The 71,625-nt window shown below is 43.0% G+C and overlaps 2 protein-coding genes and 1 non-coding gene across 6 annotated transcripts in view; all 3 read right to left on the bottom strand.

Annotated features, from left to right (window-relative positions):
- DEGS1 (delta 4-desaturase, sphingolipid 1) overlaps nt 1–2,474 on the bottom strand; it is a 10,516-nt gene extending 8,042 nt beyond the window's left edge. The window contains exons 1-2 of one of the 2 annotated variants that reach the window (XM_045397710.2): nt 2,291–2,474; nt 67–179 (exon numbers count right to left, since the gene is read on the bottom strand). Coding sequence is in view for 1 of the 2 variants with exons in the window: in XM_005540946.4 (XP_005541003.2) it covers nt 2,291–2,372 (82 nt within the window). In the remaining variant the exon portion in view is untranslated. The remainder of the gene's footprint in view (nt 1–66; nt 180–2,290) is intronic. The other variant, XM_005540946.4, reaches the window with a different exon arrangement.
- Nucleotides 2,475–6,553: 4,079 nt separating this feature from the next.
- LOC135969181 (small nucleolar RNA SNORA72) lies at nt 6,554–6,679 on the bottom strand. Its single transcript, XR_010584283.1, has one exon. It is a non-coding gene; the product is annotated as a small nucleolar RNA SNORA72 (small nucleolar RNA).
- A 15,586-nt stretch (nt 6,680–22,265) lies between these two features.
- Nucleotides 22,266–66,732, bottom strand: FBXO28 (F-box protein 28). Of its 3 annotated transcripts, XM_005540944.5 has the most exons (5): nt 66,433–66,732; nt 54,263–54,372; nt 50,646–50,784; nt 31,412–31,607; nt 22,266–26,940 (listed from the first exon to the last, which is right to left on the bottom strand). In XM_005540944.5, exons 1-5 carry the CDS (start codon nt 66,700–66,702, stop codon nt 26,546–26,548), a joined length of 1,110 nt encoding a protein of 369 aa, XP_005541001.1. In that variant the 5' UTR covers nt 66,703–66,732; the 3' UTR covers nt 22,266–26,545. The 3 variants fall into 3 exon arrangements, 2 of the variants coding, with proteins under 2 accessions (XP_005541001.1, XP_045253644.1); XR_012433514.1 differs by lacking the exon at nt 50,646–50,784; XM_045397709.3 differs by lacking the exon at nt 31,412–31,607.
- Between the last annotated feature and the right edge of the window lie 4,893 nt (nt 66,733–71,625).

Below are 71,625 nucleotides of genomic sequence, written 5' to 3'. Positions count from 1 at the left end.
AAAGCAAGACCCTGTCTCTAATGGAGTGTAGGGGAGGAGGAAGGGAATTCAAGAACCGAAATTTACCGGGTGCAGGGGCTTACGCCTTTAAAATCTCAGCACTTTGGGAGGCCAAAGCGGACGGACTGCTTGAGCCCAGGAGTTCAAGACCAGCCTGGGCAACACGGAGAAACCCATCTCTACAAAAAAACAGAAAAATCAATCGGGCATAGCGGTATGTGCTTGTGGTCCCGGCTACTCACTTTTTCTTTTCACTGGGCAAATGAATGTTGAGAAGAAAATCTAATGAAATACTGTATATAAGGAATAATGTCTCATGTTCAACTCACCGTTTCCTCGATTTAAAAAAATTTTGCGCGTGCGTGTAAATGGGGGTCTCACTGTGTTACTCAGGATGGTCTCAACTCCTGGGCTGAAGCGATCCTCCCGCCTCGGCCTCCCAAAGTGCTGGGATTACAGGCCTGAGCTACCATGACCATGGTCTCAACTCCTGGGCTGAAGCAACCCTCCCACCTCGGCCTCCCAAAGTACTGGGATTACAGGCCTGAGCTACCGTTTCCTCAATTTTTGAAGAAACAGTATAGGTTAAAAAGCTCGTGATCGGCCGGGCACGGTGGCTCACGCCTATAATCCCAGTACTTTGGGAGGCTGAGGTGGGCGGATCACAATGTTAGGAGCTCGAGACCATCCTGGCTAAAACGGTGAAACCCTGTCTCTACTAAAAATACAAAAAATTAGCCGGGCGTGGCTGTGTGCGCCTGTAGTCCCAGTTACTCGGGAGGCTGAGGCAGGAGGATGGCGTGAACCCGGGAGGCGGAGACTGCAGTGAGCCGAGATCGCGCCACTGCACTCCAGCCTGGGTGACACAGCGAGACTCTGTATCAAAAAAAAAAAAAAAAAAAAAAAAGAAAGCTCATGCTCTGGCCGAGCACAGTGGTTCACGCCTGTAATCCCAGCACTTTGGGAGGCCAGATCGATCACCTGAGGTCAGGAGTTCGAGACAAGACTGGTCAACACGGTGAAACCCTGTCTCTACTAAAAAAAAAAAAAAAAAAAAAAAAAAAAAAAAAAAAAAAAAAGTTAGCCAGGCGTGGTGGTGGGCGCCTGTAATCCCAGCTACTCAGGAGGCTGAGGCAGGAGAATCTCTTGAACCCAGGAGGCAGATGTTGCAGCGAGGAGAGATCGCGCCACTGCACTCCAGCCTGAGCAACAGAGTGAGACTTGTCTCAAAGAAATAAACAAAAACCAAACACATGCTCTGGAAGAGGCAACTGAATGCGCATTAGAATCTCTTTAGCATTCAGTCAGGCGTTCTTATTTCATTTTTTAAAACAGCGATAATACCAACCTAGTAGAATTACCAGGAGGATGAAATTGGGTAATGTTTGTAAAGCATTCCACACAATCCCTGGTATATTAGGAGTAACCTGGGAGAGATGAGCATTCTCTATATAACATAGAAGGTCCGAATCCTCTGGAGAGTTAAGTGCTCTCAATAAACTGTCAGGGGACCAGCGGGCCACGCCACGTATTTTCCCTATTTGGCAAGTCTTCCATTTTCAGTCTTTTCATCCACAAAACCGAGATGGATGAAATATGTCTACGAATCCGCCGTTCTTACGTCCCAGGCTTGCCGTGAGGATCAATAGGACAAGCGGCGTAAACTGACCAGGGCCCATCCAGTCTGAGAAGCCCTAGGGGGCATAGGGAGGGTCGCCGGCCCCCTCCCCGGGCCCGAGGCCGGGACTGCGGCCGCCCCCGCCAGTACTGCCCGCTAGCGCCCGACACCATGAGCCAGGCTCACGGGTAGGCCCCGGGATGCCCAGGACCACACCCTGCCCCGCACTCTGGCAGCCCCGGCGCCGGCACACGCTGACCTTGGCCCGCTCCGGAGGAGGGGGAGGAAGGAGAGGAAAGGGCGCCCATCTGAGGGCACAGGAATCTTCCAGCGCGAGGATCTAACCCAAGGCTGGCGCAGCCGGGGTCACCCTTCGCCCCAACCGGCCGGCGTGGGCCTGACGGGGACTCCCGCGCTCGGGGACGCGCCTGCGCCTCTTCGCGGAAGGGTCGGAGCTGCGCGGCCCCGAAGACCCGTCCCTCCCCCGTGCCTCGCCCAGCCTCTCCCGCGCTGACCCGCGGGCTGGCGGCCCCAGCGGCGGCGGGACGCGGCGGGGAGCGGGCTGCTAACGGCCCTCCGGCGCCCACGGCCACGCAGGGCCCGCGAGGGGAGAGCGCGCCCCGGCGCCGGGAGGCCGCGCACGCACATAACGGGGCGCCCGCTGGCCCTCACCCAGGATCTCCCGGCGCCGGTCGGCGTGGGGCTGGTCGGTGTAGACCCACTCGAAGTCTTCCCGCGACACGCGGCTCCCCATGGCGGCGGAGGTGGCTCGCAGGCTCGCTGTCGGCTCTCGCTCCTGGCCGTCTCCTCGGAGGTGGCTGCGGCGGCTTCCCGACTCGTGTGGTGTCGGCCGACTGCGGCGGAGCGCGGAGGAGACGGAGGCGTGGGCGGAGTCCCGAGGCCCCGCCCCTCGCGGCCCGCCCGCCTCGCTGGGTGTAGGGCGCGTGGCGCTCCCGGGTGTCAGTGCGGTGCTGGCTCTCAGCAATTCTGGGAGGCTGGGTTCTGAGTTTTGGTGACTTGGCCACCAGCCAGGATGCCGCGTTCTTGCGAGTGCCCGCCCCTGAGGCCTGCTGCCCCGGAGCCCGGAGAAGATGCGAAAGGAAGGAAAGGTCTCAAGTGAGATAAACCTGCCGCCTTAGCGCCTCCGCGAGCGGAGCACCGGGCACAGCTGCGATCACACCGAGTCTGGAGGTGCCGGAGCCCTTCTTAAATGGCAGCTGGCCTAAGTTTTGTTTAATTTTTAAAAGCAAATTAGCCATTGGGTCATATTTCGCTGCCTTCTAGAAATAATGCCTCAGGGAAAAAATGCAGAGTGCGTGACAATTAAAAGCTAATCAAGTAAAACACCATTGTTAAGAGGGGGAGATGATATGGGATTTGTTGTTGTGCTTGAATTATTGTAGAGTGACCATGTTTGTGAAGAGATGATTGCTCAACCTTTCATCTATCTGTCGCAGAAGTAATCAACCACAACCTCTTCCTGAAAGAAATGTTTTGAAACCAAACTAATTTTGTTTCAACATTAGCTACCACGTCTACATCAAAGAGCAACTTAAGGATTACAAAAAGAAGATAACCAAAGCGGGTGTGCCTCCTAATCAACATGCTGTTCACGCACACACGGCACACACACACACACACACACACACACAAATCTGATCAAGCCCCTAGATCTGACTGCTAATTTATTGAAAATAGAAAGGACATTTGGCCGGGTGCGTTGGCTCACGCCTGTAATCCCAGCACTCTGAGAGGCCGAGGCGGGTCCATCACCTGAGGTCGGGAGTTCGAGAGCAGCCTGAGCAGTAGGGTGAAACCCCGTCTCTACTAAAAATATAAAAATTAGCTGGGCATGGTGGCAGGCGCCTGTAATCCCAGCTACTCAGGAGGCTGAGGCAGGAGAATCGCTGGAACTGGGAGGCAGAGGTTGCAGTGAGCTGAGATGGAGCCACTGCACTCCAGCCTGGGCAACAGACTGAGACTCCTTCTCAAGAATAAAAAGAAAATAAAATAGAAAGGACAGAGAAATGTGTTAAACTGGGCCACGGGGATGAAACTAGCAAGATCCAACTCTGGGAGGCTCTATATAGGACAATGTCTGGGTTCTGTAATAAATAAAATTCAAGGAAAAAAAAAGAGAAGAGAAACCTATAGATTAAAAGGAGTTTAAAAGACATACAAACCCATTGCATGTGTTGACCTTATTTAGATTCGGATTGAAATAGTTTTAAAACATTGACATGAAATAATTGAACTCAAATATCAATTGGATATGTGATGACGTTAAGGAATTATCAGTTTCTTAAGTGTGATAATAATATTATGTTTATAGTGGGTTTTATTTTTTTGAGATAGAGTCTTGCTCTGTTGCCCAGGCTGGAGTGCAGTGGTGGCCTCATGTCTCACTTCAGCCTTGACCTGAGCTTAAGCCATCCTCCCACCTCAGCCTCCCGAGGAGCTGGGATCACAGGCGTGCACCACCATCCCTGGAATTTTTTGGCAGAGTCGGGGTCTCACCTTGTTGCCGAGGCTGGTCTCAAACTCTTGGGCTCAAGTGATCTCAAAGTATTGGGATCACAGGCATGAGCTACCACATCCGACCCCAGGAGCATTATTAGTAAATCCCTAAGACCTGCTCAGTACATTCACTTCTAAGACAGAGGACCAGCACGGCTGAGGCGTCTAGCAGAGAAGGCTCTGAGAGCAGAGGGAAGACAAAACAATGACACCTGGAGTGGAGGCCTGAAGGCTCATCAGAGCCCAGCAAGGGTTATGTCTGCAGGGCATGCTAGCAAATGCGGGGCTGGGACAGCCTCGGGAGGGTCCCAGTGTCGAAAAAGGAGTAGGATTTGATGATGGATAGATACACAGGTCTGATCATGCAGGAGCTTTTCAGTTGTTAACAACATGGTGGAGGAAAAAGAAGGTGGGGAGCGTCACCTGGAAAAGGACAGCTTTGTATTTGCCAAGTTTCCTCTGGATTGGCAGATGGCACATGAAGCTGATAATTAGACTCAACTGAGGAGGAAGTTTTCAGGTGCTGACAAGTAAATGCATCCTTGCAGTTCAGAACGCAGTTTCTATCACAGGCATGTGTGAACTGGCACACCAGTCCAAAAGCAGGCCAGGTGCTCGTGTCTGTATTCTGAGCACTTTGGGAGGCCGAGGTAGGGGGATCACTTGAGGGCAGGGGTTTGGGACAAACCTGGGCAAAATGGCGAAAACCCACCTCTGTACAAAAATACAAAAATTAGGCCGGGCGCGGTGGCTCACGCCTGTAATCCCAGCACTTTGGGAGGCCGAGGCGGGCGGATCACAAGGTCAGGAGATCGAGACCACGGTGAAACCCCGTCTCTACTAAAAATACAAAAAATTAGCGGGGCGCGGTTGTGGGCGCCTGTAGTCCCAGCTACTCGGGAGGCTGAGGCAGGAGAATGGCGTGAACCCGGGAGGCGGAGCTTGCAGTGAGCCGAGATCGCGCCACTGCACTCCAGCCTGGGCGACAGAGCGAGACTCCGTCTCAAAAAAAAAAAAAAAAAATACAAAAATTAGGCCAGGTACGGTGGCTCACGCCTATAATCCCAGCACTTTGGGAGGCCAAGGTGGGCGGATCACAGGGTCATGAGATCCAGACTATCCTGGCTAACACGGTGAAACCCTGTCTCTACTAAAAATACAAATAATTAGCCAGGCGTGGTGGCGGATGCCTGTAGTCCCAGCTACTTGGGGGGCTGAGACAGGAGAATGGCGTGAACCCAGGAGACAGAGCTTGCAGTGAGCCAAGATTGCGCCACTGAATTCCAGCCTGAGCGACAGAGCCAAACTCCCTCTCAAAAAAAAAAAAATTAACTGGGCGTCGTGGCCCATGCTTGTGGTCCCACCTATTGGTGAGGCTGAGGTGAGGCTGAGGTGGGAAGATTGCTTGAGCCCAGGAGGTCGAAGCTTCAGGGAGCTGAGAAATGAGCTGAGACTGTGGCACTGCACTCTAGCCTGTGTGACAGAGTGAGGCTTTGTCTCAAAAACATTAAAAATAAATAAATAAAAGGAAAAAGAAAGAAAAATGCAGAATTTGAAAAAAAAAATGTGGATTTGGACATACCTTTTTTTTTCTTTTGAGACAGAGTTGCCCTCTGTTGCCCAGGCTGGAGTGCAGTGTTGCGATCTTGGCTTACTGCAACCTCTGCCTCCTGGGTTCAAGCGATTCTCCTACCTCACCCTCCCGAGTAGCGGGATTACAGTCGTGTGCCACCACATCCAGTTACTTTTTGTTTTTTTAGTAGAGACAGGATTTCACCATGTTGGCCAGGTTGGTCTTGAACTCCTGACCTCAAGTGATCTGCCCACCTTGGCCTCCCAAAGTGCTGGGATTACAGCATGAGCACCACACCTGGCTTGGACATTCTTTTTTTTAAAAAAAGTTACAATTCATTTAATAGCAACTGGTAATCATGAAATTTTCTTATTTTGTTTATACCTTCTTTAAACAGGAGTCTGCAAATTAGCACTGATCTTTTGCAAAACTCATTACATGTACTGCCATTTTTCTTTTTTTTTTTTTTTTGAGACCGAGTCTCGCTCTGCTGCCCAGGCTGGAGTGCAGTGGCCGGATCTCAGCTCACTGCAAGCTCCGCCTTCCGGGTTTACGCCATTCTCCTGCCTCAGCCTCCCGAGTAGCCGGGACTACAGGCGCCCGCCACCACGCCCGGCTAGTTTTTTGTATTTTTTTTTTAGTATAGACGGGGTTTCACCATGTTAGCCAGGATGGTCTCGATCTCCTGACCTCGTGATCCGCCCGTCTCAGCCTCCCAAAGTGCTGGGATTACAGGCTTGAGCCACCGTGCCCGGCCTGCCATTTTTCTTAAGGTTGACCAAAGATAACCTAGAATTACAGCCGTTACATAATCACACAAAATGATTATGTATTAATCAGACCTGGTTTATCACCAGCATTTATAAAAACAGACGTAAGGAAAGAACTAGGTCTAGGGACACATGCATGGTCTTAATATAGCAAATGTTTAGCCTGTCCTGTCCTGACTATTACAAAATCAAGTTTGACATTCTAAAGTAAACTATTTTAGCTACAGGATTGTAGTGGGCATTGATAGCTATTTTAATGATGTCTAGGTATGCTTCTTTAATTTGGACTTTAAAAAGTTCTTAATATGTATGCGTAACAAAAAAGTAAACTAGGAAGTATAGCTGGGTGCGGTGGCTCTCACCTGTAATCCCAGCACTTTGAGAGGCCGAGGCAGGTGGATCACGAGGTCAGGAGTTCAAGAGCAGCCTGGCCAAGATGGTGAAACCCCGTCTCTACTAAAAATACAAAAATTAGCCAGGCGTGGTGGTGGGTGCTTGTAATCCCAGCTACTCGGGAGGCTGAGGCAGAGAATAGCTTGAACCTGGGAGGCGGAGGTTCCGGTGAGCCGAGATCGCGCCACTGCACTCCAGCCTGGGCAATGGAGCAACACTGTCTCAAAAAAAAAAAAAAAGTATAAATAAAATGCTTTAAAAAAAGATTCTTAGTGGATTATCTAGCTTTGTCAAATAATTTGTCTTGAAGCAAACACACTAGGAATTCTGGAAAGACACTCTCCAGTCTGCTGTTGGAAGCTGTGGTGAATCGCAGCCAGCCGTGATCATATTAGGAAATTTAAGATGAAGTAGTTTTCAGATGAGGGCAGCTATACTTTTGAAATGAATGTAGATTTTTCCTTTTCCATTTGCTTGATTTTTGAAAGGGCAGTTTATTTTTGAGACTATTTCAATAGTGATAACAGTTGAGATTCAATGGTATTGACTAATTTGTAGAAGAGTAATACAGAAAACATTCTTTATTCACTTCAAGCAAATAATCATAAGAATTTTATGGTATCTATTTCTTTTTTTTTTAATTTTATTTTTGAGGCAGAGTCTTACTGTGTCACCCAGGCTGGAGTACAGTGGCCCAATCTTGGCTCACTGCAATCTCTGCCTCCTGGGTTCTGGTGATTCTCCTGCCTCAGCCTCCTGAGTAGCTTGGATTACAGGCTCACGTCACCATGCCTGGCTAATTTTTGTATTTTTAGTTTCACCATATTGGTCAGGCTGGTCTCAAACTCCTGACCTCAGGTGATCCCCCCGCCTCGGCCTCCCATAGTGCTGGGATTACAGGCGTGAGCCACCGCGACCGGCCTAATTTTTGTATTTTTAGTAGAGACAGGGTTTCGCCCTGTTGGCTAGGCTGGTCTTGAACTCCTGACCTGAAGTGATCTGCCTGCCTCGGCCTCCCGCAGTGCTGGGATTACAGAAATGAGCCACTGTGCCCAGCCAATGTTTTGTATTTTTATACACCAGCAACAGCCAGTTAAGAAATGTAATAGGCCGGGTGCGGTGGCTCACGCCTCTAATCCCAGCACTTTGGGAGGCCGAGGAGGGCGAATCAGGAGATTGAGACTATCCTGACTAACACGGTGAAATCCTATCTCTACTAAAAATGCAAAAAATTAGCTGGGCGGGGTGGCGGGTGCCTGTAGTTCCAGCTACTCGGGAGGCCGAGGCAGGAGAATGGCGTGAATCCGGGAGGCAGAGCTTGCAGTGAGCCGAGATTGCACCACTGCTGCACTCCAGCCTGGGCCACAGAGTGAGACTCCGTCTCAAAAAAAAAAAAAAAAAGAAATGTAATCAAGGAGATACTTACCTGGCTGGGGAGACACCATGATCAAGATATGTAACCAAACAGAAAGATAGCATTTCTGATAACATAAAAAGTATGCAGGCTGGACATGGTGGCTCCCACCTGTAGTCCTAGCACGTTGGAAGGCTGAGGCAGACACATCACTTGAGTCCAGGAGTTCAAGCCCAGCCTGGGCAACATGGCAAAATTCTGTCTCCACATGGAGACTGACCAACATGGAGAAACCCCAGATCTACTAAAAATACAAAATTAGTTGGGCATGGTGGCACATGCCTGTAATCCCAGCTACTCCGGAGGCTGAGGCGGGAGAATCACTTGAACCTGGGAGGTGGAGCTTGCAGTGAGCCGGGATCATGCCATTGCACTCCAGCCTGGGCAACAAGAGTGAAACTCTGTCTCAAAAATAAATAAATAAATAAGCAAGTAAAAATAAAAATAAAACTATAAAAAATAAAAATATAAATAAATAAAGGCTGCTACCTTCCTAAAAATACTAGGTTTCTGATCAGCTGATGATGGGAATGGGATTAGAACTGCTGCAGGACCATTGGGGAGGAAGATACAGGAAGAAAGAAGAAAATTGAGAGATTATCAACATTATTTATTGCTCATAAAATGTGTAGAAGCAGGTGTGGTGGCTCATGCCTGTAATCCCAATACTTGGGGAGGCCAATGTGGGCTGATCACTTGAGGGCAGGGGTTCGAGACCAGCCTGGCCAACATGATGAAACCCTATCTCTACTAAAAATATGAAAAATTAGCCGGGTGTGGTGGTGTGCATCTGTAATCCCAGCTACTCAGGATGCTGAGGCACAAGAGTCTCTTGAACCCAGGATGTGGAGGTTGCAGTGAGCCAAGCCTCTGCAGTCCAGCCTGAGCGACAGAGTAAGACTGTCAAATAAAAAAAAGAAAGAAAGAAAAGAAAGAAAGGAAAAGGGAAAAGGAAGGAGAAGAGGGCCCAGCGCGGTGGATCACGCCTGTAATCCCAACATTTTGGGAGGCCGAGGCAGGTGGATGACCTGAGGTCAGCTGTTCAAGACCAGCCTGGCCAACATGGTGAAACCTCGTCTCTACTAAAAAATACAAAAATTAGCTGGTCGTGGTGGCAGGCACCTGTAATCTCAACTACTCGGGAGGCTGAGGATGGAGAATTGCTTGAACCTGGGAGGCAGAGGTAGTGGTGAGCCGAGATCATGCTACTGCACTCCAGCCTGGGAGATACAGTGAGACTCTGTCTGGAAAAGAAAAAAAAAAAAAGAAAGAAAGAAAAAAAAAAAGAAAGAAAGAAAAGAAAAGAAAGATAATTTGTAGAGCCTGAACCTGGAAATAAACTATTTCTTCTTCTGGCAAATGTTTAGAGGAGCATATAAAATTTAGCTATGCTTGCTAAAAAAGATTTTCCACAGTGAATATTCAAAGGGGCATGTACCATCAGTCCTGAAAGAGGCTATACACCATGCCCCTCAGGCTAGGGAGGTACAAGTGTTCTCATAAGTTTTGTTTGCTTTTGTTTTTACAAGCTCACACCTAACATCGTGTTCTCATAGTTTTTGAATGCACTTCAAATGCAGTATAATTTTTTTCTTTTTTTTTTTTTGAGATGGAATCTCACTCTATCACCCAGGCTGGAGTGCAGTAGCGCAATCTTGGCTCACTGCAACCTCTGCCTCCCTGGTTCAAGCGATTCTCCTGCCTCAGCCTCCCAAGTAGCTGGGATTACAGGCATGTGCCACCACACTCGGCTAATTTTTGTATTTTTAGTAGAGATGGGGTTTCGCCATGTTGTCCAGGCTGGTCTTGAACTCTTGGCCTCAAGTGATCCACCCACCTCTGCCTCCCAAAGTGCTAGGATTACAGGCAGGAGCCACTGCACCCAGCCCACATTAATACTTTTGAATCGCTTTTCACTGTAATAGGAGCTTCTCTCCGTGGCTGGCCAGCCTATTATTTGACAAACATGTTCAATTATGCACAATGAACTCTTTTTTTTTTTGATACGGAGTTTCCGCTCTTGTTGGCCAGGCTGGAGAGCAGTGGCTCCCTGCAACCTCTGCCTCCTGGGTTCAAGCAATTCTCCCGCCTCAGCCTCCCAAGTAGCTGGGATTACAGGCACGTGCCACCATGCCTGGCTAATTTTTGTATTTTTAGTAGAGATGAGTTTTCACCACATTGGCCAGGCTGTCTCAAATTCCTGACCTCGGGAGATCCGCCTGCCTCAGCCTCCCAAAGTGCTGGGATTACAGGCATGAGCCACCGCGCCTGACCCAGAACTCTTTTAACCATCTTTACAGCAAACTGCAGATTTAAATGGTAGTTCTTTAAAAGCCCAAACTTTGAGGTCCAAAATCTTTGGGAATACCAGTATATTCAGGCATCATTCCCTTTTCCAAACCTGCCCTTGCAATCATATTCATCTCTGAGGCATGCCCAAATTAGGGAATCCACTAGTTTCATGATTTTATCCTTTGCTAATTAAGCTGAGATTTGTCCTCTTGACAAATCTGTGAAAGCCAATGAATAGTCAACAACTTTCGGGAGTTTTGTCAGGGTAGAAAAAATGATGAATTATCCCCATTCCCATCTCGACCTGTGGTCAGTGGTTTTCATACCTTTCTTTTTCCCTCCCTTCTTCCCTCTCTATTTTCCTCCCTCCTTCTTTCTTCCTTTTCCTTCTTTCCTTCCTTCCTCCCTTCCTCCCTCCCGCCTGCCTTTCTCTCTTTCTTTCTTCTTTCTTTTTCTTTCTTTCTCCTTTCTTTCTCTCTCTCTTCCTTTCTTCTTTCTTTCCTTCTTTTTCTTCTTCTTCTTCCTTCCTTCCTTTCTCCCTTCTTCTTTCTTTCTTTCTTTCTTTCTTTCTTTCTTTCTTTCTTTCTTTCCTTCTCATTCTCCTCCTCCTCCTTCTTCTTCTTCTTTTTCTTCTTCTTCTTCATTTCTTTCTTCTTTCTTTTCTCTCTCTATCTCACTATCTTTCTCTCTCTCTCTCCTAAGCAGTCATTTTCTTCAAATTATATTTTTAAGTCAAAGAATTACGCCTCCTATCCTTCATGAAAACCTGATGAAAGGGGATTGTTATGATCACACTATAAAAGTTGGCCAGATTTAGAGACAGAAAGAATAATAGAGATTAACAGGGGGTGGGGAAGAGGGGAGTGGGGAGCTAGTCTTTAATGGGTATGGAGTTTCTCTTTGGCTGATGAAAAATTTCTGTAAATGGATAGTGGTGATGATTGAACAAATTTGTGAATATACTTAATGCTACTGAATTGTACATGTAAAAGTGGTTAAAATGGTAAATTTTGTTATGCATATTTACCATGATAAAAAATGAACAGAGCCTCAGAGAAATTTCGGACATCATTGAGCTCATCAAAATACAGCTGATGGCCGGGTGCGGTGGCTCAAGCCTGTAATCCCAGCACTTTGGGAGGCCGAGGCGGGCGGATCACGAGGTCAGGAGATCGAGACCATCCTGGCTGACACGGTGAAACCCCGTCTCTACTAAAAAATACAAAAAACTAGCCGGGCGAGGTGGCGGGCGCCTGTAGTCCCAGCTACTGGGGAGGCTGAGGCAGGAGAATTGCGTGAACCCGGGAGGCGGAGCCTGCAGTGAGCTGAGATCCGGCCACTGCACTCCAGCCTGGGCAGCAGAGCGAGACTCCATCTCAAAAAAAAAAAAAAAAAAAAAAAAAAAAAAACAGCTGATGGGAATACCAGAGGAGAGGAGAGAAAAGGGCAAGAAAAAAAAAATCAAAGGAAAAATGTATCTAAAATGATCTAAATTTGATGGAAAACATTGATCTACACATCCAAGAGATGCAATGAACCCAAGTAGAGGCCAGGCGCCGTGAACGCCTGTAATCCCAGCACTTTGGGAGGCCGAGTCAGGCGGATCATGAGGTCAGGAGATCGAGAACATCCTGGTTAACACGGTGAAACCCCGCCTCTACTAAAAATATAAAAAATTAGCCAGGCGTGGTGGCGGGCGTCTGTAGTCCCAGCTACTCAGGAGGCTGAGGCAGGAGAATGGCGTGAACCCGGGAGGTGGAGCTTGCAGTGAGCCGAGATCGTGCCACTGCACTCCAGCCTGGGTGACAGAGCGAGACTCTGTCTCAAAAACAAAACAAAACAAACAAAACAAAATGAACCCAAGTAGAATGAACACAAAACAGAGATCCCCTCAGATGCATTATGATAAAATCCTGAAAGCCAAAGAGAAAATCTTGAAACAGCAGGAGAAGAATGACTCATCACCGAAAAGGAGACCCTGATATGATGAATAGGTGACTCCTCATGAGAAACAGTGGAGGCCAGAAGGCAGTGGGATGGCATATTCAGAGTGCTGAAAGAAAAAGCTTATCAACCAAGGATCTGTGTCTAGCAAACTATCTGTCAAAAATGAGGGCAAGGGGTCCGAGTGTTATGGCTCATGCCTGTAATCCCAGCACTTTGGGAGGTTGAGGAGGGCGGATCATGAGATCAGGAGTTTGAGACCAGCCTGACCAACATAGTGAAACCCTGTCTCTTAAAAAAGTACAAAAATTAGCTAGGCGCAGTGGTGCGCCCCTGTAGTCCCAGTTACTCGGTAGACAGAGGCAAGAGAATCACTTGAACTTGGGAGGTGGAGGTTGCAGTGAGCCGAGATCATGCCATTGCACACCAGCCTGGGCATCAAGAGTGAAACTCTATCTCAAAAAAAAAAAAAAAAGAGAGAGAAGAGAATTTCTTTAGAGAGAGTTGGTACCAGGTTGCGCTGCCCATCCTTGCTGCACACCCTCTGGTGGCAGAAGGAACTGTTTGCTTTAATTACAGCCAAGTGAAGAGAGTTTCTCAGAACCATTCCTCGAACTTGACTTTTGTGTTTGGAGAGACAGAGGGGCTGGTACCTGACTTGGACTTGAGCATGCCTAAAGGTGAGGGGCAATCAGAAGCTGTCCATGGTCACTGAGTATGGACAGAGGGTCTCTGCTGATAGCAGCTTTTCTACCAGGTTGATCAGGTATAGGTGGACCAGATGTGTAACCGTTTGACAAGGGCTAGATTTGGTTGCTGTCTATGGCCTCATAGGTCATGCATCCTAATGCTTCGTCTTGAAGGAACATTTACCACCAGATGCCTAGGGCTAAGGAGGGGTTCCTGTGAGTCAGCTGTACGGTAACTCAGAAGAAAAATTCATGGTGAAGGTAACCCATGAGGAGATTATTTAAAAACCAATGGAGGGATGAGAGCAGTGGCTCATGCCTGTAATTTCAGCACCTTGGGAGGCTGAGATGGGAAGATCACTTGTGGCCAGGAGTTTGAGGCCAGCCTGGGCAATGTAGCAAGAATCTGCATCTATCAAAAATAAAAATAATTAGCCGGGCATGGTAGTCCCAGCTACTCAGGAAGTTGATGCGGGAGGATCACTTGAGCTCAGGAGTTCAAGACTGCAGTGAGTGATAAAGCAAGATCTTGTCTCTTAAAAAAAAGAAAACAACAGCAACAACAACAACAGTGGGAAATGCCTTGGGGAAAACAATCTCAAAGTGTGATCTCTGCCTCAACCAAGAGACACACATGACAGATTCTAACCATACCAGTAATGCAGATTTTTTTTTCTTTTTTCTATCTCTCCTCCCCACTGGGTTAGACAGCAGAGAGTCTGGCAGGAGAGGGAGGAGGAAAAGCAAAGAGAAGAAATGGAAGACATCCTCCTTCCTGCCCTTCTCCACTGAAAAGGAGAAGCCCAACTCAAAGCTTCTCTGAAGTTGAACTCAGGCCTGACTTACAGAAAGAGGAAAGAAGCGGGTGGGCACAGTGGCTCATGCCTGTAATCCCAGCACTTTGGGAAGCCAACGCGGGCAGATCACCTGACTTCAGGAGTTCAAGACCAGCCTGCCCAATGTGGTGAAACTCCGTCTATACTAAAAATGCAAAAATTAGCTGGGCCTGGTGGCAGGCACCTGTAATCCTAACTACTTGGGAGGCTGAGGCAGGAAAATCGCTTGAACCTGGGAGGTGGAGGTTGCAGTGAGCCGAGATCGAGCCACTGCACTCCAGCCTGTGCGACAGAGCAAGACTCCGTCTCAAAAAAAGAGAAAAGAAAGAGGAAAGAAGCTTTAATCAATTGAGACAATAAAGTCTTTCTTCGGATCAGGCTGGATTTTTAAATAACCGGATAAAGGTGATTAATTTGTTAGTGACCAAGAGAGTCTCCGGGACCTGCCCGAGATTCCTTCTGGGATCAGGGCAGAACAATGCAACAGGACAGTCTAAAAGAGCAGTTACTGAGAAGAAATGAATCTGCTTCCATTTGCACCCTTCCAAGTCTAGCTCATGCAAAAGCAGTTGTACTCAGATGACTCTTTTACTCACCAGCAGCCACAGCTTATGAAAAAGGAAATTGACAACGGAAGAGGGTGAAGGGGCATAGGCAAGAAGAAAAGTCTTGAACTAGTGAGCACTGAAATCAAAACCACAGGATTAGAGAGATTTCCCCCATTTCATGTATGAGGAAGCAAATACTTCCAGAATGTGAGTGACATGTCTTAGATCACACAGCTTAGAGCACATTAGAGGCTAAAAAGGGAAAAGGTTGTCTGGGTTCCAAATCCCAAATAGAAGATGGACTTGATCCAGAGGTGACTCATGGTGGGGAAGGCGGGGGTCCAGGATCCAGGAAAACACCATGAACTGATAGAGCAGTTCTGTAGGATGAAGCAGCTTTATCTATCTGTGTGAAACCAACAATATGAATGAGTGGAGAAAAGAGCGCATAGCTTTCATTCTTCCAGAGTCTGAATTTTGCAGGGGATTGACTGGGATTGAGAATACATTTGTAAGAGATTTTGTTTTTTTCCCAGGTTTTTGGTTTTTAAGAAAACAAGGTCAGGCCAGACGCGATGGCTCACGCCTGTAATCCCAGCACTTTGGGAGGCCAAAGCGGATGGATCACGAGGTCAAGAGTTCGAAACCAGCCTGGTCAACATGGTGAAGCTCTGTCTCTACTAAGAATACAAAAATTAGGCCAGGCACTATGGCTCACCCCTGTAATCCCAGCACTCTGGGGGCCTGAGGCGGGCGGATCATCTGAGGTCGGGAGTTTGAGACTAACCTGAGCAACGTGGAGAAACCTCATCTCTACTAAAAATACAAAATTAGCCAGATGTGGTGGCACACGCCTGTAATCCCAGCTACTAGGGAGGCTGAGATGGGAGAATCGCTTGAACTCGGGAGCTGGAGGTTGCAGTGAGCTGAGATCGTGCCATCGCACTCCAGCCTGGGTGACAGAGTGAGACTCCGTCTCAAAACAAAAACCAAAAACCAAAAACCAAAAAACAAAAAAACAAAAAAACAAAAAACAATTCTGGGGCCTGGAAAGTCCAAGATAAAAGCACTGGCGTATTCAGTATCTGGTGAGGGGCTGCTGCTTTGTTCATGGATGGCCGTCTTCTGGCTATAACCTCACATGGCAGAAGAGTGAAGGAGTTTTGTGGGGTCTCTTTTATTTTTTTAATTAATTAATTGATTAATTAATTTTTTTGAGATGGAGTCTCGCTCTGTCTGTCACCCAGGCTGGAGTGCAATGGTATGCTCTCAGCTCACTGCAACCTCCGCTTCCTGGGTTCAAGAAATTCTCCTGCCTCAGCCTCCCAAGTAGCTGGGACTACAGGCACCCGCCACCACCATGCCTGGCTAATTTTTGTATTTTCAGTAGAGATGGGGTTTCACATGTTGGCCAGGCTGGTCTCAAACTGCTGACCTCAGGTAATCTGCCTGCTTCGGCCTCCCAAAGTGCTGGGATTACAGGTGTGAGCCACCATGCCTAGCCTGGGGTCTCTTTTAAAAGAGCATTAACCTCATTCATGAAGGCTTCACCCTCATGACATAATCACCTCCTCAAAGCCCAACCTCCTGGTCTCCTCCCCTTGAGGATTAGGCTTCAAGGCATACATTTTGTGGGGACACAAACTTTCAGTCTATAGGAGCTGGTTTAATTGTTGAATAGGTAATACACTTCCATGGTTTAAAAATAGAAAAACATATAGAAGGTGTCTAGTGATAAGCTCCTCCCAGCTCCTGTTTCTGTTGTTATGTTGTCAAACCCCAAAATATAACCACTGTTATTGATTCCCTGTGCATTTTTCTAGATTTTCTTTCCTTCTTTCTTTCTTTCTTTCTTTCTTTCTTTCTTTCTTTCTTTCTTTCTTTCTTTCTTTCTCTTTCTTTTTCTTTCTTTTTCTTTTTCTTTCTTTCTCCCTCCCTCTCTTTCTTTCTCTCCCTCTCTTTCTTTCTCTTTCTTTCTTTCTTTCTTTCTTTCTTTCTTTCTTTCTTTCTTTCTTTCTTTTTCTTTCTTTCTTTCTTTCTTTCTTTCTTTCTTTTCTTCTTTCTTTCTTTCTTTCTTTCTTTCTTTCTTTCTTTCTTTCTTTCTTTCTTTCTTTCTTTCTTTCTTTCTTTCTTTCTTTTCTTTCTCCTTCCTTCCTTCCTTTTTTTTTTTTTTTGAGATGGAGTCTCTCTCTGTCTCCCAGCCTGCAGTGCGTGCAGTGGTGTAATCTCAGCTCACTGCAACCTCCGACTCCTAGATTCAAGTGATTCTCCTGCCTCAGCCTCCTAAGTATCTGGGACTACAGGCGCAGACTACCATGCCTGCCTAAGTTTTGTATTTTTAGTAGAGGTGGGATTTCACCATGTTGGGCAGGCTGGTCTCAAACTCCTGACCTCAAGTGATCTGCCCCCCTCAGTCTTCCAAATTGCTGGGATTACAGGCATGAGCCACCGTGCCGGCCTAGAGTTTCTTTATGCATATGCATGCCACTACTTAGCACTACAGTCATGAACTGCTTAAATATGGGGATGTGCTCTCAGAAATGCATCATTAAGTCATTTTGTTGTATGAATATCATAGAGTTTACTTACACAAACCTAGATGGTTTAGCTTACTATACACCCAGGCTATATGGTACAGCTTATTGATCTTAGACTACAAAACTGTATCGCATGTTCCTGTTCTGAATACTGTAGGCACTTATAGCACAGTGGTATTTGTGTATCTAAACACATAAACATAGAAAAGAAGCAGTAAAAATATGGTAGTATAAGCTGGGCGTGGTGGCTCATGCCTGTAATCCCAGCACTTTGGGAGGCTGAGGCAGGTGGATTACTTGAGGTCGGGAGTTCGAGACCAGCCTGACTAACATGGAGAAACCCCGTCTCTACTAAAAAATATAAAATTAGCCTGGCGTGGTGGCACATGCCTCTAATCCTAGCTACTCGGGAGGCTGAGGCAGGAGTATCACTTGAACCTGGGAGGCAGGGGTTGTGGTAAACTGAGATTGCACCATTGCACTCTAGCCTGGGCAACAAGAGTGAAACTCTGTCTCAAAAAAAAAAAAAATATATATATATATATATATGGGACTGTCATAGAATATGCTGCTGCTTGTTGACTGAAATGTTGTTATTCAGCATGACTCTATATTATTTCCCTCTTTATTTTTCACAAAAGTTAGTATACTGTAATACTATTCTGTATTTTGTTATTTCCCTTAGCAGTCTTAGAAATATATATATATATATTTTTCTTTTTGAGACAGAGTCTCACTCTGTCTTCCAAACTGGCGTGCAGTGGCACAATCTCAGCTCACCGCAACCTCCACCTCCTGGGTTCAAGTGATTCTCCTGCATAGCTGGGATTACAGACACATGCCACCATGCCTGGCTACTTTTTGGATTTTTTTTTAGTAGAGACAGGGTTTCACCACATTGGCCAGGCTGGTCTCGAACTCTTGATCTCAGGTGATCCACCCACCTTGGCCTCCCAGAGTGCTGGGATTACAGGCATGAGGCACCATGCCGGCCTTTTTGTTTTTTTTTTTCTCTGTTTGAGACATAGTCTCACTCTGTCTCCCAGGCTGGAGTACAGTGGCACGATCTCAGCTCACTGCAACCTTTGCCTCCCAGGTTCAAGTGATTCTCCTGCATCAGCCTCCCAGGTAGCTGGAATTACAGGTGCCCACCACCATGCCCAGCTACTTTTTGTATTTTTAGTAGAGATGGGGTTTCACCATGTTGGTCAGGCTGGTCTTGAACTCTTGACCTCAAGTGATCTGCCTACGCTGGCCTCCCAAAGTGCTGGGATTGCAGGCATGAGCCACTGCACCTGGCCAGAAATATTTCTGAGCATATAGATAATTTTCTTATTTTTACAGGTGCCTAGTATTATATTGTAAGGATATATCCCAATTTATGAAACCTGTCTCCTATTGATGGATATTTTACTATTATTTTTTGAGACAAGGTCTTGCTGTCACTCAGGCTGAGTGCAGTGGCAGCTCACTGCAGACTTGACCTCCTGGGCTCAAGCCATCCTCCTGTCTCAGCCTCCCAAGTAGTTGGGACTACAGGTATATGCCACCAAGCCTGGCTAATTTTTTTTTTTTTTTTAATTTTAAATTTTAAATTTTTGTTTTTGGTAGAGACAAAGTCTTGGTATATTGCCCAGGCTGGTCATGAACTCCTAGATGCAAGCAATCCTCCCACCCTGGCCTCCCAAAGTGTATTTTTTAAATAGTTTCTTTATTCTCAAATGGTAGTGACTGTTTTGATATTGGTGGGAATTTTAATATAAATTTCTTTTATGACACCAAAAGTGATGAAACTGTTTTCTGTTTGGGATGGCTGATGGTCATGACCCCTACTGGTTTCAAGAACTGTCCCTGACCAATACTAACTTTCGTATTTTCTTCCTACTTTCTCCTCCCTTTTACTCTTCTTCCTCTCTTCTCTCGCTCCATTTTCTTTGTTATTGCTAAATATGGGGAGCTAAGGGTTGTTTAGCATTTAGATTCAAAATGACAAATGTGCTTTACAGTGGTATTTCTCAAATTTTAATGTGCAAACTAATCACCAGGCGATCTTGTTAAAATGCAGATTTGGTTCTGGAATGGGGCCTGAGATTCTACATTTCACAGAAGCTCCTATGTGATTCAGAGGCTGTTGATCCATGGGCCACACTGTAAGAGGCAGTGTCCTCTTACAGTAGGGTTACAGGAACTGTTTATCTTTAGCACTTTCTTGTAAGCTTGCTCCAACTCTCCAAAGAAAGAGCAAGCAGTTTAGCCCTCTTTTCTCTCTCTCTCTTTTTTTTTTTTTTTTGAGACGGAGTCTTGCTCTATTGCCAGGCTGGAGTGCAGTGGTGCGATCTCAGCTCACTGCAGCCTCTGCCTCCCGGGTTCGAGCTATTCTTCTGCCTCAGCCTCCCAAGTAGCTAGGACTACAGGCACACACCACTACGCCCAGCTAATTTTTGTATATTTAGTAGAGATAGGGTTTCACCATGTTGGCCAGGATGGTCTCAATCTCTTGACCTCGTGATCTGCCTGCCTCGGCATCCCAAAGTGCTGGGATTACAGGCGTGAGCCAACGCGCCTGGCCTAGCCCTCTCTTCTCTACCCCACCCCAAGTAATTCTCTTTGGCTTGGCCTTGAGAAGGGAGGGGTGTTCCCCTTGTCTTATCACAGAAAAGTACATCTTAGGTGTTGCATTCTGGAGTCAGTTTTGCTATTTACATCGCTGCTTCACAGATTCTTAACAAATCAGTTAATTTGCATTCGACTTTTGTTCAAACCAAAGGAGAGGAGGAAAAAGGTTTAAAAACACAAAAGCTGAGAAAGTTGACAGCTATTTAGTTGCGTCTCCTTGAACAGAATTTATTGAATTAGGGGAAGTTTGTCCTTGATTTGTATTTCCTTTATAGTTATCAGTTGTACATTTTGGCCAAACACCCAACTGCTCACATTTCTTGTGTGTATGATTTACTCTAATTTTGCTTTGAGGAAATGATCAATCAGAAAACAGAGGGATGTAGGCCGGGTGCGGTGGCTCATGCCTGTAATTCCAGCACTTTGGGAGGCCGAGGCGGGCATATCACCTGAGGTCGGGAGTTTGAGACCACCTGGCCAACATAGCGAAACCCCCCATCTCTACCAAAAATACATAAATTAGGTGGGTGTGGTGGCACACACCTGTAATACCAGCTACTTAGGAAGCTGAGGGGGAGAATCCCTTGAACCCAGGAGGTGGAGGTTGCAGTGAGCCGAGATCGCACCACTGCACTCCAGCCTGGGCAACAGAGACTCCATAAAAACAAACAAACAAACAAAAAAACAGAGGAATGTATACCAGTGAGTTGAGATACATCTTTTTGGAAAGAACATCATCTTTAATGAATTCTGTAAGAATTGGTTCAGCAATTAACATGGGGAAGTTCATACAGGTGAGATCTTTTAAAAAGTTTTTTAAAGAAAAGCAAAAAAGCAAGAATACTGGTGAAGATCCTTGGTTTCTAACAATGTCAATCTATTACACAGCAATTGAGCCACCTGGAGAATATGAAAATTCAAATTTCCACCCTCATCTGCCTTCTGAAGACTGGGGATACACAGCGGCCACCTTTATCTTTCTAGGCTATCTGGATGACTAGAACGCAGTAATGGTGCTAGGACAATTGACACCACTGCTGTCACCCTCACCCACAGTATAAAGTTACCTGTGATCTCTTTTCTGAAAATCTAAGCTGTCTACAGGCTGGGGTTAAAGCACTTAGAGAAGTTTTATCTTCTTCAGAGAACTGTTTTCAGCAATTCCCTACCAGTTATACCTTTAAGAAACAGGTTAAATGGATGTATATGATTTTATTTTGTTGTTAAGCATTTAGTTTTGGAACTGGAAGTAGTCTTGAAAAGAGAACTAGTACCCTGCCCTTGCAGGGCAAAAGAATTGGTAGTTGCTACTTTTCTACTGACCAGCAGCATATATTATAGGAATGTGACATTTTTGGAAACAGAGTCTTGCTCTGTTGCCCAGGCTGGAGGGCAGTGGCGTGACCTCGGCTCGCTGTAACCTCCACCTCCCCAGCTCAAGCAGTTCTCATGCCTCGGCCTCCCTAGTAGCTGAGACTACAGATGTGCGTCACCATGCCTGGCTAATTTTTGTATTTTTAGTAGAGATGGGGTTTTGCCACATGGGCCAGTCTGGTCTCAAACTCCTGGCCTCAAATGACCCACCCATCTTGGCCTCCCACAATGCTGGGGTAGCAGGTGTGAGCCACCGCACCGGGCCGGAAGGGGACTTTACACGTCAGTAGCCTCAGAGCACATCTACTGCCAGGACTTCCTCTGAGTTTAGATTACAGGTTCTGGAAGCCTTAAAAACATTCTCTTTCACTTGCACACCTAGGTGCAAGTTTAAGGTTACTTGCATAACCTTAAAAGTTGCCTCCACCAAGCCCAACTTTTTTTTTTTTGAGATGGAGTCTCGCTCTGTCACCCAGGCTGGAGTACAATGGCATGATCTTGGCTCACGGCAACCTCCGCTTCCTGGGTTCAAGCAATTCTCCTGCCTCAACCTCCGGAGGAGCTGGGATTAGAGGTACCTGCCACCACGCCCGGCTAATTGTTGTATTTTTAGTAGAGATGAGGTTTCACCATGTTGGCCAGGCTGGTCTCGAACTCCTGACCTCATGAGCTGCCCACCTTGGCCTCCCAAAGTGCTAGGATTACAGGTGTGAGCCACCGTGCCCGGCCTAGCCCAGCTTTTTCTTTATCTCAGTTCTACATACTACCGTTAGCATTAGTGATTTGGGCACTGACTGCTTCTAGTGGATGTGTGGGATGGTCTTGCTTATATTAAGTTCAGAGTCTCATTATTCTCAGGTTTCTAGGATGTAGTATAGTGTAGTAGGAAGTTTATAAACTTCAGAGCTTATGGGTCAAATCCCACTTATGGCACTTACTTGCATACACTGTGGACACATTGCTTAGCACGAGTTCAACTTCCCCATGTAGAGTAAGACCTACTTTATAAGGTAGCTGTGAGGACCACTGTAACATCTGTAAAACACACAGTACAGTGTTCCAAAAGACAGTAGCTATTAATATGGTATGTTAGCAATAGAGCTCCATATTCTTTTGTGGATGAAATACAAAGAAAACAAGTAGCACTGGTAACAACACATTTATTTACGTACCCTGTTGTGTGACCGGGAGGTGTTTTTCACTTTCCAATAATTGATTCAGTTATAACAATTAGAATTCCAGAAGGTAAACTAGTAATTTATTGTTGCTCATAAGCATAGGTAAACAGACATGGTACCACAATAAAGGAATCTTAAACACTTCTAACCTTTTGGAATAGGTTTGAATATGGACCAATATACTTTGCCAATGGACCTAACAGATTGCCAATGTATTTCTAAAATGTCATAGTTCTCTTCAGACACAACAGAAGAAATCTGGATCTAATTTTTAAACCTCAGAAATTTAACCAAGATGATTAGGAAGATGCGAAAGGCCGGCAGTACTTAAGCCTGTCATATTTATCACCAATATAACTGTATTGCTATTAAAAGTAAAATCATGGTAGGGAGCAGCCAACTAATTGCTAGTCTCAGTTCATAGATTTAGTATTTTTTGAAAATAATTCACCTCAGATGGCAGGCTATACAAATTTAAAGTAGTCGTAACTTAACCTTTTGTGTACTAGTTAAAGCAATTCAGATAGATCCCAAGTCAAAGAACTGAATGGTGTTATCAAATTGGGTTTCATATCAGAAATCAGCCATTTCCAAACAACTGCATCATATAGGACGTTTTCTTTCAGACTGCCTTTTATTCCTGGCTTCAAATCTTACTCACAGTATATGTTTTTAGAGAGTTTGGTAAGTGTAACAAATGGGTACTCATTGGTAGAGCAGGATATAAGAATGTGCTGATCACCAAGTATGAGATTTACATTACATTAAATTAAAATTATATAATGTTGGAAATAGACAATATAGGGAGTTCCCAGATCCTAGAAATTATTATGGCTAAGGAAACAGAGAACTCAAGAAAGGAATCTACCTCCAAGAAACTAATTCAGTATAATAAAATAGAATTAAGTGCCCTGTCTTAGGAAAAATTTATTAAGAATAAGGAACAACTGGGACATCATACATCGTTTCTTTGGAGATTAAAGTGCAGGCTATGAAATGGCATATAAAATAATGCATAAAATAGTGCAATCTTAAGGTGCCATTTTTTTATTACACATAGCCTAGTTTTATGTCCATTTTCTCTCAAAAAATCCAGCTGTAGTGACACCTTTTAGCTTATTAATTTAGGCATTACTTACACTGTTTTACCCACCTTTGGGGCTACATAGAATATTTTAACATTTTTAACACGTAGAATAATTGCGCATACATCTTGAAACTACTAAATAGAGATTAAGGCAAGCCCCTGTAAAGTTCAGTACTCCAAAAAACGTGTTTTACAAAAAAATTGCTTCCCAAATCAGTGGCTTTTGACTGGATGATACCCCAATAGTCTTTAAAACTAAGTATAATGACTCTCAATACATTTGCATTTGCTCCATTATTTTCAGGCTCTGTACAGGAGTTTGAAAAACAACAGGTTCTATAACCTCAGAATCTGTAAAAACCAGGTAAGCCAAGTGCATGTGGGAGATAAGCAGAGGATCCAGCTGGGGTGGGGATAAGGCCAGCCCTTTTCATTTCTTAGGCACGCCTTTTCACATTGTTATCCATGTGTGTAGCGCTGTACCATAATACATCCCTATGTGGAAATGACCCCTTAACATGGAGATGTCTCCTCTGAAAAACAGCCAAGGAAGATGATGGGAATACTTCAAGAAATGTTGCACTAAGACAACGCAATATTAACAACACACAGCATTTAAATACCTGACTTAAAATGCAGGGCAGAATGGTTCTCTCAGGAGGTTAATTTACAGTTTTTCTGTAACATATGTCAGTTTCACCTGATCAAAATAATCTGCAGTTTGTTGAACCTTAAATACCATTATGCTATCCGTAAGTAAGCATAACGGCTAATAACTGTCCCAATAACTGGTGAAGGCAACATCCTAACATGTTTTAGCTAAATAGCCTAAGATTTAAGATTTGAACAACCGAACGAACTGTAGTGCTTTATTCTCCTACTGCATGGAACATTCATGCATTAACAAGTACAATGAATTAGCTTTATGAATAGGTAAGTGTATGCAATAGAAATTTGGATTTTGTAATAGAAAATTTACCTTCTAACAGTGTGACTACTTATTATGAAAGCCATATACACATGTTAACTAATGGAAGACTACACAGATGTTTAGGCTATCTAGATGTAGTTTAAAAAGAAATTCAGGAAACTTAATAGTTCATGAACGACCATTAAAGAAATAGTCTGGGGCTGTATCCCTTTGATGCATACGGATCACACTCTGTAAATCTGTAAACACATACTCTGATACGTAAAAAAAAAGTCTTCCTGTGACCAGAAAAGCAGACTAGTAGAGGCCCTGGGTATTCCACCAGGCCTCCTCTAAAGATACGATAATATGGCTAAATACTCTGATTATAAAAATGAGAAGTGCTGAGAAAATAAGTTCCAGACGGGGACTTTTATGGATGATCTTGGCTGACAAATGTTTTTTGGAAATTGTTTTATTTTAAAATTACCTTCCCAACAAACCATGAAACACTTGGATGTTACTTTATGGTTTTTCATTGAAAACATACTACATTGTAAATGGAATTTCAAAGTCAGACATAGAATTGATGAAGATCTAAGGACAATATTATGTAAGGACAATATTAAAAATGGATAGAAAAAGCTTCGTCTGGTGAGGTTAATTTAAAGGACGCACAGCCATGTCACGGTGGACGGATAAAAGGCGATAGCCTTGTGCTCTTATTCGACTAAGGCGTCTACCAAACCTTAGGGTTACACAGGCGCCAACCCCCGCCTGGAAAGGGACAGTTTTCTATATTACACCCAAATTTACTTTAAATAACTGAAGCCCAAGGCAACAGCTGTTTAAAAGAACTTAACAGTCAAACAGCTACATAATTTAGTAAATTAAAATACAACTAAGACAGTGATAATTGAATGTCTCAAAAATATACAACTGGGGAAAATAACCACTGTGCACAATTTGGAGGTTGTTAAAGTGACCACTTAGGAGGTTGAACAGTGCAAGACATGCTTTTCCAGTTACAAGCTCAAAACAGGAGTGCAAACAAAATTAAAGCTTTTGTTTAAAGTTGTAGGATAAGGAAAGCTTGAAACTAATATTAAAAAGCTTCCCTCAAGGTCATCCCCCAGAAATGAAATAATCAAAACGCTTTTTCATGGTACAATTTTCCTCAATGAACTTTGCTGCAATGGCAAAACTGCATCCCGCAAGTCGAGTCCCCTACTCACTCACCACATCTGATCAACTGAGCACATGGTGGTGAGCAAAGAGGAGTACTAACTCCCAGAGGTCCAATATTGATAGAAAGAGCCTTGGAATTTGGGGTTCTGCCTTAGCCAGTGTACCTGAACCCTACAGAGAACAGATAAAGCAATAGGCTTTAATAGTCTCTTGTTTCTATAAAACTGGAGGACAAATGGATGAAAAACTCCCCCTCTAGAGGCAAGCTGTTGCGGTGGAAGATGTTAAGCGCTTAAACTAAGACGCCGCTCTAAAAAGTGGAGAAGTATAGAGGTTCAAGATCAATACCAGTGCAAGAGCTTTTTAAGTGAGTTGATTAGGCAATGCATGCATCCATCCATGCAAATGTAGGACATGGCCCCCAAAGAGAATTGAAAACATGTATAACAGCTGGGTAAGTTTCTTGCCAGTAGTTTATAAAAATATATAGTCAATACTGTAGAGCCTCCTTCTACAGTCAATACTATGGAAGTCCATTTTAGTTACCCATTACTTCAATACCAAAAAGCATTAACTACTTTTCAGACATTCCAGACAAAGGTCACTTATAACAAAAAGATGACTTAAAAAAAAAAAAAAAAAGAACCAAGATAGTGTCCATTTAAAAAGTAGGTCTTTTCTTTCAAGTGAACAGGACATTTTCTGTATTAAACTTAACTTCTGTTTAGTCTGTCAAGACTGGGTTTAAGATCCTTATGTATGTGCATATATGCAGAAACAAATTAACTTACTTTCAACATTATCTGCACAGAAAAAAGTTAACTCCTCAAAACATGATAGAACAGGTCTGGTTAGTACAAATCTATTGCAAAGTAAAAAGATTCTGTGCATCAGTTCAATCAGGAGAAGCGGGAAAAGAATGTCCCAACCATAAGAGTTCAAGTTGTGTTCTGAAAGCCTAGAAGCTTAAGGGACACCGTGTTGCTCACAGTATCCTGATATGCATAACTGCTTAAGCTACTAAGCTGCGTCTTCCTCTGGAACTAGAACCACATTCCAATTTACTTTCTATTCCGAAGACGTTTAGATTTCCTAAGAGAGTCTATGGCTTCTGTGGCCTTTTTTCGTTTCCGAGGAGACTCCTCATTCTGCCCAGACCCTGAGGAATTTCCTACAGCACTTTCCATTACTTCTCGTAGTTTGCGTTCTAGCTCTGCCAACCGTGCATTTTGTTCACCTATGATCTGGGTCTGCTCTAGCAGTTTCTGGTCCTGGTCTTGAAGCTGTTTTTGCTGTTCTTGCACTTTGGTGCGAAGCTCAGAAATTTCACGCCTGAGAACAGTCACGCCAGCACCATTTGTTTTAACCTGCTGCTGGAGTTTGGTAACCTCTTGTCTTGAAGGGTTTTGCTTGGAGAAGAGCTGCATTGTTGTTAGGGCTGCAGATGGTCCTGGAACTGTGGAGGAATAATTTAAAAGGGTCAGTCACTTAAAATGTTTCTCTACCAGTCTTACACTTATTTAAAAATGGAATACCCTTATTATGTCACTTCTGAGAATTTCTTCTTCTTTGCAATCCAGTTGGTCAATTGGGTTAATCATCATAATTTAACATATTATTTTAACTATAAATGAGTTTAAATTCTGATTCTCCTGCTCACGTGGCAGTATATAGACTGCCAGGAAATGAAGAAAGGCATTTAATAGCATAAACTTGAGTTTAAAATATTGTAAAATATTTTCAGAACCTAGTGACAAAATACAAGCAGTAAAATTAGAAAATAATAATTTTTTTTTATTTTTTTGAGATGGAGTCTCGCTCTGTCGCCCAGGCTGGAGTGCAGTGGCACGATCTCGGCTCACTGCAAGCTCCTCCTCCCAGGTACACGCCCTTCTCCTGCCTCAGCCTCCGGAGTAGCTGGGACTACAGGCGCCCGCCACCACACCCGGCTAATTTCTTTTTGTATTTTTTGTAGAGATGGGGTTTCACCGTGTTAGCCAGGATGGTTTGGATCTCCTGACCTCGTGATCCAATTGCCTCAGCCTCCCAAAGTGCTGGGATTACAGATGCATTGAAGCACTGTGCCCGGCCAGAAAATAATTATTTTCTATCTAATTCACATAACAAACACACTTTCAAGTTAGAAGTACAGACCTACAGGTTGCACGTTTCTAATCCAGAAATCTGAAATCCAAAATCTGAAACTTCTTGAGCACCAACATGATGCTCAAGGAAATGGCTCATTGGAGCATTTTGGATTGTGGGTATGTGGATAAGAGACTGTGCAGCCAGTACATGTAATGCAAATATTCCAAACTCTGAAAAAAAGCTGAAATCTGAAACACTTCTGGTCCTAAGAAATTTGGATAAGGGATACTCAACCTGTATCGTGTTCTTAAGTTCACTCTGAACTTAAGTTATTTGCAAAGGCTTCAACTTTAGCCAAATGATAGGACTCCATTAAAGAGTGGGTTACATCATACATTATGATCACAAAGAATTCCTGGCATGGTGTAGGAGGGCCTTGGACCTACTCTTTCAGGAATAATTAGAATGTAACACAAGCACAAAAATAACTATTTTAAACAAAGAACCTACTTTCTTTTAACCTTATCTACTGAAGGTTTTCTAAAAGGACCAGATGGGTCCATTCATACCCTAAACACATCATGTTAATCTTCTCCTTGCGCATTTAAATAACTGTATTTCCTTTATAGATGCATTCTTCTTTCCCTCTCTGCTTATCCATATCCAACTTCTACTTATTCACCAAGGCTTAAATCAATCCTTACCTCCTGTGATGTTTCCATCAGACCAGCCAGCACTGATCTACCTTAAAATTGTTTCTCTGCTCTCATTTGACATTTAATTGGACATTGCATTACTTGTTTTGCCTATGATAATTTAACTTCAAGTCTGAGTATATCTTACCTTTTGAAATAGTAAGATCCTTGAGAGCAGACACCACGTATTACACTTCCTTTTAGTCTCCACAGGACACAGTACAGTGCTGTGCGCATAATAGGTACTCAATAAATAACAGATATATTAATGCTGAGATGTGTAGGCTTTATTACTCAATTACAGAGAGCCACTTGGTTGCCTCACTGAATACTACAGGGAGCTAACTAATCTGAACAAAATAAAAAGTTCTACTAAATTCTTTCCTAATTAAAGTACTTGCCAGAGTTGGGGATATTAAATAATTAAGTCTTTCAGTAGATAAAGGCACAAATCTCTAGGAGCCAATATACTTTTGCAAAAACAGTTATTTAGCACAGATGAAGTGATACTGTTCAAAATAGCCTTATGAACCCTGTCCTTCAAAGTAGCAGCCGGGCGTGGTGGCTCATGCCTGTAATCCCAGCACTTTGGGAGGCCAAGGCGGGCGGATCACGAGGTCAGGAGTTCCAGACCAACAACCTAAACAACATGGTGAAACCCCGTTTCTACTAAAAAATACAAAAATTAGCCGGGCGTGGTGGTGTGCACCTGTAATCCCAGCTACTCAGGAGGCTGAGGCAGGAGAATTGCTTGAACCTGGGAGGTGGAGGTTGCAGTGAGCAGAGATCACGCCATTGCACTCCAGCCTGGGTGACAGAGTGAGACTCCATCTCAAAATAAATAAATAAATAAATAAATAAATGAATAAAAAAAAATAAAGTAGCAGCCAGACACTTTGGGGGCTGAAATAATTCACCAAATATTTCCCTGAAGAGTTTTTTTTTTTTTTTTTTTGAGACGGAGTCTCGCTCTGTCACCCAGGCTGGAGTGCAGTGGCCGGATCTCAGCTCACTGCAAGCTCCGCCTCCCGGGTTCACGCCATTCTCCTGCCTCAGCCTCCCGAGTAGCTGGGACTACAGGCGCCTGCCACCTCGCCCGGCTAAGTTTTTGTATTTTTAGTAGAGACGGGGTTTCACTGTGTTAGCCAGGATGGTCTCGATCTCCTGACCTCGTGATCCGCCCGTCTCGGCCTCCCAAAGTGCTGGGATTACAGGCTTGAGCCACCTCACCCGGCCTACCCTGAAGAGTTTTTGGCATTTTATCTGGTATATTTGTTTTTTTAAAAAATGAATATTAATTCATCAGAAACATAAAAAAAAGTCCTCAAATTACAATGGTTCAAGTTAATGATTTTTTTTTTTTTTGAGACAGAGTCTCACTCTGTTGCCCAGGCTGGAGTGCAATGCCATGATCTTGGCTCACTACAACCTCCGCCTCTTGGGTTCAAGCGATTCGCATGCCTCAGCCTCCCTAGTAGCTGGGACTACAGGCGTGCGCCACCACACCTGGCTAATTTTTTGGTATTTTTTTAGTAGAGACAGGGTTTTACCATGTTGGCCAGGTTGGTCTCGAACTCCTGACCTCAGGTGATCTGCCTGCCTTGGCCTCCCAAAGTGCTGGGATTACAGGTGTGAGCCACCGTGCCCAGCCAACCTAATGATTTTTTGACTTTACGATGGTATGGAAGTGATAGACATTCAGGAGAAACTGTACCTCAGGTATCCACAGAACCATTCTGCTTTTCACTTTCAGTATAATAGAAAATGAATTCAGTAAATTACACAAGGATGCTTTATCATAAAATATGCTTTGCTAGATAATTTTGCCCAACTGTAAGCTAATGTAAGTGTTCTGAGCATGTTTAAGGTAGGTTAGGCTAAGCTATGATGTTTGGTAGGCTCGTGTATTAAGTGCATTTTTTGACTTACAATATTTTCTACTTATGACGGGTTTATCAGGATGTAATCCCATTGTAAATTAAGGAGTATCTGTACGTAACTTTTCACTTGTAATTCTATTACTTTTTTTTTTTTTTTTTTTGGAGACGGGGTCTCACACCTCAGCTTCCTGAGTAGCTGGGGCCACAGGCATGCGCCACTAACACCCGGCTATTTTTAAAATTATTTGTAGAGATGGGGGTTTCCCTATGTTTCCCGGGCTGGTCTTGAACTCCTGGGCTGAAGCAATCTTTCCGCCTCAGTCTCCCAAAGTGCTGGGACCACAGGCGTGGGCCACTGCGCCTGGTCCAGCAATCCTGTTTCTTTTTTTTTTTGAGACAGAGTCTCGCTCTGTCGCCCAGGCTGGAGTGCAGTGGCTGCATCTCAGCTCACTGCAAGCTCCGCCTCCCGGGTCTACGCCATTCTCCTGCCTCAGCCTCCCGAGTAGCTGGGACTACAGGCGCCCGCCACCTCACCCGGCTAGTTTCTTGTATTTTTTTTTTTTTAGTAGAGACGGGGTTTCACCGTGTTAGCCGGGATGGTCTCTATCTCCTGACCTCGTGATCCGCCCGTCTCGGCCTCCCAAAGTGCTGGGATTACAGGCTTGAGCCACCGCGCCCGGCCTCTTTTTTTTTTTTTTGAGATAAGAGTTCTGCTATTGTTGCCCAGGCTGGAGTGCAATGGCGTGAATCTGGCTCACTACAACCTCTGCCTCCCCGGTTCAAGTGATTCTTCTGCCTCAGCTTCCAGAGTAGCTGGGATTACAGGTGTGCGCCTCCATGCCCAGCAAATTTTTGTATTTTTAGTAGATACATGGTGGTCTCGAACTACTGACCTCAGTCAGGTGATCCACCCACCTTGGCCTCTCAAAGTGCTGGGATTACAAGTGTGTCCCACCGTGCCTGGCCGGGCCCAGCTATTCTATCTCTAACATGTTTATTGTAAGTCAATATGGATATGTGCAAAGATTTAGTCACAAGACTGCTCAGATTGTTCTTGAGTAAGCACTGAAAAGCTAGAAACAAGAAATGTGCCTAACTAGTGGATCAGTTGTATAAGTTATGGTTGATAATCCAATCTCATTAAAAATGATGCTGCCAATAAACAACGACTAACACAGAAAAGTTCAAGACACTTGATTAAGTGGAAAAAAACCAGAAATAAGTTACAAAATTATGTACAAACATGATTATAAAGTAGAGGTACCTGGAGGAGAGCCCATGAGTCTTCCAGAAACATCTGATCCTGGTAATTTCCTCTTTAAAATTGGAACAATCTTTTCATCAAAGTACTCCATTGCCATAGAGGATATATCCCTTAATTCTTGAAGTACTTCATGAGCTCGCTGAGGGGCTCTGGTAGAATTGACATATCTCAACACGCGATAAATCTCATCAATCACCTTAAAATAATGAATTCTCATTAGCATTTTAGATTTTTCTTTTTTAATAAAGAAAACAGCTAAACAGGCAGAGAAGTAACTGCTTGTTCTGCAATTCCAGTAAAGACCTGTAGGGTGATTTAAGTGATGTACTGGCCACTGAAGAATATTGCTATTTACAACACATGGCTTTTGGGCTTGTTACAGTACATTTTTTTTTAGATGGAGTTTCGCTCGTTGCCCAAGCTGGAGTGCAGTGGTGCAATCTCAGCTCATTGCAACCTCTGCCTCTGGGGTTCAAGCAATTCTCTGCCTCAGTCTCCTGAGTAGCTGGAATAACAGGTGCCTGCCATCACGTGTGGCTAATTTTTTGTATTTTTAGTAGAGACGGGTTTCATGTTGTCCAGGTTGGTCTCAAACTCCTGACCTCAGAATCCACCCGCCTTGGCCTCCCAAAGTGCAGGGATTAGAGGCGTGACCCACTGCACCCGGCCTGTTACAATACTTTATACTTGCTTTTATTAAACACCGTTTATGTATCAGGTACTGTGTTGGGGCTGAGGAATCAGGATGCATCAAATAAAGCTCCTAACCCTGAAGGAAATCACAGTGTAACTGGGGAGATATGTGTGTACATAAGTGATACAAACAGATATACAAATTTCTATAGACACTAGAGGACTAAACTAAGAAATTAAATCCTGTATGGGAGCTAGGGTAGGGTTGGAGATTGCCCAAACCTCTATTTTATTAATCCTCCAAACTTGAATCTGTTCCCCTAAGCTGCAGGGACTCAGTGTGATTTCTCCGCTCTTTTTAATACTGCCCCCATGTGCTCTATCCCTTTAAGTTTTGTTTCTCTGAGGCTTGTTATGGATTGGAATGCAGTCTTGTCACTTCTGTCATCACCAAAAGGTAGCAGAAGATCCTTTTTTGTTTTAATGATAATTGTAATGGAGAGAATACCTAACTCTCTTGCTGAAATGGTTAAGTGAACCTTCCTCAGGCATTTATGTGTGTAGCTTTCATCCCCGTGAATTTATAGGTTATCCTTAATTCTTCCCGTGGCTTCAGTATAGACCTAAAGATAAAATTCCTTTTTTTCTTTCTTTTTTTTTAAGATGAAGTCTCACTGTGTTGTCCAGGCTAGAGTGCAATGGCACGATCCTGGCTCACTGTCACCTCCAATTACAGGGTTCAAGTGATTTTCCTGTCTCAGCCTTCCAAGTAGCTAGGATTACAGGCATGCGCCACCACACCTGGCTAATTTTATATTTTTAGTAGAGATGGGGTTTCACCATGTTGGCCAGGCTGGTCTCAAACTCCTGACTTCAGGTGATCCACCCTCCTTGGCCTCCCAAAGTGCTGGGATTACAGGTGTGAGCCACCATGCCCGACCTAAAATTCCTATTTCTAAAGACCCCAATCTGGATGACATCTATGGGCCCTTACCTCACAAGAACTGAGGGTTAATCAACCAAACCATTCTGTCACCAAAATCTCAAACAACCTGGCATCCCACATATTCCTCCCACTGCATTTATCTGGCTTGTTCCCAACTCAGATCAATCTTATAATCCACCTTCCCTTCTCCTTTATTTAGGCTGCTGAGCACAGCTAGAGAAACAATCTTGCAGAATAGTATCAGGACAAATTCATAGCCCTTCACATTTTCTAGATTCTCAGCATAATATGATGATCGTTGTTAGTGGAGCATGATGTTTGCTTAATAAATGTCAGCAAAATCTAACCTTAGGATGTGTCCTTATCATAAGCCTGAGAAGACATCACAGAAGAGGTCAGGTTTGTGGGTCTGGAGAACTGAACAGGAAATGGCTTGGGCTGAGGTGGTGTCCATAGGCAGATGCAATGGGAGGTGAGATGTGCTGATTTTGAATTACATGGGACATGTAGGTGATATTTGCTAGCAGGTGGCTTGAGATACAGGTTGGGAGTTCAGAATTTTGGATGATGGCTGATTGCCAAGGGAGAAAATACATTTATTTCTGGCAATATTATATTATGAACTCACTTTAGAAGATAACACTTTTCCCCAATAAAAACTTACTGAACTACTATGTTAAGAACTATTACAGGCCGGGCGCGGTGGCTCAAGCCTGTAATCCCAGCACTTTGGGAGGCCGAGACGGGCGGATCACGAGGTCAGGAGATAGAGACCATCCCGGCTAACACGGTGAAACCCCGTCTCTACTAAAAAAAAAAAAATACAAGAAACTAGCCGGGCGAGGTGGCGGGCGCCTGTAGTCCCAGCTACTCCGGAGGCCGAGGCAGGAGAATGGCATAAACCCGGGAGGCGGAGCTTGCAGTGAGCTGAGATCCGGCCACTGCACTCCAGCCCGGGTGACAGAGCGAGACTCCGTCTCAAAAAAAAAAGAAAAAAAAAAATATCACATACATATATATATAAAAAAAGAAATGAAAAACAGAGTACTTTCCCTTGGACTTACAATTTAATTACGTAAGCCTATCATAACTTGTAAGATAAACATTATTCAAGTATTAATTGAGTTCTTACTACGTACTTGTCACTTTTCAAAGTACTGGAGTAAAAAACAGTAAATAAAGATGACAAGATTATCATTTCATTAAGCTAAGTACACAAGAAAATAATTTAAAGGAGTGCCACATGGAAAAAAGAGGGTAATGTGATAGTTTCTACCAGGAAAGGCAGGAATAACATGAGACAGGTGGTTGGGAAAGGATTCTTTGCCATTTGTAAGGTAAGACTGAATGATGAGGAAGAACTGATCGATTGAAGATATGGGGAGAAAAGTGATTCAGGTAGAAATAGTAATGGCAGTGGCCCCAAGGTCAGTGTCAGCTTGGCTTGTTCAAGGAGTTCAAGGACTAGAAATAGACAAATTTTATACATACATGTATATATCCAAAGAGTAAATATTTGTGGAAGCTAGCTGATCAAGCTTTAAAAGTTATGTAATATATACATAATTAAGAGAGAGTTAATAAAATTAAAAATACAAGCCAAAGCAGAAAACCAGCATTTAAAGGGTCCTTCATACTGACCGATATTTATATACACTGCTAGGATATTAACTGACCCATAGTAGTTTTGTGTTTATCAAAGTTTTACATATGGGTTATATATAGGAAAAGCAGCACAGTACTCCATAATTTTTTGAGACAGAGTTTCGCTCTTGTTGCCCAGGCTGGAAATGACCCGTTATTGGCTCACTGTAACCTCCGCCTCCTGGGTTCAAGTGATTCTCCTGCCTCAGCCTCCCAAGTAGCTGGGATTACAGGTGCCCGCTACTGCACCCAGCTAATTTTTGTATTTTTAGTAGAGACGGGGTTTCACCATGTTGGCTAGGCTGGTCTCAAACTCCTGACCTCAGGTGATCTGCCTGCTTTGGCCTCCCAAAGGGCTGGGATTACAGGCGTAAGCCACTGCGCCTGGCCTTCCATAATTTTTAAATGTCCCCAAAGGCTAATATGTTGCATCTATAGATACAAACTGGACACCAGCCCTTTGAACTAAATCAAGTCCCCCACCGTTTTGCCCCAGGGCTTTTGTCCATTCAGATCCCGTTCCTGGAAAGCTGTCCCTGTGTATCTCCCTCACTTCAAATTCCTCAGTTATACACGAGGTCACAGTAACACTGTACTTTCTCAGAGGTCTTTTCTGAACCCTCCTCCAGTTTCAATCATGTTAACATCTTCATTCAACCCTTTATTCCCCTTCAGAATACACATTACAATTTGTAAGTACATCTTTTTGTTAATTTGTTTTCCCTAAAATGTCGTAACTCTACGACAGAAGCGATCATACCATGTTTCACTGTCAGATCCCCAGAGCCTAGCAGTGTCTGGCACATGGCAGATACTCAATAAACAAGGGATAAAGGTAGTTAAGCATATTAATTGTTTAATATTAATTGATACAACTAAACGAAACTGTTTAAGGGCAAATGACAGGATTAAATTCAACACAAGAATTTGTTTTTTGGCCAGGCATGGTGGCTCATACCTACGGAGCCAGCACTTTGGGAGGCCGAGGTGGGAAGACTGACTGGGGACAGGAGTTTGAGACCAGCCTGGGCAACACTGCGAGTTGTCTCTACAAAAAATTAAAAAATTAGGTGTGCACAGTGGCACATGCCTATAGTCCCATGAGCTGTGATTACCCCAGGTGATGGGGCTAGACTATCTCAAAAAAAAAAAAAAAAAAAAAAAAAAAATTACATGGTTTTTCAGAAGTCAGATGATTATGTTTTGAACACAAAGGTCATAGTAAACAAGATTTCTATTGAGAGGGACTTGTAAAAATACATAATACTTAAAATGGTACTTATATGTTTAATAAAATATGCACGGCCTTATTAATACACCTCTAGATATTTTACGTATATAAATACTGGTAGACAAAAGAATATAGTGTACTTGAGCCAGAATAGGACTGTTGTAATGGTATAGGCATGAATAAGACACAGATCCTATCCAGTGAAAGATGACTCTATGAAAGACCCATAAACAGCAAAGCAAAACTCAGACTGTAGTAAGTTCAATGTATAAGCAAAGTGTTGTGTGAAAACAGAGTAGAGATTAAGATCTGCTTGAGAGAACTGGGTAGGTCTAATGAAGGACATGGTAATGAGGAATAAGTAAAATTTCAACAGGTAAAGGAAGTCAGAGCAGGAGGAAGGTACACCTGGCTAAACAAAGCGTGGAGTGGAGCATAGGGATGATGTGGATGGCTAGGTGATAGGATAGCAATTCAACAATTTTTTTTTTTTTTGACTCGCTCTGTCACCCAGGCTGGAGTGCAGTGGCGTGATCTTGGCTCACTGCAAGCTCTGCCTCCCAGGTTCACGCCACTCTCCTGCTTCAGCCTCCTGAGTAGCTGGGACTACAGGCGCCCACCACCATGCCCAGCTAATTTTTTGTATTTTTTTTTAATAGAGACGGGGTTTCACCGTGTTAGCCAGGATAGTCTGGATCTCCTGACCTCGTGATCTGCCAGCCTTGGCCTCCCAAAGTGCTGGGATTACAGGTGTGAGCCACTGCACCCAGCAGTAAGTAATTCAACACTTATACAGTAGTCATGCAGTACTATCGTGTACCAAGCACTTATTCTAAGATGTTTCTTAAAAACATATATTATACAATTAGTCCTTTTCCATGATCCTTATTCTTCAGAATAACTTTCATATCAAAATATCCTTCAGGGATTGCTAACTGATAGTAAATTATTAGGTTGGTTCCAAAGTAACTGTGGTTTTGCCATTAAATGTAATGTGAAAATATGTCTATAATTTGTGAAATATTATCTTTATTGTAGTCTTCTAAATATAGTATAAAAGCAAGTTAACTCTTTCCATTTGCCCCAGTCTTCCATTAAAAAAGAACATTTAACAATCTTACTGTGTAGAGATTATTTTAGTGAAATGGGATAATCTGTGTTTTCAATAAAATTTAAAATAGTTTCTTTATCCAAAAGCTTTAAGCAGAGGATAAGGTGAAGGAAAAAAATAAGGGAAGGAAGGTATGTGTGAGGACCATACTGCTTCTACCATTCAGAGTTTTAAGTGGCTGCCATGGCTTTAGAGCTATATATTAAGAAAGCATGGTATTTAACAAATTTTCAAAACAGTTCATTTTCTGAGTAGATTTAATCTTTTTTTTTTTTGCAAATTACATTAACAAGAATGTAATGGTATGAGTCTTGAGGTCTAGTGGAAAGACCACAGGCCTTAGGAAGGTCACTTAAAACTCTTAATGGTTGTTTCTACACCTTTCAAATGATATACTACATGTTGAACCTTACCCAGGCTGTAGGAAATAAAATAGTCAGTCCCTCCACATCCTCGGGCGTTTGCGTCCAGGACCCATATTGCCAAAATGTGTGTGTGCTCAAGTCCATTATATAAAATGGCATAGTATATGCATATAACCTAGATCACTTCTAGATTACCTACACTACCCAATACCATGTCAAAGCTTTGTAAATAGTTGTTACATTGTATTATTTTAAAATTCATATTTTAAAAATAGCTGTGGTTTTAAAAATTGTTTTTCTTTTTTTTTTTTTTTGAGACAGAGTCTCGCTGTCACCCAGGCTGGAGTGTAGTGGCGTGATCTCGGCTCACTGCAACTTCTGCCTCCTGGGTTCAGGCAATTCTTCTGCCTCAGTCTCCTGAGTAGGCTGGGACTACAGATGCTCGCCACCATGCCCAGGTAATTTTTGTAATTTTAGTAGAGACGGGATTTCACCATATTGGTCAGGCTGGTCTTGAACTCTTGACCCCGTGATCCGCCTGTCTCAGCCTCCCAAAGTGCTGGGATTACATGCGTGAGCCACTGCGCCTGGCAATTGTTTTTCTTCTCTAAATATTTTCTCTTCTTTGAGATGGAGTCTTACTAATTATTTTCTATCCATGGTTGGTTGAATCCATGAATGTGGAACCCACGAATACACAGCTTGACTGAAAGTTGTAAAAAATATTTTTGGCCAGGCACGGTGGCTCATGCCTGTAATCCCAGCACTTTGGGAGGCCAAGAAGGGTGGATCATGAGGTCATGAGTTCGAGACCAGCCTGGCCAATGTGGTGAAACCATCTCTACTAAAAATACAAAAATTAGCTGTGCATGGTGGCATGTGCCTGTAGTTCCAGCTACTCGGGAGGCTGAGGCAGAAGAAGGGCCTGAACCCAGGAGGCAGAGGTTGCAGTGAGCCCAGATCATGCCACTGCACTTCAGCCTAGGCAACATAGCAAGACTCAGTTTCCAAAAAAAAAAAAAAAAAATTTTTTTTAGTTTTATAAAAGTACAGTACAGGCTGTGGCTGGTGGTTCATGCCTGTAATCTCAGCACTTTGAGAGGCCAAGGGAGGCAGGAGTTCAAGAGCAACATAGCTAGAAACAGTCTCTACAAAAATTAAAAAGTACACCATCACATTTCTAACACACAGTAGAAGTACCATGCTTATGTCTAAAGTGGTACAATAACAAGTTATATACTATGAATATCATTTAGGCCTTTAGACTAATGTGGGTGAGAAGTAATCTTTTCTAATCTACTGTTTAGCAAACAAAGCTCCTGCTAAAATACTGAACCTCATAAATTCTCGTTTTCTTCTAATTTTCCATTTTTGTCTTTTTGTTGTACTCGAGATTTCCTTAATTTTCCCTTCTACCCCTTTTATTTTTTTAAAAAATTTCCTCCATATTTTAAAATCTTCAGTAAATCTAAAATTTTCTGAATATTCTTTTTAATTTTCTTTTTTGGTGATAGTCTCACTCTATTGCCCAGGCTGGAGTGTGATGGCCCGATCTCGGCTCACTGCAACCTCCACTTCCCAGGTTCAAGTGATCCTCCTGCCTCAGCCTCCTGAGTAGCTGGGACTACAGGCGTGTGCCGCCACGCCTGGATAATTGTTTTTTTTTTTTTGAGACGGAGATTCGCTATTGTTGCCCAAGCTGGAGTGCAATGGCACGATCTCAGCTCACCGCAACCTCTGCCTCCTGGGTACAAGCAATTCTCCTGCCTCAGCCTCCTGAGTAGCTGGGATTACAGGCTTGTACCACCATACCTGGCCAATTTTGTATTTTTAGTAGAGATGGGGTTTCTCCATGTTGGTCAGGCTGGTCTCAAACTCCCGACCTCAGGTGATCCACCTGCCTTGGCCTCCCAAAGTGCTGGGATTACAGGTGTGAGCCACTGCACCCGGCCCACGCCCAGTGAGCCGCCACACCTGGCCTGAATATTCTTTATATGGCATGTTTGTTTGAATATGGTTATGTGCTGCATCATGAAGTTACGGTCAATGACAAACCATATATGAGGGTCATCCTGTAAGATTACAATGGAGTTGAAAAATTCCCATTGCCTAGTATTTACTACATTATACATAAGTCCTCATTTTAATGTTGATAGGTTCTTGAAAACTCCGACTTTAAGTTAGACATGTAATGAAACCAATTGCATCATAGGGTAATTAATATAAACAAGTGTTAAGTTCCTAAGGCACATTTCTGGTCACAAAAACCACCAAACCTCTAAATAAAGACCAAAAACACTTCTATTTAATTGATTAATTAATTAATTAATTATTTTTGAGATGTAGTCTTGCTCTGTTGCCCAGGCTGGAGAGCAGTGGCGTGATCTCAGCTCACTGAAACCTCTGCCTCCCCAGTTCAAGAGATTCTCCTGCCCCAGCCTCCCAGTAGCTGGGACTACAGGTGCCTGCCATCACACCCGGCTAATTTTAGTATTTATTTATTTATTTTTTTAGTAGAGATGGGGTTTCACCATATTGGCCAGGCTGGTCTTGAATGCCTAACCTCAAGTGATCCACCCAACTCAGCCTCCAAAAGTGCTGGGATTATAGGTGTGAGCCACCACGCCCGGCCCCTAAAACACTTCTAATATCAAACACTGAAATAAATGTGAACTATACATACATTTAAGAAAGATTAATAAAAACAAGATAATGCATCCAATTTTTGGTCAATCAGTGAGCTATGGCAATCATATGGTGGTGGGTTACATCAGGGAATACATGTTTGTAAAGCAAAAATTTTAAGGAGCACCTCCTACCAACATGCAGTTCAGAAACAATAACAAATATGGAAAGCTTTTTGTTTTTTTTTTTTTGAGATGGAATCTTGCTTTGTCATCAGGCTGGAGTGCAGTGGCGTGATCTCAGCTCACTGCAACCCCTACCTCCCAGGTTCAAGCGAGTCTCCTGCCTCTGTCTCCCAAGCAGCTGGGACTACAGGCGTGAACTCCCAGGCCAATTTTTGTATTTTTTAGTAGAGATGGGGTTTCACCATGTTGGCCAGGATGGTCCCGATCTCTTGACCTTGTGATCCGCCCACCTTGGCCTCCCAAAGTGCTGAAATTACAGGTGTGAGTTGCTGCGCCCAGTCTTTTTTGTTTTTTTGAGACAGGGTCTTTGCCCTGTTGCCCAGGCTGCAGTGTAGTGGCATGACCACGGCTCACTGCAGCCCTGACCTCCTGGACTCAAACGATCCTCTCACCTCAGCCTCCTGTGTAGCTGGGACCATAGGTGTGCGCCACCATGCCTGGCTAATTTTTTTTTCTGTAGAGACGAGGTCTCCCTATGTTGCTCAGGCTGGTCTTGAACTCCTGGTCTCAAGCGATCCTCCTATCTTGGCCTCCCAAAGTGCTGGGATTACAAGCATGAATCACCACACCTGGTCCATTCATTCATTCATTCCTTTTTTTTTTGAGACATAGTTTCATTGCCCCAGGCTGGAGTACAGCAGCACAACCTCAGCTCACTGCAACCTCCATTTCCAGGTTCAAGTGGTTCTTGTGCATCAACCTCCCAAGTAGCTGGGATTACAGGTGTACGCCACCACGCCCGGCTAAATTTTGTATTTCTAGTAGAGATGGGGTTTCACTGTCTCTACTGGCCAGGCTGGTCTCAAACTCCTTACCTCAAGTGATCCACCTGCCTCAGCCTCCGGAAATGCTGGGATTACAGTGCAGTGTGAGCCACCATGCCTGGCTATTCATTCATTTTTCAATCTGCTTATTCTAATTCAGGGTTGCAGGTGGCTGGAGCCCATCCTGGCAGCTCAGGGCACCAGGTGGTTATGCACCCTGGCCAGGATGCCATCTCACTGCAGACCGCCCTCACACCCACACTCAGACTGGGGCCACTAAGACATGCCAATGAACCTAACAGGCACGGCTCTTGAGATGTCGGAGGAAATCAGAGTGCCCAGAGAAAACTCATGCAGATATATGGAGAATGTACAAATTCAACAGACAGTGGCCCTGGCCAGGAACTGATTTTTTTTTCTTTTTCTTTTTTTTTTGAGACAGAGTCTCTGTTGCCCAGGCTGGAGTGCAGTGGCGCGATGTTGGCTCATTGCAACCTCCGTCTCCCGGGTTCCGCACGACCGCACCCGGTTAATATATGTATTTTTTAGCTGGGACTATAGGCCTGCACCACTGCACACTTGCTTGGTTGCTTATTTATTTAAGACAGAGTCTCATTCTGTTATTTACTTATTTATTTATTTCAGAGTCTCTGTCCCCCAGGCTGGAATTCAGTGGCACAATTATTTATTTATGATAGAGTCTCTTTCTGTCCCCCAGGCTGGAATTCAGTGGCACAATCTTGGCTCACTGCAACCTCCGCCTCCTAGGTTGAAGCAATTCTCGTGCCTCAGCCTCCCGAGTGGCTGGGATTATGAGCGCGCACCACCATGCCCGGCTACTTTTTGTATTTCTAGTAGAGACAGGGTTTCACCATGTTGCCCAGGCTGATTCAAACTCTTCAGCACAGGCAATCCACCTGCCTTGGCCTCCCGAAGTGCTAGGATTACAGGCGCGAGCCACTGTGCCTGGCAATTTTTTTTTTTTTTTTGAGACGGAGTCTCACTCTGTCACCCAGGCTGGAGTGCAGTGGCCAGATCTCAGCTCACTGCAAGCTCCGCCTCCCAGGTTCACGCCATTCTCCTGCCTTAGCCTCCCGAGTAGCTGGGACTACAGGCGCCCGCCACCTCGCCCGGCTAGTTTTTTGTATTTTTTTGTAGAGACGGGGTTTCACTGTGTTAGCCAGAATGGTCTCGATCTCCTGACCTCGTGATCCACCCGTCTCAGCCTCCCAAAGTGCTGGGATTACAGGCTTGAGCCACCGCGCCCGGCTAATTTTTTATTTTTAGTAGAGACAGGGTTTCACCAAGTTGGCCAGGCTGGTCTCAAACTCCTACCTCAAGTGATCCACCTGCCTCAGCCTCCCAAAGTGCTGGGATCACAGGCGTGAGCCACCGAGCCCAGCCTGATTTTTTTTCCCTCATCAATATTATAACGAAACGACATTTAAGCTAAGTGTTATTACAAAGAAGTCAAAAACTTAAAACTTAAAGAACTCCTAAGCTCAAGTGATCCTCCCACCTTGGCCTAGGTGTTGGGATTGATTACAGGCATGAGCCACCATGCCTGCCCCCCATTTTTTTTTTTTTTTTTTTTTGAGGCAGAGTCTTCTCTGTCACCCAAGCTGGAGTGCAGTGGCACAATCTCAGCTCAATGCAACTTCCGCCTCCTGGATTCAAGTGATTCTCCCACCTCAGCCTCCTGAGTAGCTGGGACTACAGGTGCACACCACCATGCCTGGCTAATTTTTGCATTTTTAGCAGTGACTGGGTTTTGCCATGTTGGCCAGGTTGGTCTCAAACTCCTGACCTCAGGTTATCCGCCTGCCTCAGTCTCCCAAAGTGCTGGGATTACAGGCCTGAACCACAATGCCAGGCCCCAAAAATTAAAAAAGTAAATAAATAAATGTAATATGTCTGTAGTCCCAGGTACTTGGGAGGTTGAGGTGGGAGGATCATCTTGAGTCTGGGAGGTAATGACTACAGTGAACTGTGGTCATGCCACTGCACTCTAGCCTAGGTGATACAGCAAGACCCAGTATCAAAAAAGAAAAAAAAAAATTAATGTAGCCTCAGTATGCAGTGTTTACAAAGTGTACGGTAATGTCCTAGGCTTTCACATTCACTCACCACTCACACATTGACTTACCCAGAGAAACTGAGTTCCATCATAAGTGCCCTATACAGGTATACCATTTTTTTTTTACTCTACTTTTACTGTACCTTTTCTATGTTTAGATATACAAATATGATTGTGTTACAATTGCCTACAATATTCAGTACAGTAATATGCTATACAGGTTTGCAGTTCAGAAGCAATAGGCTATACCATATAGCCTATGTGTATAAAAACCATCTAGGTTTGTGTAAATACACTCCATGATGTTCACATGACAAAGTGACCTAACAATGCATTTCTTGGGATGGATCCTCTTTGCTAAATGATGCATGACTGTATCTTTTTTTCCTGCTATGTCTCACCCAGGCTGGAGTGCAATGGATTGATCTCGGCTCACTGCAGCCTCTGCCTCCCAGGTGAAGCAATTCTCCTATCTCAGCCTCCTCTGAGTAGGTGGGACTACAGGCATTTGTCACGACACATGGCTAATTTTGCATTTTTAGTAGAGAAAGGGTTTCACCATGTTGGCCAGGCTGGCGTATCTTTTCTTATTTTTCAGAATAATTTTTTTTTTTTTGAGACAGAGTCTCACTCTGTTGCCCAGGCTGGAGTACAGTGGCATGATCTCGGCTCACTGCAACCTCCACCTCCCAGGTTCAAGTGATTCTCCTGCCTCAGCCTTCTGAGTAGCTGGAATTATAGGCACATGCCACCATGCCTGGCTAGTTTTTTGTATTTTTAGTAGAGATGGGGTTTCACCAAGTTGGCCAGGCTGGTCTACAACTCTTGACCTCAGGTGATCCGCCCACCTCAGCCTCCCAAAATGCTGGGATTACAGGAGTGAGCAATCCTGCCTGGCCTGTTATATTCTCTTTAATATGAAAACAGACTTTTTTTTTTCTTTAAAGGCTCATGGCTGTATATATTTATTTTGGGACAAGCATAGTAAAAGGAGAAATGTTCCCAACTACTCTTGATTTTTAAGAGTGTCTCCACATTGGCCGAGTGCGGTGGCTCACGCCTGTAATCCCAGCACTTTGGGAGGCCGAGACGGGCGGATCACAAGGTCAGGAGATCAAGACCATCCTGGCTAACACGGTGAAACCTCGTCTCTACTAAAAAAATACAAAATAACTAGCCGGGCGTGGTGGTGGGCATCTGTAGTCCCAACTACTGAGGAGGCTGAGGGAGGAGAATGGCGTGAACCCGGGAGGCGGAGCTTGCAGTGAGCAGAGATCGCGCCACTGCACTCCAGCCTGGGCGACAGCGAGACCAGTCTCAAAAAAAAAAAAAAAAAAAAGTATCTCCACGTTAAAATCAACTTCAAAAGAAACAAAAACAACATTCTGTAAGCATTAAACTTAAATGGAAGCATATCCCTCAAAATAATTGACCTATGTTCTTAAAAAATGTGAATATCAAGTGACACAAAGAGAGCTTAGGGAATTGTTCCAGATATAAGAAGATTAGAGTCCATGCATGGTTCTGGATTACATTCTGTATTAACAAAAAAAATTGATAGGAAGAGTATTATTGGAATATGTGATGAAACTTGAGTATGAACTGTCAACTACATAACAGTATTACATCAGTGTTACAATTTTCTGATTTTGCTCTCTGTACTATGGTTAAGTAAGAGTATCCTAGCTTTTAGGAAATACATGAAATATTTAGGAACTAAGGAGCACAGTGTCTCCAACTTATTTTCAAGTGGTTCAGGAAAAAAAAGTATTTACATTTTATTTTCTTGAGACAGGATCTTGCTCTGCCACCCAGGACTGGAGTGCAGTGGAATGATCATAGTTCATTGCAGCCTTGACTGCCCAGGCTCAAGCAATCGTCCCACCTCAGCCACCCAAGTAGCTCGGACTACAGGTGCATGCCACCACACCCAGCTAACTAATTTTTTTTTGTAGAGACAGGGGTCTTACTTTGCAGCCCAGGTTGGTCTTGAACTCCTTGTGGCTTCAAGCCATCTGCTCGTCTCAGCCTCCCAAAGTATTAGAATTACAGGCATGAGTCACCATGCCTGGCCAAAAAGTATGTATGTATGCATGTACGTATGTATTTGAGACGAAGTCTCATTCTGTCACCAGGCTGGAGTAGTGGCGCAATCTCAGTTCACTGCAACCTCCGCCTCCGGGGTTCAAGTGATTCTCCTGCCTCAGCCTCCCAAGTGGCTGGGACTACAGGTGCGTGCCACCATGTCCAGCTAATTTTACTTTATTTTTTTTTGAGATGGAGTCTTGCTCTGTCACCCAGGCTGGAGTGCAGTGGCGCAATCTCGGCTCACTGCAAGCTCTGCCTCCCAGGTTCACACCATTCTCCTGCCTCATCCTCCCAAGTAGCTGGGACTACAGGCGCCTGCTACTACGCCCGGCTAATATTTTGTATTTTTAGTAGAGACGGGGTTTCACCGTGTTAACCAGGATGGTCTCCATCTCCTGACCTCGTGATCCACCTGCCTCGGCCTCCCAAAGTGCTGGGATTACAGGCGTGAGCCATCGCACCTGGCCCATGCCCAGCTAATTTTTGTATTTTTAGTAGAGACGGGGTTTCACAATGTTGGCCAGGCTGGTCTCGATCTCTTGATCTTGTGATCTACTCGCCTCGGCCTCCCAAAGTGCTGGGATCACAGGCGGCAGCCACGGTGCCTGGCCAAAATGTATTTATAAAGAGAAAATAAAAGCAAACAGGATGAAAGGTAAATAACTGCTGGATATGCAAATAAGCTATATGGGAGTTCCTTGTACCAGTCTTGTAATTTTTGTGTAAACTTGAAATTACAAGAAAACAAAAATTTACACACGAAAAAAGGAATTAAAACCACCAGTTTTCTTTCCCAGAACAATAAATACAAGCCAATAATGCCCAATATATAGATTTTTATGTCTGTTCAGGGAAATATAGCTTCATGGCCTTACATAGTCAATTATACTCTAAAACCCCTAATTCTTGGGGACCACTGTGTTTCAATAAGAACAAAAGGTTTACCAGGGCTACTAGGGACAGTTAAGAGCAGAGACTGGGAAGGGTGCAGTGGCTCACACCTGTACTCCCAGCACTTTGGGAGGCTGAGGCAGGCGGGTCATGAGGTCAGGAGATCGAGGACATCCTGGCTAACAAGGTGAAACCCTGTCTCTATTAAAAATACAAGAAAACTCAGCTGGGCATGGTGGCATGCGCCTGTAGTCCCAGCTACTTGGGAGGCTGAGGCAGGAGAATTGCTTGAACCCAGGAGGCGGAGGTTGCAGTAAGCCGAGACTCCAGCCTGGACGACAGAGACGGACTCCATCTCAAAACAAAACAAAACAAAACAAAAAAGAGCAGAGACTATGCTGCTCAGTATGGGGGCTCACACCTGTAATCCCAGCACTTTGGGAGGCTGAGGTGGGTGGATTGCTTGAGTCTAGGCGTTTAAGACAGCCTGGGCAACATGGTGAGACCCTGTCTCTAAAAATATTTTTAAAAAATATAAATAAAACAGAAGAGCAGAGTGCCGGGCGCGGTGGCTCAAGCCTGTAATCCTAGCACTTTGGGAGGCCGAGGCGGGCGGATCACAAGGTCAGGAGATCGAGACCACGGTGAAACACCGTCTCTACTAAAAATACAAAAAATTAGCCGGGCGCGGTGGTGGGCGCCTGTAGTCCCAGCTACTCAGGAGGCTGAGGCAGGAGAATGGCGTGAATCCGGGAGGCGGAGCTTGCAGTGAGCCGAGATCGCGCCACTGCACTCCAGCGTGGGGGACACAGCAAGACTCCGTCTCAAAAAAAAAAAAAAACAACAAAAAACAGAAGAGCAGAGACTATCCACATCTTTTTTCATTATCTCTATGAACGGTTGGTTGCTCAATGCTCACATATAGTTGTGCTTCAGTATATGTGAACTGCTGATACTAACATGAGTTTACTGTAAAAAGTGTAACTTCCATGTGTTAGAAGATTTGAGAAATGTATAAGGAGTAAGCCAACATTCTATAACATCTTAGTTCTGAGAGAAGATAAAGAGAATATCAATGTGGTAGTTAGGGTTGGCCAACTATGCCCCTATTTAGCCTATGCCTGGTTTTGTAAATAAAGTTTTACTGGAACACAGGCATAAGCATTCATTTACCACACATTGCATGCAGCTGTTTCTCAGAATTGCATAGCTGTGACAGAGAGCACAAGGCTCACAAGGCCAAAAATATTTATGATCTGGCCTTTTACCAAAAAAAAGTTTGCTGGTCCCTGTCCTAGGTAATAGCAAACTTGTAACCTGTCTAAATTCTTTGTGCGTGTGTGGCAGGGTCTCACTCTATAGCCCAGGCTGGAAGGCAGTGGCACGACCTCGGCTCACTGCAACCTCCACCTCCCGGGTTCAAGCGATTCTCCTGCCTCAGCCTCCTGAGTAACCGGGACTACAGGTTCATGACATCACGGCCAGCTAATTTTTGTATTTTTAGTAGAGATAGGGTTTCACCATGTTGGCTAGGATGGTCTTGATCTCTTGACCTCAAGATCCGTCCACCTCGGCCTCCCAAAGTGCTGGGATTACAGGTGTGGGCCACCGCGCCTGGCCCCAACTTTTACTTTAAAGGTCCAAAATTCTGGTACATATTTGGCTATCTAATTTAAACTGTAATGCTGCTACTACTCAGATTCACTAAAGTGAATAAAATGCTTACTGTAGACCTAAAGTTGGACAAAATGAATGTAGTCTATATAAAACTACAAAAGTTGGTTTTCTTAATAAAGTATAAAAGCTTCCGTGGCCAGGAACAGTGGCTCACACCTGTAATCCCAGCACTGTGGGAGGATAAGGCAGGCGGATCACTTGAGGTCAGGAGTTTTGAGGCCAGCCTGGCCAACATGGTGAAACTCCACCTCTACTAAAAATACAAAAATTACCTGGGTGTGGGGTGTACACATGTAGTCTCAGCAACTCAAGAGGCTGAGGCATGAGAATCGCCTAAACCTGGGTGGGTGGCAGAGGTTGCAGTGAGCTGAGACTGTGCCACTGGACTCCAGCCTGGGCAACAGAGCGAGACTCCATCTCAAAAACAAAAATGCTTCTGAACTTTTTTTTTGGAGACAGAGTCTTGCTCTGTCGCCCAGATTGGAGTGCAGTGGTGTGATCTCGGCTCACTACAAGCTCTGCCTCCTAGGTTCATGCCATTCTCCTGCCTCAGCCTCCCGAGTAGCTGGGACTACAGGCGCCTGCCACCAGGCCCAGCTAATTTTGTTTTTGTATTTTTAGTAGAGACAGGGTTTCACCATGTTAGCCAGGATGGTCTCGATCTCCTGACCTCGTGATCCACCCGCCTCAGCCTCCCAAAGTGCTGGGATTACACGTGTGAGCTACTGCACCCGGCCTAGACTTTTAAGTATATCCGAGAAGCAAGATCTCAGGGAAAACAAGAACAACTTATCATAAACACCATATATTAAATGAAGATTATATGTTAGACTGAAAATTTTGTATAATGTTCTTACTTCAGCATGTGGAAACTAAATGCCACATCCTTATTTTTTGCAGACAGGATGTGAAAAGTTTAAGCATAAGAAGTACAAAAAAGGGAACACTCCTGTACCGGGAGGCAGAGGTTGCTATTAGCCGAGATTGCCCCACTGCACTCCAGCCTGGGTGATGCAGCAAGACTCCGACTCAAAAAAAAAAAAAAAAAAAAAAAGAAGTCAACAAGTGGTTTCCAAAAAATGACAGGACTCAAGTGAATTTAACATTGTTTGTTTGTTTGTTTTTGAGACGGAGTCTTGCTTTGTTGCCAGGCTGGAGTGCAGTGGCGTGATTCGGCTCACTGCAACCTCCAACTCCCTGGTTCAAGCGATTCTTCTGCCTCAGATGCCTGAGTAGCTGGGATTACAGGCACGTGCCACCATGCTCAGCTAATTTTCGTATTTTTAGTAGAGATGGGGTTTCACCATGTTGGCCAGCATGCTCTCGATCTCCTGACCTTGTGATCTACCTGCCTCGGCCTCCCAAAGGGTGGGGATTACAGGTGTGAGCCACTGCGCCTGGCAACATTATTTATTTAGACTGTAAAGATCACCATTCCAAACACATGAGCCTGATCAACTAGCACAGAAATTGGTAACTTTTTGTGTACAGGCCAGATACTAAATTTTTCTTTTCTTTCTTTTTTTTTCTTGGGGCAGTCTTGCTCTGTTGCCCAGGCTGGAGTGCAGTGGTGTGATCTTGGCTCACTGCAACCTCCGCCTCCCGGGTTCAAGGGATTCTCGTGCCTCAGCCTCATAAGTATCTGGGATTAGAGGTTCGAGTCACTACAACCAGCCTGGATCCTAAATATTTTAATCTTTGTAGGCCACATGAACTCTGTCACAAACTATTCAACTCTGTTACTTAACAACTGACTGAACTCTCTTCGAAGTTATGATAACTGTGAGATGTTTCTTAAACATTCATGTTTCTAACAATGAGATATGCAATAAAAACTATGATGCTATATGAAACAAGCTAAGTTCAAAGAACTTCTCAGGAACACTTAAAAGTTAAGGCCTTTAAGTCAGATTCAGAAAAATCTGGCATAAGAATCACTCTGAAGTATCTAACTGGTCACCCTCTTACAGCACCCTGTAAAAAGCATTAGTAGGTAATGTGCTGGTATGCAACAAGATCTTTAAAAGAAAATGTGGATAATGCAAAGAAAGCAAGATACACCAAAAATATTTCAAATACAATTATAAGAAATGTGATTCCCCCAAAAATAAATGTCAAAGAAAACTAAAAATGGACAAAGTACATATTAAATATTGCCAATGTAAATTATCTTTGGAAATAAAAAGAGAACATTCAAATTTTACTAGATATTAATTATTTCCAACCATGTTAAGGGAACCTTTTGCTAGCATCAACCAAGTAGCAAAATGACCTTTAATTATATCTCTACCACTTCCATATAAAAAGATACAGACATACCTCAATTTATACTTAATTCAAGGAGCAGGGTACTACTGAAGGTGTAAGTAGTGTGTTGAATGTTGGAGTTTTTATTAACTTAGTAATGGTAATATGCTACAATATATTTATTTCTATGTTAAACAGGACTGCTATTTAGTTCTGGGAATATTGGTAAATAGCAATTGTTTATTCTTGTCAAATCTGAAAGTTTATAAAGTTGTCTTTATGAAACATTTCTCAAAAAAAAAACAAAAACCAGCTTGTCCCTCCTATTCTACCTCCCCAAAATTTTAAGTCTTGAAGGCAGGGACAATATGTATGTTGTTCATTGCGTATCTCTGGTATCATAAGAAACAGTAAAACCTCAAATTTTATTCTTGAGTATGAACTCTTAACAAACTTCTCTAAATAATATTAGGGTTTCAACTGTCTATTTCATAATTAGAATTTTAAATATAAAGATCACATAAATGATACATATTTATATTGATAACTGTACAGAAGCCAAATTCATTAGTAGAAACTCATTCAGAGAAGTAGAAACAATTCTAACATTTCTAAAATTAAAAATTCATAACTTTATAATAAGTTTATGTAGGGCAGTCCAGCTGTTCTAGGCAAGCAATTCTATTTTACCTTTCCTGGGATGAAGCAACAGAGATTGGAATCCACATATTTCATGAAAGTCATATTTAATAGTGACAGCCTTGTTTCAACAGCAGCAAGAATGTCTGCATGACGAGCTAATGAATGGTTTCTCCTTTCTGACTCTCTCCTATAATAATAATAATAATAAAAGCAAGGCAACCATTAAAGCAGTATTGTGGACTAAAATATTAAGCAATCAAGATAGTTTAATGAAACACTTTTTTACATGTTAATTTAGAAATCTACAATTGGGTCATAATTTAACTGTAATGATGAATGAATCACGATGCCTAGAAATCCTTACCAAGGACTGGTACTCACTGACAAAATATTTGAAAACAAACAAAAAAACCCCCAAATTATATATACATATTTTTTAATTAGGTTTTTTGGGGCCGGGCTTGGAGGTTCACGCCTGTAATTCCAGCACTTTAGGAGGCTGAGGCAGGTGGATCACCTGAGGTCAGGAGTTTGAGACCAGGCTGGGCAACATGGTGAAACCCCATCTCTACTAAAAATACAAAAATTAGTCAGGCGTGATGGTGCACTCCTATAGTCCCAGCTACTAGGGAGGCTGAGGCAGGAGACTCGCTTGAATCTGGGAGGAGGAGGTTGTAGTGAGCCAAGACCACACCACTGCACTCCAGCCTGGGCGACAGAGCAAGACACCATCTCAAAAAAAAAAAAAAAAAAAAAAAAAAAGGTTTTTTTGGTTATCAAATCTAATGGCTATTAGAACCAGAGAAATTAGATAAATGAATGGATTACACATAGAAATATAGGCAGGAGTCTATATGCTTTTGACCATAAAATTTAACTCCTTTAAACTTTTTAACAATTTGAGAAATAACTCATCCATAATAAAATTATCTTAAAGAGGACAATTTAGTGGTGTTTAGTATAGTCACAGGATTGTACAACTATCACCACTATCTAATTTCAGAATATTTTCATCACCACAGAATGAACTCCTGGAACCATCATCAGCCACTCCCATACTCCCAGTCCCTGGCAATACTAATCTACTTTCTGTTTCTCTGGATCCACCTATTCTGAAAATTTCAGATAAATGGAATCATAAAATGGCCTTATGTTTCTGGCTTCTTTCATTCAGCATAGTTTTCAAGGTTCGTTCTTGTTGTAGCATGTACCTTTTTATTGCCCAGTAACATTCCATCATACAGATATATCATCACTTTGTTTACTCATCAGCTGACAGACACTTGGGTTGTCTCCACTTTTTGGCTATTATGAATAACGCTGCTAAAAACGTCGTGTACAAGTTTTTGTGCAAACATTATGTTTTCATTTCTTTTGGGTACTTATGTAGGAATGAAATTGGTGGCTCAGACAATAACTCTCTGTTTAACTTTTTGAGAACAGCCCAACTGTTTTCTTTCTTTCTTTTTTTTTTTTTTTGAGACCAAGTCTCACTATGTTGCCCAGGCTGGAATGCAATGGCACGATCTCAGCTCACTGCAACCTCTGCCTCCCGGGTTCAAGCAATTCTCCTGCCTCAGCCTCCTGAGAAGCTGGGATTATAGGCACTCAACATCATGCCTGGCTAATTTTCAAATATTTGTAGAGACACAGTTTCACCATGTTGCCCAGGCTGGTCTTGAACTCCTGACCTCAGGTGATCCACCTGCCTTGGCCAAAGTGCTGGGATTACAGGCGTGAGCCATCACATCCGGCCTGAGAACAGCCACACTGTTTTCTAAAGTGACTGCACCATTTTACATTCCCAACATTGATATATGAAGGTTCCAATTTGTCACATCCTCCCCAACATTTTTCCATTGTAGTCATCCTAGTGGATATAAAGCACTAGTGGATATAAACCTCGTAGTGGTTTTGATTTGCATTCCCCTGATGACTAATGATGTTGAGCACCTTTCATGTGCTTGTTGGCTATTACTTATCTTCTTTGGAGAAGTGTCTATTCAAATCCTTTGCCCTTTTTTTTGGAGACAGAGTCTTGCTCTGTCACCAAGGCTGGAGTGCAGTGGTGCGACCTCGGCTCACTGCAACCTCCGCCTTCCGGGTTCAAGCGATTCTCCTGCCTCAGCCTCCGAGTAGCTAGGATTACAGGCGCCCGCCACCACGCGCAGGTAGTTTTTGTAGTTTTAGTAGAGACAGGGTTTTACCATGCTGGCCAGGCTGGTCTTGAACTCCTGATCTCAGGTGATCCACCACCTCGCACCTGGCCCCTTTACCCTTTTTTAAACTGGGTTGTCTTTTTATTGTTGAGTTGTAAGAGTTCCTTATACAATCTGGATCCACGATTTGCGCATGTTTTCTCTCATTTTGTGGGGTGTCTTTTCATTTCCTTAATGGTGTGTTTTGAGCCACAAAAGTTTTAAATTTTAAGTCCAATTTGCCTAATTTTTTCTTTTGCTACTTGTGCTTTTGGTGTCACTGCCTAATCCAAGTTCATGAAGACTTATTACTATGTTTTCTTCTAAGGGTTATATATAGTGCTGACATTTACACTTAGGTCTATGATCCCTTTTGAGTTAACTTTGATATACAGTATGAGGAAGAGGTCTAACTTCATTCATTTTCATGAAGAAAACTAGTTGTCCCAGCATCATTTGTTGAAAACACTACTCTTACCGCATTGAATTATCGTGACATTCTTGTTAAAATCAACTGATTAAAAATACAACGTTTGTTATCCAGACTCTTGCCTCTATTTCTTTGATCTACAGTTCTATCCTTAGGCCAGTGCCATACTGTTTTGATTACTATAGCTTTGTACTAAGTTTTGAAAGTGGGAAGTGTTAGTCCTCCAATACTCCTCTCCTTTTTCAAAATTGCTTTGGTTATTGTCACACTCTTGTATTTCCACAGGAATTTTAGGATCAGTGTATCAAGTTTTGGAGAAAAAAAAAAAAGACAGCTGGAATTTTTGATAGGGGTTACAAAAAAAAAAGAAGTCAAGAAACAAACAAAACATATTGTACCTTATTGTCAACCCTTATCACACTGAATGTGTAGATCAGTCTGGAGAGTATTGTCATCTTAACAATATGAAGTCTTCGAATCCATGAACACAGAATGCCCTTCCACTTATTTAAGTCTTCTTTAATTTCTTTCAATGGTGTTTGTAGTTTTTAGCATACAAGTCTTGTGTTTTTGTTATATGTATTACTAAGTATTCTATTCTTTTTGAAACTATGATCCAATGTGTTGAACTTCCTTTTTGGATTGCTCATTGCTAGTGTATATAAATATAATTGATTTCTGTATATTATTTTTATATCCCATATCCTTGCTGAACTGGTTTAGTAGCTTTAACAATCAATTAGCGTACTCCTTATCCACAAGATCATATCATCTGTGAACACAAGAGTTCTACTTCTTCTTTTCCCATTTGGATGCCTTATATTTCACTTTCTTGCCTATTTTCTCTGGCTAGAACCTCCAGTAAAATGTTGATCAGAAATGGTGAGAATGGACAAACCACTGCAGAAATCACATTGTGATCTTTGTGCCCTTTGCTATAAAAACTTGGAAAGCAATATATAAACCACGAGACTGAAAAAAAGAAGTCAAGAAACAAAACCAGCTGTATATCATTGTCATTGCCACCCACAACATACCTTGGGAGTTGTGCTTTAACTTGTTTCTGACATAGATTATGGTACCTCTCCACTTTAAGAAATCCCTGATTCAACATTCTCTGGCAGACCAAGTCCATTCTTTTACAAACCTACAGGGAGAAAAAAGAATAACAAAAATCAATAACCAAATTAATAACAGACAATTAACAGAGACTCATAACTGATGGCTTAAAGCTCTCTGTATCCTACTATTGTTCCTCAGTTTGCTGTATGTACCTTTTTTTTTTTTTTGAGACAGTCTCACTTTGTTGCTTAGGCTGGAGTGCACTGGCGTGATCTCAGCTCAGTGCAATCTCCGCCTCCCAGGTTCAAGTGATTCTGCAGCAACTGAGTCATCAACCTAAGGTTAATTCTCACCATATGGGGTAGATGTTGCAGTACAAGATATGGATGATTAAGAGCTGTCTTATGCTTCCTTCCATCTCATCCAAGCACAAATGATCAACAAATGTTTGTTGAAACGAAATGCTGATGAAACTCTTGATGTAAGTTGTTTTCTCCTGAGAACACAGGGCTGACAAAAATTCTGGCAAACTGGGTTGAAGCTCGAGAAGGCTTTAATATTCTAATAATAAAACCAGATATTTAAAGCACAATAAACTTTAAGTACAAAGTAATTTCTTTTTTTTTTTTTTTTTGAGACAGAGTCTTGCTCTGTCGCCCAGGCTTGAGTGCAGTGGCACAATGCTGGCTCACTGCAAACTCCCCCTTCCAGGTTCATGCCATTCTCCTGTCTCAGCCTCTTGAGCTGGGACTACAGGCGCCCGCCACCACGCCCAGCTAATTTTTTATATTTTCAGTAGAGACGGGGTTTCACCGCATTAGCCAGGATGGTCTCGATCTCCGGACCTTGTGATTTGCCAGCCTCAGCCTCCCAAAGTGCTGGGATTAAAGGTGTGAGCCACCGCGCCCGGCCAGTAATTTCTAATAAGTAATGTTTGTTTGTTTTTCAGACAGAGTTTCACTCTGTCACCCAGGTTAAAGTGCAGTGGCATGATCTTGGTTCACTGCAACCTCCGTCTCCCAGGTTCAAGTGATTCTCCTGCCTCAGCCTCCTGAGTAGCTGGGATTACAGTTATGCACCACCACGCCCAGCAAATTTTTGCATTCTAAGTAGAGATGGGGTTTCACCATGTTGGCCAGGCTGATCTTGAACTCCTGGCCTCAGGTGATCCGCCCACCTTGGCCTCCCAAAGTGTGGGGATTACAGGTGTGAGCCACCCTGCCTGGCCAATATGTTAAAATACAGTAGAATCTATTTCTAACTAAACTAAACCAGTTATCAGTATTTGTTCAATGTCTACTGAAAAAAACAAGACATAAACCCAGTACATATCAACATATGTAACTGCTTTTAATGAAAAGTAACTTTTTTCTAAAACAAAACATTTAGTGATTAGCCTTATTTTACATTTCTGCAAGGCTTTTTGATATGTGGTTTAATATAACACAGGTCAACTTTCATACCTGTCTCTGCATTCAATCAATTGAGGTATTCTTACCTCAGAAAATTCTGGAAAATACAGGAACACACAAGTGCACGTTTCATTAGCTATCAGTGTGATGCCATCATGTCATCAAATGTCACGTGGCTACTGGAAAACTCCATGTATAATTGTGGAAAAAATGAGCGTGCCAAACATAAATAAAACCTTAGCACTATATAAAACAAAATACTTTAGAACTTATGGACCCTGTGACAGGATCTTGGAAACCTCTCTGGGGTTTCTGGACAACACTTTGAGAACCAGTGCTCCAATCCTGAAAAATCACATGACCACAAACACCAGTACTGAACTTCATGTGGGGGAAAAAAAAAACTTTTATTATGTTATTGAAGGAAAGAAAATGGAGTGTCTGTGTGTGTGAAATGAGGGCAACAAGGCTAACTTCTCAACTTATTAGGAAGTTAACAGACAATATCAAATAGAAGAAAATCAGCCAAAAGACTTGAAAGTGGTGCCTCTGGGGAATAAAAACTGGGGACTATAAAAACTATGTTTTGTTGTTAAAACTATTTGATATTTTATTTTACTTATTTATTTATTTTTAGAGAGAGTCTCATTCTGTTGCCCAGGCTGGAGTGCAGTGGCGTGATCTTGGCTCACTGCCACCTCCATCTCCTGGGTTCAAGCGATTCTCCTGCTTCAGCCTCCCAAGTAGCTGAGATTACAGATGCCACCACACCTGGCTAATTTTTCCTATTTTTAGTAGAGACAGGGCTTCACCATGTTGGTTAGCCTAGTCTTGAACTCCTGACCTCAAGTGATCTCCCTGCCTTGGCCTCCAGAAGTGCTGGGATCACAGGCGTTGAGCACTGCACCCAGCCTATTTGATACATTAAATCATCAGATGAGTCGATAGTGGACTTAAAAATAAACTGAGGTACCCTGTAACACAACCTTGTAGAAAAACACTTCTGGTCTCTGTAGACTCTACAACCTTGTTGATAATTTCTGAGAGAAATAATTTTTATCAGCAATATATTTACAAAGACAAAAATTAAAGTCAATTACTGCTGTAACAATTTTCAAGGTTCAGTCAAAATTATTTTACCAGTTTTGCTGCACTGGATCTAGCTAACTTCTAGGGTTTAGATATCTTTCAATAACCTATAAACTCAAATGAATATGAGTGCTGACTAGCATAAGTATTTAAGTACTGACTGGATGATGAGAGTAAGAATAAATAACCAGACAGGCCCAACTAAGGAAGATTTCACATGACAGAAGATTTGAATCAGGCTTTGAAGGAGGAGAGAGCAAAGACTGCTAAGTTAGATGTAACGGTGTATGCAAGGGCACAAAGTCTAGAATGAACAAACCGTTAGTGAGCAAACTACTTCCGAAGACATGTGAGATGTGTGGGCCAAACTGAGAGGAATAAAATTTCCCATGTTTTGAGTTGAGAAATCAGGTAAGTAACTTTAAAAAGAGAATGAATGGCCAGGAGCAGTGGCTCACGCCTGTAATCCCAGCACTTTGGGAGAGAGGTGGGTAGATCACTTGAGGTAAGCAGTTCCAGACCAGCCTGTCCAACATGATGAACCCCCATACATAAATTAGCTAGGTGTGGTGGCAGGCGCCTGTAATTCCAGCTACTTGGGAGGCTGAGGCAGGAGAATCGCTTGAACCAGGAAGGTGGAGGTTGCAGTGGGCTGAGATCGCACCAATGCACTCCAGTCTGGATGACAGAACGAGACTCCGTGTCAAGAAAAAAAAAAAAAAAAGAGAATGACCACCCTTCTGCAGAAGTTGGACTTAATACATAAAAAAGAAGAAAAGAAAAGAAAAGAAAAGAAAAACACTACCCATCTTTTTGGTTATTTTCTGCAAGCACTATCTTACCAGGACTAAAGAGATGGTTCTGGAAATTTCACTGGAGATAGTGAAATAAATGTACATGAACCCCAAATGAAGTGAAAGACAAGAAAAAAAAGGCCTATAAACGGAGCCTCAACTGACATTTATAATTAAAAACTGATAAAAAGATTAGAGAATAGGAGGTCACAAAGACAAATTAGAATAACAATACACAAGCCAACATCAAAAATATTTTAAGCATAGCCAGGTGCAGAGGCATGGGCCTTTAGTTCCAGCTTCCCAGCTACTTGGGAAGCTGAGGTGGGAGGATCACTAGGGCCCAGGAGTTTGAGGCTGTAGTGTATGATGATCACACCTGCACTACTCTATTCTGGGCAACACAGCAAGACCTCGTCCCAAAAGAAAAAAAAAAGAAAAATTATTCTAAGCATTAGGCAATATTGTAAGGAAAGAACAGTATTTAATGTGGTAGTTTTCCTGTATATTCAAATGTTCAAGGAGCACTGACTAACCAATAGCACAAAAACACAAAAGATCATTCATCTTTCGGCAAGGCACATCAGCTGAGGTCAGAAGTTCGAGACCAGCCTGGTCAACATGGTGAAATCTCATCTCTACTAAAAATACAAACATTAGCCGGGCATGGTGGCAGGCGCCTGTAATCCCAGCTACTTGGGAGGCTGAGGCAGGAAGGTCGCTTGAACCTGAGAGGTGAAGGTTGCAGTGAGCCGAGATCGCGCCACTGCACTCCAGCCTGGGTGACAGAGAGAGACTCCATCTCAAAAATAAAACAAAAAACAAAAGAGATCACACATCTTTTGTTTAGGGTTCAGAAAGAAGTCACATCTGGAAAAAAGAAATATACTATATTGCTCCAGGGCAAGCAATTTAACGATAGCTGCTGATAATGTATGCTAACTTATAACTCAAATTATCTCATTTAAAGTGTAGCTCTAAATTTAGGCATATTTTAATAATTTCCCAAAGCTAAAGGGAAGAAATTTTATTTCCTCAGTGACTACAACCAAACAAAAATCCTAGCAATTTGGCAATTTACCCAAGACAGTAAAATAAAATCCTGAAGCCTAATATATGGAGCCTAAAGATGATGACTATGTCAAAAACTATCAGGGCATTGAAAGATTAGGAAAAGTATATACCATAAAGACAAAAGGGAATGAACAGAATAGATCACTGAAGAACAAAGATATATAGCTTGGGCTCCTGTTACTTGCTGTTCTACTGTAAGAGAATAAATGTAGTTTTGTTAGTTATGGTCAGTAATGAAAAATTTTCTTTGTTTTTAGATTTGTTGTGCTACCATGGTCCTTCTTAATAATGCAAGACACACAGGCTATACATTTGTGAAACGTGATTTTCCTGTTTAATCTTTAATATCAAGTCTTTTTTGTTTGAGATGGAGTTTCGCTCTCGTTGCCCAGGCTGGAATGCAGTGATCTCCACTCACTGCAACTTTTGCCTCCCGGGTTCAAGTGATTCTGTTGCCTCAGCCTCCCAAGTAGTTGGCATTATAGGCGCCCGCCACCACTCCCGGGTAATTTTTTGTGTTTTTAGTAGAGACGGTTGGTCAGGCTGGTGTCGAACTCCTGACCTCAGGTGATCTACTCGTCTCAGCCTCCCAAAGTGCTGGGATTACAGGCATGAGCCACCATGCCCGGCCTTGTCTTAACTAATTATTTTTAAAAAATTTTTATTTCTTTAAGTTTTAACTGTTTCTAAGATGCACATTTTTAAACATTTGACAGTGGAATAGACCTACGATACATAATGTCTTAGAATTATAATTGGCGGCATTTTTTTCTTGGGTGCCTTGAAATATGGTATGCTCAACTCCTTCAATTTTAAGACGCTGTAGAGACTTACAGACACGTTACCAACTTAATAACAACTTTTCTGGGGAAAAAAAAAAGGTACCACCACAATAATATACATACAAATTGATCAAGATGCATTGATTTCAAAAATGTTAAATATGAAACTCTTATATCTTAGAATTAAGGAAATACTGTAATGGAAGCCAATTTTTTTTTTTTTTTTTTTAGACAGGCTCTCCCTCTGTTGCCCAGGCTGGAGTGCAGGGGCATGATCACGGCTCACTGAGGCTTCCACCTCCCTGGGGCTCAGGCAATCCTCCCACCTCAGCCTCCTGGGCTCAAGTGATCCACCCACCTCGGTCTCCCAAAAGTGTTAGGGATTACAGGCATGAACCACTGTGCCCAGCTGGAACCCAGTTTTAAAATGTATTCATCATTGTGTAAGATGAAGAGAGAATAAATAAATAAATATTTATTTAGGTTCTCTGTTCGTCTTACACAATGATAATTCCAATGTAGTAAGTGCAAAAATGATGCAATGGAAACTTAGAAATATTACCTACACAAACTTCAGAGAAGAATTACAGAAAGAGGTATATGCCAAAGGTACAAATATTTTCTAGGAGAGGGAAAACAAGAAAAAGCATGTGTTTGAAGAGGCCCAAGATATTCAGGAAACTGAAGAGCTTGATGTTTGTTTCAATCAATCTTAAGTACAAGATGCTAGAAATAGGTGTTTAAGGAAAACCTCTATTAAAGGTTATCTTTTGCTCCCAGTCTCAAAAATTAGGAAGTTGGATTTATATGCACAGGTCATCCTTTTAACATAGTATCTTCTTCAATCTTGTAAGAATCCATACTACTCAGTTTATCAAGGTATGCAGATATATCTGGTGTCTTTTAAGAAATGATGACGATAAGAGATGGAAATTGTTTTGTTTTTTAAAATGCCCTTATTTGCTCCACCCACCAAAAGCTGTCAACCCTGGAGGTTCTCAAAAACAGTTTCTTAAATCTGACTGGTCTGTGAAATAAAAAAGCTGGGAGGATAGGAGGACGGTTGACCAGTAATCTAGAACATTTACAATTTCACATATCCAAATTCAAGCTTATCTGAATCCCTCTAAGTCATTCTTCTCCAATCACTTCATTACTTTACACATCGTTTTTTTCTGCTGGGAATGCTCTTCTTCTACCTTTATTAACTGGATAAAAACTTATTATCTTTTTTTTTTTGTTTTGAGACGGAGTCTCGCTCTGTCACCCAGGCTGGAGTGCGGTGGTGGGATCTCGGCTCGCTGCAAGCTCCGCCTCCCGGGTTTACACCATTCTGCCTCAGCCTCCCCAGTAGCTGGGACTACAGGTGCCCGCCACCTCGCCCGGCTAGTTTTTTTGTATTTTTTAGTAGAGACGGGGTTTCACCGTGTTAGCCAGGATGGTCTTGATCTCCTCACCTTGTGATCCGCCCGTCTCGGCCTCCCAAAGTGCTGGGATTACAGGCTTGAGCCACCGTACCCGGCCTATAAAAACTTATTATCTTGAGGAGGTCTTTCCTGATTAAGTCCTAATTAACCTCAACACTCATATTTACCATCTTTGCATTTGTTATCCTGGTGCTATGTAAGTGTGCTCAAGGAAGGTACGTATATTTTTTCTTGATGACAATACAGTGGACAGAGTTACTGACTGAACCTCTTTACTTTGTGAGAACAGGAAGAATGAACTGCCCCCAAGAGATTATAATTTCTTACCTGTACTTATGCACTCACTAATAAAATCAACAGCCTGAAGAGACAGTGGGAGAAAAAACCAAAAAATCAGCAATAGAGTGTGTTCTCTGGAATACAGCAATACAGAGCAGTGGTCCTCAAAGTGTGGTCTGGGCAGTGGGAGATCCCCAGGGTCCCGGAGACCATTTTAGGAGGTTTGCAAGACCAAACTATTCTCAGATTCTCAGAGTACCAAGAAGTTATTTGCCTTTTCCACTCATTCTCTCACAAGATCCTGTGGAATTTTCCAGAAGCAATATGACATGTGCTGACATTATTGTTCTGACAGCTAATGGAATATGTTCTGCGTATTCTTGTGTTTTCTAGAATTTTCCAAGGTAAGTTCTCTGGCTCTTCAATAACTTTTAAAAGTGTAAAGGTAGGCCGGGCGCGGTGGCTCAAGCCTGTAATCCCAGCACTTTGGGAGGCCGAGACGGGCGGATCACAAGGTCAGGAGATCGAGACCATCCTCGCTAACACAGTGAAACCCCGTCTCTACTAAAAAATGCAAAAAAACTAGCCGGGCGGGTTGGCGGGCGCCTGTAGTCCCAGCTACTCGGGAGGCTGAGGTAGGAGAATGGCGTAAACCTGGGAGGCGGAGCTTGCTGTGAGCTGAGATCAAGCCACTGCACCCCAGCCTGGGCGACAGAGCAAGACTCCGTCTCAAAAAAAAAAAAAAAAAAAAAAAAAAGTGTAAAGGTGTCTTCAGACCAAAAAAACTGAGAACTCTTGCGCATAGTGAGAGATACAATGAAGACAGCTTGCCTACTTAAAAACGAAAACAAAAAAAGAAGTAATGGTTCTTCATTTTCCTTCATATTTCCTACCAACCAACCCACTCTACAACTAAAATTTTCTAACATATTTGAAGAAAAGATGCGAAAGGAACTATAAATAGGTAACAGATTTAATTAGCTAAAGTGCTCCAGAGAAATATCTTGAGACAAAAGCATGCATTTATGTATTTTGTTGCTGACTGGAAAATTCATTCCAGAAAATAAGCAAGAATTCTCAACTTAACCTTTAGTCAAATTCAAGTTCTGAACCACTAAGAGGATTCCAATTAAAATAAGAGCTCCAGTTGAACCGCAGAGGAAAAAAATTGATAGTATCTCTCTAAAACATCTTTTAAAAGCCTCCTGTAGGGCAGGTAAAATTAAATAATGCGGCGTTTGAAACAGGATAATTTTTTTTCCCTTTTTATATTGTACTTTAAATAAATAGAATTTTTTTTCCCCCTTTTTATACTGTGCAGGGGCTCACATCTGTAATCCCAGCATTTTGGAAGGCTGAGGTGCACGGACCACTTGAGCACAGGAGTTTAAACTTAAGACCAGCCTGGGCAACGCGGAGAAACCTCATCTCCACAAAAAATACACAAAATCAAGGCTTCAGTGAGCTGTGATCGCGCCACTGCATTCCAGCCTGGGCGACAGAGGGAGACCCTGTCTCAAAAATTAAAAACAAATAAATAATTTAAAAAGCTCCCTATACTTGTTTTTCAGCAGGTGAGAATATAATGCTCATGAGCATTACATAGGTTACATAGGTTCAAAGTTAGCTCTGATCTACTCCTGAAGGTAGGATCTCACTTCTTTTTTCTTTTTTCGAAACAGAATTTCGCTCTGTCACCCAGGCTGGAGTGCAGTGGCACCATCTCAGTTCACTGCAGCCTCCACCTCCCGGGTTCAAGTGATTCTCCTGCCTCAGCCTCCCAAGTAGCTGGGATTACAGGCGTGTGCCACCATGCCTGGCCAATTTTTTATATTTTTGGTAGAGATGGGAGTTTCACCATGTTGGCCAGGCTGGTATCGAACTCCTGACCTCAAGTGATCCGCCCACCTTGGCCTCCCAAAGTGCTGGGATTACTGGAGTGAGCCACCGTGCTCAGCCAGGCTCTTACTTCTTAACCTTTGCCATTTGTTTCAAAGTCTCTCACCCACCTGCCAAGGGGGCCTGGGTGACATACTAACGCTGCATCAGCACAAATTTGTCTGTTTTACTGGAAAAACAACTCAAAGTACATGTTTTGTTATTTCAAAGGTTGTGTTCAGCCAAATAATTTTACATTGGAGGAGTCAAATATTTAAGGAGTAATTTCTGTGAAACCACCAGACTCATGATACATCTTTTGATCAATAGTCAATGGCCAAAAAATAAAATAAAATGAAATAAAAAAATCCAGGCCTAGGTGGGTGGATTGCCTGAGCTCAGGAGTTCAAGACGAGCCTTGGCAACGTGGTGAAACCCCATCTCTACAAAATACAAAAAATTAGCAGGGCATGGTGGCGTGCGCCTGTAGTTCCAGCTACTCAGGAGGCTGAGGCAGGAGAATCGCTTCAACCTGGGAGGTGGAGATTGCAGTGAGCCGAGATGGCACCACTGCACTCCAGCCTGGGTGACAGAGCAAGACTCTGTCTCAAAAAAACAAAACAAAAAAAATCCAATTTATTTTTATTTTTTTTGAGATGGCGATCTCGGCTCACTGCAACCCCCGCCTCCCGGGTTCAAGTGATTCTCCCACCTCAGTCTCCCAAGCAGCTGGGATTACAGGTACCCACCAACACGCCTGGCTAATTTTTGTATTTTTATAAAGATGGGGTTTCACCACGTTGGCCAGCTGGTCTTGAACTCCTGACCTCAGGTGATCCGCCCACCTCAGCCTCCCAAAGTGTTGGCATTACAGGCGTGAGCCACCATGCCCAGCCAAAAATCCAATTTAAAAAGGCATTCACACAGTCCCTTGGAAATCAGTTATTCATGGTAAGAGGAAACAAAGATTATTATCAACTAAACAGTACAAATAACTGAAAAATGTTATTGTAGCAATTTCAGCCTAGAGCAAATCTTTTAAAGAAAATGCAGAGTAATAAGTACATGGATTGTGTACCTGTTGTCTACATTAGGTGCTAAACATAGTTGTAACTGAGGTCCCAATAAGACAAGTAAACTGAGAAGGAAGAAAAAAAGTCCCTGAACAATATATAAACTAGCTCACCAGCTACCTAATAGCTGACATTTAGCTTCATGAAAAGTAATTCTGTTCTTAATATTACCCCCTTCAAAGCATATCCAGCCTTAATTCCACTAAAAAATATACTTACAATGAAGAGAACTATGTAACTTATATGTCAGATAGCAGCATATACTAAAGTCCCTTGATATTTTGCAAACGATTCTTTAGGTATAAATGGCTACTTAAGAAGGCATGTACAGTACACCTAGACACTCTCTTGACTGCCAATTTCAGAAAAGATCATAATTAAATTAATGCTGACACCTAGTGGCAAGAAAGAACATCTTTCTTTTATAACGTTACCTGAATCGTACCTTCCAAGCAAAGACACTTCCAAATCCCCACAAAAGATTATCCATTTAATCTATTCAAGAATTATCCATTAGCCTTAAGTAAAGAAAAACAGTTCCCCATTACTAAAAAATCGTATTTGCAGATGTAGAACGGGGCAGAATCTTTTCCTGGGGGTGGGCAATGGTACTGAAGGGACTCCTTATGAAAAATCTGTTTGAAATTACAAATTTATAACCTTAAAAGGCCAGAAAACTGCTTAAAATTTAAGAATGCAGCTGAATATCTCACCTGACAGAGATGTCATTTATTCATAAATTGTGGGATGTGTTTTAACTCTGGTTAGGACAGGCTGGTTCCCCTGCTCCCCCTACAACTTTACTTTTTTTTAAAATAGTAATATGATCAACAAACAAACAAAACTCCATTTTTCTCAACACTTACAAAATAGAACTGTGAATATTCCAAGCTTTACCAAGCCATTGTCTCGTTGAATGGTTCAATTCAATCAAATGTTATATGCCCAATTTCCCCAACACCATGAAGGTACAGCACGAATTTTGATTAAACGCCATCATTTGTAAAAATCTGAAGGAATATTTAAGATTCTACATGAAATTCTAGGATGAAAATGTTTTGGAAATTCAGAGGCAATCAATTGTGAAATATCTATTTTCAGCTGAAGAAATTTTCCATCCTGCAGACTGGTATCGTTGAACTGCTGTGTTGACTAGAAAAAAAATTGGCCACCAGTTTGAATTGATATTTATAAGCTCTCTTTTAAAAATAAGTTACGATTTCTTTTAAAAATGCAATTATAATCCACTTGAAACTGGAGGAGTAAGCCTACAATACAGCATATTGAGTAATAAGGAAATGTTATACACAGCACATTCAGAGATATGCCTTTGTCCTCTTAAAAACAATTCCCAGCACAGATTTAGCTTCTCCATAGAATCGGTTTGCAATCATTTCAAAATGTCCACCTCCTTCAATTTATTTACCACTTAAAGATACATTCATTGAAAGGCATCAAAATATCTAACTGAACTAACATTCACCACACCTTCAGTCAAACCTCTGGAGTGAAGTAAAAACCCAATGGCAAATTCATTATTTTTAAAAATCATGGACTGAACTATTGTGATTTTAAGGTATAAAGAAACCTCTCCTAAAGCAGGTGGGTGGGCGTAAATCACTAGTTAAAAATAAATTGCAAAAGAGAAAAAACCCGTCAAGGGGTAAGTTGCTTCACTACGGTGGGAAGCGTTAGGATGAGGCAAAGCAGGAATGGTCATTTCCCAAGGCTCTACTTTAGTGGTCAACTAAGGCGCTGGGGCTAAGGCTAAGTAAACACGTTTCCATTCTTCGGAACCTCTACCTGGTGTGGGGCAGCTGAGCCACCCTACTCTACTCAATCTTCTCGAACAAGGAAACTTGGGTGGTTGGGGTGGGGAACAATACGTTATTCTTGCAAGATAAACCAAGCCTGGCTGGGATCATCTGCCTACTTCTGAGTTTTCTCCCCCAATCCAGGCCGGGGACTGGAAGCGGCATACAAAAGGCAGGCGACAAGACCTCTCGGGGTCCACTCTCAGGCCAGGCGGAAGGTGGAAAGACCAATTCCGCTACCCCTCCCGTAGAGGGCCCGCTTCCGGGCGGGGGGCAAGGAGCCCCGAGGGCGAAGTTCCCTCAAGAAGTAACCCCAGCTCCGCAGCTAGGACGCAACTGGGAACCAGCCCACTCCTGCTGACTGACTGCAAGGGAGAGTTCGGAACCGGAGCGGCGCCCTCCCGGATCTGTAGCCGGCTGGGGCTAGCGGGGGGATCCCTCCCCGGGGAACGCGCTCCCTTCTTCTCCCCTCCCAGACCTCGGCCGGGGGGAGAGGGAGGCAGGAGTTGTGCAGGGGCCTCACCAGGCGGAGCTGGCTAATTTCGTCGTAGGACATAAAGCTGAGGATGTTCTCGATGGCTACGATGGGCAGCGCCACAAGCGTGTTGTTTTGAGGCAGCTGGTCCGGAGCCAGCGCCGGGGCTGGCAGCGCCTGGGACCCCGGTTGTGGGTGTTGTGGCGGGGGCGGTGGGGGCTGTCGCTGGGTAGAGCCGGAGGCCAAAGAGGAGCCGCCGTCGCCGTGGCTGCCGCCTCCTTCCTCTGCCATCCGGTCCTCCGCCGCCGCCGCCGCCATTTTGGGGGTTTGATTCCTTACCCCCGCTGCAAGGGGGACAGGGACACTTCCGGTGCGTCACTTCCTCCTCCTGCAGCCGCCGGGGAAGGGGTACCTGGAGGAGTGGGGAGGAGCCTGTGGGTAACAGGCGGAGAGGACTCACAGGATACCTTTCAAGTGGAAGTCAGGGAAGATCATGTAAACCCCAAGAAAGGTGATCATCCTAGACCCTTTTGTCTAAGATTAGTAACTACTTGAGAGCAAGGAAACACTATTTATTAAAATGAACTTCACCGTGCAGTTTTCTTAAAGGGCTTCCTGACAAAGGATGATAAAGATGTTGCCTAATAAGTGTAGATGGAAATAATGTAGTTAGACTAGCACCATTTTTCAGGAATCGTAGAAATGATTGATTTAGGCAAATAAAAACGTGTAAAATATCAATAAGAACTACAACATGGATGAACCGTGAGAACATATTAAGTGAAAGAAGTTAGACACAAAGGACCACATAGTGTATGATTGCATTTATATAGAATGTCTGAAATAGGCAAATCCATAGAGATAAAAAGTAGATTAGTGGTCTCCAGAGGCTGGGGGAAATGGGGAAATGACTGCTAACAGGTGAAGGGTTTCATTTTTGGGGTGATAAAAATGCTCTGGAATTAGTGGTGATGATTACACAACCGTATGAATATGCAAAAACCACTGAATTACTATATGCTTTAATGAATTTTATCATATATGAACTATATTCTAATAACTGATTTAGGCAAGAATCATCAAAAGGTACTAAAACTAGGAGGTAAACGTGATGAGGAACGTGATATTTACATTGTCTCAAAATAACTCCCCATAAATTATATATTATTTACAAAGATTAAAAGAAATAGTTTGCAAGGCCGGGTGTGGTGACTCATGCCTGTAATCCAGCACTTTGTAAGGCTGAAGCAGGAGAATCACTTTAACCCAGGAGTTGGAGACCAGCCTGGGCAACATGGAGAAACCCCATCTCTATAAAAAAAAATACAAAAAATTCGCCAAATGTGGTGGCAGCACCTGTGGTCCCAGCTATTCAGGAGGCTGAGATGGGAGGATTGCTTGAGTCACAGAAGTTCGAGGCTGCAGTGAACTGTCAGCCCACCGCTGCACTCCAGCCTGGGCAACAGAGCGAGACTCTGTCCCAAAAAAAAAAAAAAGAAAGTTTACAATAGAGAAATTTGGTGGACACCATCATAACCAAATCATCGAGACTAACATCACAGTTATAGGAGAAGCCAATATCATATGCCTGTTTATATGATACCCTGAGAAGGACACAGCATAATGTAGTATTCATGAAAAAAAAAACACTTGAGTTGCATTTGTAGACATCACTAGATGACTGGCCCATAAATTATTCAAAAGTATTAACGTTACGAAAGACAAAGACTAAGGGTTTGTGGCAGATTAAAGGAGAGTAAAGAGACATGACAACTAAATCTATGGGTGGTCCTGGATGGGATCCTGGATTAAGGGAGAAATAACTATGATGAACATTATTGTAACAACTGGCAAAATTTAAAAATGGACAGTATATTAGATGATATTGTAATCATATTAAATTTTTCAATTTGGATAATTGTATTATGGTCATATAAGACAATGTCTTTGTCTTTAGGAAATACACGTTGAAGGATAAGCATGCTTTGTATTATTTTCCTTTATTTATTTATTTATTTATTTTTTGAGATGGAGTCTTGCTTTGTCACCCAGGCTAGAGTGCAGTGGTGCAATGCAGCTCAGTGCAAACTCCGCTTCCTGTGTTCAAGGGATTCTCCTGCCTCAGCCTCCCGAGTAGCTAATTTTTGTATTTTTAGTAGAGGTGGGGTTTCACCATCTTAGCCAGGCTGGTCTCGAACTCCTGACCTCGTGATCCACCCGCCTCGGCTTCCCAAAGTGCTGGGATTACAGGTGTGAGCCACGGCAGCCGGCTGCATGCTTTGTATTATTACACTTTGCTTTCTTGTGCTTCTCAGATATTGCGTTTTTAAAAATGAATTGAAGATTTGTGTCAATCCTTGAGCAAGTCTCTTGGTGCCATTTTTCCAACAGCATGTATTCACCTTGTTTCTTTCTGTCACATTTTGATAATTCCTATGATATTTCAAACTTTTTTATTATTGTTACATCTGTTATGGTGAGCTGTGATCAGTAATTTTTGTTTGTTGAGGCAGCATCTCACTGTGTCACCCAGACTGGAGTGCAATGACAGGATGATGGCTCACTGCAGCCTCCACCGCCTGGGTTCAAGCAATCCCCCAACCCTGGCCTACTGAGTAGCGGGGACTACAGGTGTGTGCCACCACGCCTGGCTAGTTTTTGTATTTTTTTGTGGAAACAGGATTTTGCCATATTTCCCAGGCTGGTCTTGAACTTCTGTGCTCAAGCAGTCTCCTTGCTTTGGCCTCCCAAAGTGTTGAGATTACAAGAGTGAGCCACCATGCCCGGCAGATCAGTAATCTTTATGTTACTATTGTAATCGTTTTGGGGTGCCACCAATCATGCTCATATAAGATGGCAAATTTAATCAATACATGTAGGTGTTCTGACTGGTTGCTGTTTCCCCATCTCTCTTCCTCTCCTGCAGCTATGGTGGAAATAGCGAGAGAACTGAAATTAGAAGTGAAGCCTGAAAATGTGACTAAATTGTTGCTGCAATCTCATGATAAAACTTGAATAGAGGCTGGGTGCGGTGGCTCATGCCTGTAATCCCAGCACTTTGGGAGGCCGAGGTGGGTGGATCACCTGAGGTCAGGAGTTCGAGACCAGCCTGGCCAATGTGGCAAAATCTCATCTCTACTAAAAATACAAAAATTAGCTGGGTGTGGTGGCATGCGTCTGTAATCCCAGCTACTCAGGAGGCTGAGGCAGGAGAATCGCTGGAACTGGGAGGCAGAGGTTGCAGTGAGCTGAGATCGTGCCACTGCACTTCAGCCTGGGCAACAAAAGCGAGATTCCAGCTCAAAAAAGAAAAAAAAAAAAGAAAAAAAGCCAAACTTGAATGGATTGAATGGATGAGGAGTTGCTTCTTATGAATGAGCAAAGCAATTGATTTCTTGAGGTGGAATCTGCTCCTAGTGAAGATGCTGTGATCATTATTAAAAGACAACAAAGGATTTAGAATATTACATAAACTTAGTTGATAAAGCAATGGCAGAGTTTGAGAAGATTGACTCCAGTTTTGAAAAAAAGTTCTACTGTGGCAAGATGTTATCAAACAGCATCATATGCCATGGAAAAATCTTTGTGAAAGAGTCGATCAGTGTGTCAAACTTCATTGCTGTCTTACTTTAGAAAATTGCCGCAGTCACCCTAACCTTCAGTAACTACCATCCTGTTCGATCAGCAACTGTTAGATTGCGGTAAGACCCTCTACCAGCAAAAAGATTATGACTCGCCAAAGGCTCAGATGGTTAGCATTTTTTAGCAATATAATATTTTCAAATTAAGGTATATCTTTTTTTAGACATAATGCTATTGCACACTCAACAGACTACAGTTTTATATAAACATAACTTTTATATGCACTGGGAACCAAAACTTTTGTGTCACTGGGTTTATTGCACTACTTTATTGTGGTGGTCTGTGTGGTCTCTCAATATCTCAGAGGTATTTCTCTATTTAGGGGTAGAGGGAAATGATGCCTCAAATTACTTTCAAATGGTTCAAGTAAATAGATAATGAGATTAATATAGCAAATACAACAAGTGTTATTAATTGATGGATTTGGTTGAAGAGTATACCAGAGTCTTCCTTGTACTATCTTGTAATTATTTCAGGATAAAAAAATTTAAAGGTTGCCTAAATTTTTCATATCTTTGTATACTTATAATATCCTATGACAAAGATAAAGGTATACAAATCACTGTTTTTTGTTTTTTGTTTTTTTTTAGACAGGGTCTCACTGTCTTACCCAGGCTGTGGTGCAGTGGCATGATCATAGCTTACTGCAGCCTTGACCTCCTGGGCTCAAACGATGTTCCTACCTCAGCCTACCAAGTAGGGACTACAGGTGTGCACCACCATGCCTGGCTACTTTTTAAATTTTTTGCAGAGATGAGGTCTTACTATATTGTCCAGACTGGTATTGAACTCCTGTGCTCAAGCAATCTTCTCATCTCAGCCTCCCAAAGTGCTGGGATACAGGCCTGAGCCACCATGCCTGGCAAATCATTAAATTTTGAAGCTTTCTGCTCCCTAGTGCTTGGTCTTATTCTTAAAGCTTCCAATATGTCCTTTCTTTTGTAGCTTTCTTTTGGAATCTAATTTTTGCACAGTAGATGTGGAAACTGCAGAAAAAACTAAATATGACTAAAGGTTAAGGGAAGTGGGGGCAACTGAAGCGAAGAAATTAATTGGTGGTGTTGAGCTTGTCAGAATTAACATCATTTCCCCATTCACTTGGCATGTGAACAATTATCTTTTTACCTATGATTGTTGCAAAAGTTTTGAAGTTGTTCTTTTGATTCTACTACTTCGGGGTTGTTTAGCATTAAACATACGGTTTATGCTTGACTCTTTCTGACATGTTTGCATATTTATAATACGTTAGTTTTATCTCCACTAATAGATTGTAATTTTACTTTTCTTCTACAATATTGCTATCTCTTCATGGAACCTATTACAACTTAGTCTTAATTAAATTCATTTTCTATCTTTTTAATTAAAATTAGATGGCTTCTTGATAGGTAAGATTGAAATACAATTTTTGTAAATAGAATCATGCTTTAAATTCATTATGGAAATTCATTTAAAGGAAACCCGTAGAAAATCCTTTAAAATATGAATCATCGGCCGGGCGCGGTGGCTCAAGCCTGTAATCCCAGCACTTTGGGAGGCCGAGACGGGCGGATCACGAGGTCAGGAGATCGAGACCATCCTGGCTAACACGGTGAAACCCCG

Source organism: Macaca fascicularis, chromosome 1 (assembly GCF_037993035.2).
Source record: "Macaca fascicularis isolate 582-1 chromosome 1, T2T-MFA8v1.1".
Lineage (NCBI taxonomy): Eukaryota > Metazoa > Chordata > Mammalia > Primates > Cercopithecidae > Macaca > Macaca fascicularis.
Note: the sequence above shows the minus strand (reverse complement) of the source record. Positions and strands in the feature narration are given on the sequence as shown.

What these genes read in the sequence shown, in the direction of transcription:
- FBXO28 (XM_005540944.5), bottom strand. Translation starts at nt 66,702, where the DNA reads ATGGCGGCGGCGGCGGCGGAGGACCGGATGGCAGAGGAAGGAGGCGGC. An exon ending in AAATTAGCCAGCTCCGCCTG is followed by an intron (nt 54,373 to 66,432) that starts GTGAGGCCCCTG and finishes TTCTCCCTGTAG; the next exon opens with GTTTGTAAAAGAATGGACTT. An exon ending in GTTGCTTCATCCCAGGAAAG is followed by an intron (nt 31,608 to 50,645) that starts GTAAAATAGAAT and finishes CATTATTTTAAG; the next exon opens with GTGATTGATGAGATTTATCG.